This window comes from Globicephala melas, chromosome 2, assembly GCF_963455315.2.
Source record: "Globicephala melas chromosome 2, mGloMel1.2, whole genome shotgun sequence".
NCBI lineage: Eukaryota > Metazoa > Chordata > Mammalia > Artiodactyla > Delphinidae > Globicephala > Globicephala melas.
This window is the reverse complement of record NC_083315.2, coordinates 88,422,227-88,494,315: the sequence shown is the minus strand read 5'-3', so window position 1 is coordinate 88,494,315 and position 72,089 is coordinate 88,422,227.

The window sequence follows — 72,089 nt, the reverse complement described above, 5'->3', positions numbered from 1 at the left end:
CCAAGATCTTTTTTAAAAAAATGAGAAGACCTAAAGAGACATTTTTCCGAGGAAAAAATACAGATAGACAGCCAGAACTCACAAAGATGCTAAACATAGCTAATCGGCAGTAAAATGCAAATCATAACTATGAGATATATCACCTCAGTCTTGTCAGATGGCTGTCATCAAAAAGTTCACAAATAACAAAGGTTAGTGAGGATGTGGAGAAAGGGAAACTCTTGTACACTCTTGATGTGAATGTGAATTAGTGCAGCTACTGTTGAAAGCAGAATGGAGGTTCCACAAAAAACTAAAAATAGAACTACCATAATATCCTGCAATTTCACTCTTGGGTATATCAGAAGAAAACAAAAACACTATTTCAAAAAACTAACTGCACACCAACGTTCATAACAGTGTTATTTGCCATAGCCAAAATATAGAGTCAAACTAAGTGTTCATCAATAGGTTAGGGGATAAAAAAGATTTTTTATGATGACTTCAACAAAAAATGAAATTTTGCCATTTGCAAGAACATGGATGGACTTGGAGGGTATTATGCTTAGTAAAATAAGCCGCAGAGAAAACAAGCATGGTATGTTATCAATTACACGTGACATCTAAAAAATTGAATAAAACAACAACAAAAAAAACCAGATTCACAGATTAAAGAACAGACTACTGGTTACCAGCAGGGAGAGATAGGGTGGAGGAACAAAAGAGTGGTAGGAGATTTTGAGGTATAATCCACTATGTATAAAATCAATAATCTACAATTATGTAGTGTATAGCATGGGGAATATAGCCACTCTTTTATAATAAGTATAAATAGAGAAGAACCTAAACATGTATGAATCACTATGTTGTACCTCTGAAACTGATATAATAATGTAAATTAACTATAGATCAATAAGATATAGAGAAACAATAAAGGGGAGACAGATTATTAGATAGAAGTCAATTACATAAACACAAGTTTTGGAAATCAAGGAAATAAAAAACAACATGTAAGACATAACATTGGCATTTAAAGTGTACAATCTATTCATTTAAAAGAAATCATTTAAGTGGTAAAAAATGTTACCCATTCTCACAATTTTGTATATCTAGGATAAATTATTATGTACAAAAATATGTTACAAATATTCACTCAAAAAGAAAGAGAAAATATGGATTAACCAAGTTTAGTATACAAATTCAATATCAAAGTCTCTATCTAAAACTGATTTGAATAAGTTCTGTTGGACACTTCTAGTTTCTTTGTGATGTAAAATCTTTTAAAGCATAAAAATCAGCCTTTCTACATTATTCCATTAGACATACATAGAAGTTAAAAGAAATGAGAAGACAGAACAATCAACCAGGAAAGTGAATTTACTGAGAAACAGTCATTCGTTCTCCCTCCTCCTTTTCTTCTCCTCCTTTTCCAGGTCTCTTTCGGTTCCAATCAAGAGAAGTCTTGAGAATTCTGAAAATATTTCTTGGAGGGCTTCAAATCACCATACCTACATCCTCTGCCACAACTACTCACACGGGAACAAAAATAAACCTCTGCTATCTACTCATGTAGGAGGGATTCATGCAAAATAAACTCCTACATGGAGACCAATAGGTGAGTTTTCTACCTGTTCTTTATAATGTCCTTCCATTATAGTAAATCCCACACATTATGAGGCAGAAGGGGTTATGTGAGCTCTTCCTTGAGTCAAAAAAATTGCATTCATTTTAAGTACCTGGTGATCATAGGGTACAGCCAGGGAAGGTGCCATCCCCCTTGGGGGAAGGGCGGTGAATGGGCTCCCGCAGCCATGCACCTCCTGATGTACAGATTCTGGAGAAACAAAGGGCGGTCACACCGCAGTCAGCCCGTCAGGCTGTCGGGCCACTGGGCAACCCGACCAGCCTGGAAGTGTTCCGTCAGTTGCTGAAAGCAAAACTCTGTCCCTGCTGTGAAGCCAGGCAATTTGGGCCAGAGAGTCAGAGGAGACTGGTAATCAACTCCTCTCTACTCACCTCCTTGGGGTTACAGCAACCCCATCTCCAAACCCAAATCTGACCCTGGAGTGCCAAACTGGGAGTGGCAGGTGGGCTCTGCCGCTGCTTCAGCGCCCTCTGGAGGTTGTCTGCAATAATGGCAACTCTCAGCCCTTCCTCCTCCTCCTTCCCTAGTCCTGGGGGATGCCTTGGCCTCCTGCAGCTGCTGGCCTGATTTCATTCTTCTTTCTTCTCCAATTACAATTAAGTGTTTTACAGAGGTTTGGAATATTTTGAAGAAGGAAGATCTTTTAGTCAATACACCTTAACCGTGAGAAGTTGGTTTCAAGAATGAACCTGAAATACTGTATTTGTCTCCTGATGATTCCAAGGAGAGACCGCTCAAGTTTTCTAAATCATAAGAAAAACCAAGTTATAAATATGATATTCTGAGCCAGAGATGAAAAAGCAGTTTTTAGTACCCCCTCCTCTTGTCGTATGACTGGGATTTAAATCAATCAGCTGCTACTGGTTTTTAAGTCCCATGACCCAACTTTAAATCAATCAGCTGCTTCCCTGTAACTCACATGACTTGGTTTTGAAGAGTAAGAAATGCAGAGGTATAAAAATGATGTTCTGAACAATAAATGGAAAAACAACATTTTAGGAAGTTTTTTTCTTTTCGAATGGACCATTCATTGCATACAGAATAAAGGATTCTCTTGTGGATTTCTTGAACTGTAAACACATACAATGTCTCCATTGGCTTGACTGACTTAGTTTTTTGGGGTTTTTTTTGTTGTTGTTGTTAACATCTTTATTGGAGTATAATTGCTTTACCACGTTGTGTTAGCTTCTGCTGTATAACAAAGTGAATCAGCTATTCTATACATATATACCCATATCCCCTCCCTCTTGCGTCTCCCTCCCACCCTCCCTATCCCACCCCTCTAGGTGGTCACAAAGCACTGAGCTGATCTCCCTGTGCTATGCGGCTGTTCCCCACGAGCTATCTATTTTACCTTTGCTAGTGTATACATATCCATGCCACTCTCTCACTTAATCCCAGCTTACCCTTCCCCCTCCCCGTGTCCTTAAGTCCATTCTCTACATCTGCATCTTTATTCCTCTGCAGTGACTCCTGCTAGGGATGGATACTACCTTTTATGCTCAGGGGAAATCCCCTAGTTTGAATATGATTTGAGTTTGGTCCTGTGAAACCATCAGAACTTCCCACCAGAGATAAATGAGGAGATTCTGGCCTTTATTAGTATGCACGATGAACCCGGGTGTCCTGGCTGTACTTGCCAACCCTCCTATTTTATCCACCTATTTTTATCCAACTTCCACCCTGTGAGTACTTTTGACCAACCCTGAGCTCAGACTCCTGACCTATTACAGTGACTTTGTCAGTCTTTCTTTTAAAATGGACAGGTAATAAAATGAATTTATCCTAGAAGCAGCAGCTCAGTAAGGGAAATAAAATCACCAGAAGTTATCTAATCACAGCCACAGCCATCCAGGGCTCTGTCTTATCTGCTGGGTCATAAGAATGAGACCTTCCTAAACTTGAAGGTCACCCAATCAAATAAGTAAAGGTGTTGCTCACCTCTGGCTCTTGGAGGGATTGCTAGGCAGTCTACCCAGTGTATACTAATGTCAAAACTCTGTCATGGTTTTGAAGCACTTATGTTCCAGGAAAGCTTTTTGGGGTGCATGGGGGAAGGTTTTTTTTTTTGACATCAAGCAAAAAATAAATCACCAAGCTCTTTGGGCACAGGGGTTCTTAAGAGGGCAGTAGAAGGAAGGAATGGGCAGAAAAGACGATCTCCTCCAAAGTGAAGGTCGTTTTTCCAAAAGAGTAGGATTTAATCTCAGTTTAAGGAGAACACTTTTAAATAGCTGGGACAGCTCCAAACTGCAGTTTAGGGAATGAGTGCTTCAAGAGAACAGTGCTTTAAAGGTCCTGGCAAGGCAGCAAGAGGATGAAGAGTTGGTTTTGCATAGTTTTGAACACAGGAGTAAAGAAGCAGAGGCATCTCTGACTAAACGGCCCTGAGATCCTATGGCATCAATGCGTCAGTTGCAGCGGGCAGGGGATGGGGGTGGGGATATATTCCTCTCAAAGTCTCCCAGGGCCGTCACCCCTCCCTGCCCCACCCCCTACTCCCTTCACCCTTCCTCCCTCCACTGTTGGGTCCCCAGGGACAGCACTTCTTAAGCTGGAGCGCTCAGGCACCATCTCTGCAATCTGGATTCTGGAGCCTGGCAAGTTCTAGGACAGGAAGGCAGGTCTTCAAGGCCTCTGGGGTGCATTCAGACTGGAGGGCTGGAGGGGAACTGGAGCTCCGAAGCCCCCTCATGTCCTTGAAGCCGAGGGAGGAACACATCCTCCTAACAGTACTTCTCAGGAGTCAGCCTGCTCCCCACCCGACGGTGATCCATACTCACTTGAGGCAGCAAGGACTGCTTCTAACTGGCCCCCTCGATGCCGCCTTAAGGGTCCTCACACATGTGTGATAGCGCAGGCCCCGGCTCTCTTTAGTCAGCTGAGGCTAGTGCTGCCGGGGTCCCTCCACTCCCATCGCCCAGCCCCTCCCTCTGGTACTTCATCTAATAGAAGAAAGAGCACAGAAGAATTGGCTGAATCAAGGGACCTGGGAGGCTGTGTATGAGTTTGAAGACCAAGAACCTAAGGCACAATTAAATATTACTGGAAACTATCGTAGGGTGTGTGGTGGGAGGTAAGGAGGCTGAGAGGCTGAGTCAATCTGGTGAGTCCAGACCCAGGACACCACACAGCCCCTGCCCCACCTTCCCTGCCATCAGACAAGGGTTGCTGCAACTCCAGCCAGGACTGTGCATTTCCCCCTCCCTGATTCTCCTCAATAAGAGCAGGTGGCCCCCCTCTGAGGGCAGGGGCAAGACAACGGACCAAGTTCCCGTGGACTAAGGTGCTGCTGGAAGCTCTCCCTGAACAGCAGTGCTGGCTTGGAACGAACCCGTACACCTCCAAAGTTGGTCTCGTCCTGCAACTGAGGGACGCAGGCTTCAATTCAGGTGCCCTGGCTTTAAATCAAACAGCCCCCCCTTTAAGTCAGGTGACCCGACTTTAAGTCACTGTGTGCCCCTCAAGCCTGCAGCTTCAAAAGTTGGGAACTTCACTTTCATCCCAGCACCTCACATAGCTGAATGCACACTGCAGTCACCCCCAAAGCCTGGCTTAGAGGCAGGGTATAAGATAAGGGGATGGGCGTGCACACATGGTGATGAGGATGTACTTCATGTGCCAGAAGGGTCTAGGTACTCTGGGGTACAGCAAGCAGTGCACGATACAGCAGCTCCCTGGCAAAGCTGGGGATACACAGGGAGAGCGGGCACACCCATGCATGCAGATGTTCCAGGGCGGGGGCTGCAGCACAGACAGCCAGGAAGGTGTGAAAGCGGAGGATCTGAGCCTTCTTGAGAAAGGCAGACACAGAGGATGGATGAGAAACAAAGACCAGATGAAATACAGATTTGAAAAACACACCCTGCTCTTGAAATTGGGGTGCACCCCAGATTTGAGTCCTCTTACTCCCCAGTTGCTAGTGCTTTGGCATTTGCCCAATTATTTATAAAATGTGACTGATAATATCTAACCCATAGAATATTGCATTTGTAGTGGTTTTGCATGTCTATGTTTCTATAGCGGAATAATCTTTTCTACAAGAAAAATGTATACTATCTGAAATAAATCAAAACCCCTTTTTAAAAAGTACTATATCGAACTTCCCTGGTGGCACAGTGGTTAACAATCTGCCAGCCAAGGCAGGGGACATGGGTTCGAGCCCTGGTCCGGGAAGATCCCACATGGCGTGGAGCAGCTAAGCCCATGCACCACAACTACTGAGCCTGCCTGCCACCTACTGAAGCCCATGTGCCTAGAGCCGGTGCTCCACAACAAGCGCAGCAAGGGAAGCCACCACAGTGAGAGGCCCGTGCACTGCAACAAAGAGTAGCCCCCGCTCGCCGCAACTAGAGAAAGCCCGCGCGAAGTAACGAAGACCCAACGCAGCCAAAAATAAATAAATAAATAATAATAATTATTATTTTTTAAAGTACTTCTGTACAACTTCTCTGGGAAGAACAGAGAGATGGTGTGGGAGAGTGAGAAAGACCAATATTTAGTGCACATCTCTGATGCAGGTGCTCTGCTGGCTCAGATAGCTTTATCGCCACTTTACAAAGGAGGAAGTTAGCTCAGAGAGGTTTAGTAATTTTCCCAAAGCCAAACAGCTATTGAGTGGCAGAACCAAGATCTGAACCAAGTCTGTTACCTTCAAAGCCTAAGTCCTCATCACAACAAAACTCAATTAAAAATGACATTTATCGAATTACATTGCAACCTGGTGAGTTCTTGGCACAATCCTGAATAAGAGTGAGAAAGAAAGAAATAGCATTGTTCCTACAGTCAACCAAAATTTTTGAAGCAGCTGCTAGATGCCTGGCCCTCTTTGGGGTTCAGCAGTGATCAAGACAGGAAGAGTCCTGCTTTCACGAAGTATGTAGTGGGGAAGAGAGACGGGTACAACTTGGGTGAGGGATTTCACCTTGCTGGGCCTCTGTTTTCTCATCTGGAAAATGGGACAGGTGTTCCTCATTTTCTGGGATTCTCCAGCCCTCACATTCTCTGATTCCATGAGAAGCATTTGTTTTCCTATTTCTTTAAAATTCAATCAGGCCATGAGCTGTGATGAATGTTGTTAGCTGCTCCCCAAATCACTCTATTCCCACCCTTTTCCTGTGATCAGGTCTTTCCCGAAACATGACTCACAATCAGTCAAGTCCCAGAACCTAAGGGGCACCCAGCAGAAAAATTCCAACCCTGGCTTCTCAGGAGCTCTGCGGTCTACCTGGCCAGGTAAACTTAACTCACCTGGCACAAGGTGGCCATCCCTGGTTTCACATCAACATGATCTCAGGCACAAACCTCCTTGTTTTTCAATTTTGTCTTTAAGTTACTTGTTGAAACAACTGCACAAATATGACAAAGATATAAAATCAGGCATCTTCTGCCCCCAGTGCCTACTAATAAATGATTTTCTGCCACTTTAATGATAAAGATAGAACATTTCAACATTCTGCTGCCCTTATTATTTGCCATTTTTGTTGATATTTCTATTGAATACATCTTTCAATATTTTAACAATGGAACATTATTTAGGTTGATCCAGACCCAGCCTTGAGTGGTAAAGGTTTTGTTGTTATATTTCTATTATGTTTCCTTTAAAAATCATTATCCTATTTAAATGGATTAAGTCGATTCTATAGGCATTTATCTTATGATATTGATGAAATTAATACATAGAGGGCAGTGGTACACGTTGATTGGACTTGAGAACCTCTATTAGCACAGTTAAGTATAAATATTATCTATATGTAAGCCAAAGTACATGCTGAGTGAGATTCTCTGACTCTTTTTCACTGTCTGCCCCTCAAGCCTGTGAGAAATGGAATATTTCTTGCCATCTCAGTAAACAAAGGATGTCACAGTCATCAGCACTTGCAGCCCTCCAATGTGAGCCGGTGGGCCCTGAGGAAACTCAGGATATGCAAATACAGAATGCAGGCCCCAGAGAGCTGAGGTGCATATCAAAGGAAGGATTTCAGTGAGCCCAGACTCTTGCATCCTCCCATACAAAGAAAAGCGCTAAATTCCTTAACTTGGCATATCCGGTTTTCCTTAGTTAACAATCATCTTTTGATGTTCCCCATTACCTGCGCCAGTCCCCTGCCCTGTCCCCTCCCCCCTGGTACTTTAATTCTGGGAGGAAGGGGCTCAGAGGGACTTGGTTGAATAAGGGGACTGCGAGCCTAGGGCTGAGTTTTAAGCCGCTTTCCCCGCAGTCAGGAGGAGAGGCGCTGACGCTCCAGCCGGACCCTGCGCCTCCCTTTCCCAGATTTCCCCTCAGGATGCTCAGGCCGACCCCCTCCCCACGCCCACCAGGCCCCGCGAGCCAGGCCAAGGGCAGGGGCGAGAGGAGGGACCAAAGTTCCCCAGGACCAGATGCTGGAGGGAGCTCTTTCTAAACAGCAGCGGCGGGTGGCAGCGAACCCCTGCCCCTCAGAAGTTGGTCTTGCTCTGCCGCCCAGGCACCGAACCAGGCGGAGGGTCCGCGTCCACTTACCTGGCGCGCGGTCCCAAGGACTGTCGCGGCTTCGGCTGGTGGGGCCCCTACAGAGCCGGCAGCCTCAGTGAGGCCGCCCTCCTCTCGGGCTCCGGGGCAGTTCAGTGACGGCGGAGCGGAGAGACCCCAAGCCAGGAGTTCCAACTCTGCGGAAGCGCGGGCTCCAGTCTGGGCGCAGGGGGTGGGACGGCTCTGCCCCGAAGCCTTCCGGGAGGGAGGGGTGCGGGGGGAGGGAGCCGCCAGGAGCGCGCAGGCCCCTTTGGGGGTCCTGGAGGGGCGGCCCGCACTGGGGGCCCCGCCCACTGTGACCGCAGCCCAGGCCTTTTTACTGTAATCCTACACAAAAAGTTAGAAAGATACACAGTCTATAGTAAATATTCAAAAATGATTGTTGCTGTTGTGCTTACTATTCTATTAAACATGTAAAATCCATAAAACACTTTAAGTTCAAAGTTAAATATGAATTTTTACCTTTCCTTATTATCTCTCTGCTATTCACAATTGTGGTTAATGAATTAGAGACTGCAGCATCACTAGTTAAAAATGAGCTTGTTAAAAAAATGGAATTCAGGCCCACCAGACCTACTGAATCAGAATCTGCACGTTTACAATCTCCCTAGTGTGCTTGTGTACCCATGAATAGTTGAAAGGTATATTTCTACCTCGAAATGTCTTTTCTGTCTGAGAAATATACACATTTTATCCAGTTTGACATAAATAAAACACTCAAAAATGCATATGCCTGTGTTGAAACCATAATTTTGTAATTTCTTTTCCAGATAAGTATAGTCTCTATACTGGTTTTGTGGATCACATGTCATACTCTTTACTTGTAGTTAGAAATAAGGTATAGAATGTTACTTTGTAAATTTATATATATATATATATATAAAAGTGGATAATTCAAAACACTCTTCTAAATTAAAACCAGTTCTTTTAACTTGTTTTCTTCTTGGGTTACATTATGAACTCTTCCCGTGGCCACATGGCCTGTGTACTTTTAATTTCAGGGACTGCTGACATTCCAGGATGTGGCCATAGATTTCTCTCAAGAGGACTGGGAATGCCTGGACCAAGATCAGTGGGAATTGTACAGGGATGTGATGTTAGAGAACTATAGGAACCTGCTCTCCTTGGGTGAGGATACCTTCCTTCCAGAATTCCTTATCCAACCACAGGGTTTAGATCTTTCATTTGTAGACTGTCTCCTGGAATTTTCTGCTTCCTACAGTAGGGTTTCAGATTGCAACTTTTCAGGAAAGATTGGGAGTTTGTGGGTATATTTTATTTTATTATTTTAAAATTGCAACCTCCCTTTCAATATACTTTGTAACTGCTTGGGATGTGTCTATATGAACTGTGTACTATATGCTTCTGTTATAGTCCTTACAATATTTTATTGTCTTATTTTCTGTAACAATTTTCAATGGATTCTTTGGGTTTAAGGTATATTAAAAGGGAGACTGCGATTCTGGGACTTCCCTGCTGATGCAGTGGTTAAGAATTCGCCTGCCAATGTAGGGGATATGGGTTCGATCCCTGGTCCGGGAAGATCCCACGTGCCACAGAGCAACTAAGCCAGTGGGCTGCAAATACTGAGCCTATGAGCCAGAACTACTGAATCCGGCGCGCTTTGAGCCCGTGCGCCGTTTATTTTTTGGAGAATAAAACCACCTCTGAATGATTAAAATTTAGACCAGCTAGTCAAAATGCTTTATCACCTGTTGTTCTAAAACACTGATCAACGGAACAAGTTAGACTAGGGATAACAGTGTAATCGTATTCTAGACTTCATATCGACAATACGGTTTATGACCTTCATGCTGGATCAGGACATTTCAATGGTATAACTGCTATTAATGGTCTGTTTGTTCAACAATTTAAGTCCCACGTGATCGGAGTTCAGACTGGGTCATCCTGGTTGGTTTCTATTATAGACTTCTCCCAGTAGGAAAGGACAAGAGAAATACGGCTTACTTTACAAAATGTCTTCAAACTAAATGATGATATAATCTACATTCAATTAATTTATACATACCCTACTGTAGAACAGGGTTTGATATGGTGGCAGAGCCCGGTAATTATGTAAAACTGAAACCTTTATCTGCAGTGGTTCAAGTCCTCTTCCTAAGAATATGTTTATAATCAACACTTTTTCACAAATTACCCAATTTAATTCACCATAGCATTCCTCATATTAACTAAATGGAGAATCCTAGGCTATATACAAATCCAGAAAGGGCCCCAAATCATCAGCCCCTGTGGATTATTACAACCCATTGCTGAGGCATTCAAATTATTTATTAAAGAACCACCATGACCATCAACATCATCAACTTATATATTATTGCCCCAATGCTAGCCTTAACCGTGGCTCTCACAACATTAATTCCTCTTCCCATATCTTATCCATTAATTAATATAAATGTAGGCATACTATTTATATTAGCCATATCAAGCCTAGCCATTTATTCCATCCTCTGATCTAGATGAGCTTCAGATTCAAAATACTCACTCACTGGAGCTCTACGGACAGTAGCACACACAATCTCATATGAAGTCTTGTTAGCAGTTATTCTATTCTCAGTCCTACTGATAAATGGATCACTTACACTTTCAACAGTAATTATTACACAAGAACACCTATGACTAATTTTCTCCTGACTCCTACCCAGAATTTGATTATCTCTGCAGTAGAAGAAATCCAACGAAGCCCCACTTGATGTAACAGAAGTAGAATCAAAACCTGTATTTGGCTTCCATGAAGAAAATGTAGCAGGCCCATTCACCCCATCCTTCCTAGAGAATATGTCAATTTCCTTATAATAAACATTTCCACAACATTCTATGTTTAGGAGCATTCGACAATCCCTACGTGCCAGAATTATATACAGCCCAAGTCATCATTAAAACACATCTAACAATCTCCTTTCTATGAATTCGAGCATCCTACCCACAATTTTGATATGATCAACATATACATCCCTTATAAAAATATTTTTACTACTAACGTTAGCCCTATGTATATGAGAGTTTTCACTACCTGTCATCATACCAGGCAACCCACCACAAACTTAATATGTCTGACAAAAGAGTTACTTTGACAGAGTAAATGATAGAGGTTTAAATGCTCTTATTCCTGGAATTGAATTCTTCCTAAGAATTTTACATTCTCCATGCTACCACTTTACACCACATGCTATATAGTAAGGTTCTCTAAGAAAGCTTCAAGGCCCATACCCCCAAAATATTGTTGTATATCCTTCCTGTACTAATAAACTCTCATTGTTTTTACTATCATTCTACTGACCATTATCTCAGGAAATATAATTGTAGTAACAAGCTCACACTGGTTAATGGTTTCCCCATTCTAATAAAAAACATGAACCCATAAGCTACAGAAGCATCCAATAAATATTTTCTAAAACAATCCACATCAATACTACTTATATGGCTATTATCATTAATCTAATATACTCTGGTCAAAGAACACAATGAATTACAAAAATCTTTAATCTAGCAGCATCCACTATCATAGAAATCGTCCTTGTCACAAAAGTAGGACTTTCCGGGCTTCCCTGGTGGCGCAGTGGTTGAGAGTCCACCTGCCGATGCAGGGGACACGGGTTCGTGCTCCGGTCCGGGAAGATCCCACATGTCACGGAGCGGCTGGGCCCGTGAGCCATGGCCACTAAGCCTGCGCATCCGAAGCCTGTGCTCCGCGGCGGGGGAGGCCACAGCAGTGAGAGGCCCGCGTAGAGCAAAAAAAAAAAAAAAGAGTGGGACTTTGCCCATTTCACTTCTTATTGCCCGAAGTAACTCAAGGCATTCCATGAAGAGCAGGCCTGATGCTATCAACATGACAAAATTGCACCCCTATCAGTTTTATACCACGTCACCATCCATCAACCTAAACATACTGTTAATCATAGTGATATTATAAATCATAGCTGGAGGCTGAGGCAGACGTAGCCATACTCACCTGCAAAAAATTACACCCTCCTCATCAATTGCCCATATAGGATGAATAACAGCTATTATAACGTATATTCCAATTATAACAATCCTAAACATACTAATTTATATCATTACAACACTATCTTCCTATTTACACCCAGATCATGTACTACAAGAGTATCATTATCACACACATGAGATAAAACACCTCCCGTCACAATCCTTATCCTCACCATTATAGTGTCATTAGGAGGTTGCCCACCATTATCAGGGTTTGGACCCAAATGAATAATTATCCAAGAGATAACAAAAATGATAACATCATTCTACCAACACTAATGGCCATCACAGTACTCAGCATAGATTTCTACTTGCAGTTAACATACTCCACATCACTAACTATATTCCCTTCAATAAACAATACAAACATACAAAACAAATAACCTTCCTATCATTACTAATCATAATAGCTGTAAGGTCGGATCTTAACAAACGGCACCGCGAAACAGAGGAAAGCTTCAAGTGAGCTTTATTAGGGAGCGCTCCCGGGCGAGGTTCACTGGTCCGAGAGAAAGGGGCCAGAGAAGTCGCACCCGGGCAAGGGTTGGGCAAGACTTTATAGGGGAAGAAGGGAAAGGGGTGTGGTGAATCTGGGAGGGCGCAGGGTATTCCTTATTTGGTGGTCTTTTCGGGTATCCTGGGGGACCGTTGGTCCCGCCCCTCGAAAGGCGGGAAGGCTAGGCTGGGTTCAAAGTCCCCAGGTCATTTCCTGGAACTGGGTGGTCCGGAAAGTCTCCAGGTCAGTTTCTGGAACTGGGTGGTCCGGAGAGTTTCGGTCTGATGCAACCTGTGAATCTGATTGTGTTCCCCTGCCTCGGGCCAGTTGGCCTTACAATAGCCACACGATTACTACCCATAACACCCATTCTATTGGTGCTGGACTAGGAATTTAGGTTAGTTTAGACCAAGAGCTTTCAAAACCCTAAACAAGTACAATTTGCTTAATTTCTAAAAATAAGGACTGCAGGACTTTATCCTACATCAATTGAATGCAAAGCAAACATTGAATGCATAAGCCAAATCCTTACAAGATTGATGAGTTTTAACTCCAGGAAATTTTAGTTAACAGGCACATCCTCTAGTCAACTGGCTTCAATCCACTTCTCCTGCCTTTGAGAAAGAAAAAAGAAAAAAAAGGCAGGAAAATCACGGGCAGAATTGAAGCTGCTTCTCTGAAGTTACAATTCAATTTGTTGATTCAGCACAGGGTTTGTGAGAAAGAGGGCTCAATCTCTGCCTTTAGATTTACAGTCGAATGCTAGCTCAGTCTTTTTACCTCTGTTCATACACTGCTGATTATTTTCAACAAATCACAAAGATATCGGCATTTTATATTTACTATTTGGTGCTTGAGTTGGAGTAGCAGGCAGCACCTTAAGTATATTAATCCAGGCTGAGCTATGCTAACCTGGAGCGCTACTTGGAGATGCCCAAATCTGTAAGGCAGTCATAACAGTCCCTGCACTTGTAATAATTTTCTTTATAGTTGTACCCATTATGATTGCAGGGTTTGAAAACTGACTTAGGCCACTAATAACTGGGGCACCTGAGGTAGCATTTCCCCAAATAAATCATATAAACTTTTGACTACTTCCCCCATCATTCTTACTCCTACTCATATCACCAATAGTAGAAGCTGGGTCTGGTACAAGTGGAACCGTATATTCAGCTCTAGCCAGCAATCTGGCCCACACAGGAGCCTCTGCTGACCTAACCATTTTCTCCTTACATTTAGCAGGTGTCTCTTCAATTCTTGGTGCTATTACTTTTATTACTATAGTCTTTAATACAAAACCAGCAGTCATATCCCAATACCAAACACCAGTATTTGTTTAATCTTCCCCAACTATAGCCATATTACTATAATTACCAGTGTCAGTCCGAGTAGCCAGAATTGCCATACTGTTAAGAGATAGAAATGTAAACACTACTTTCTTTGACCCTGCAGGAGGAGACCAAATCCTATACCAACACCTATTTTGACTCTTTGGTTACCCTGAAGTCTGTATTCATGGCCTACCAGGTTTGTTATAATCTCACATATCATTACATACTATTTAGGACGAAAAGTGCCTTTCAGCTATTTGGGAATAGTATGAGTCATGTCCACTGGCTTTTTAGGATTTCTCTTGTGGGCCCATCATATGTTTACCATCGGGATAGCTGTCGACTCAGGAGTATACTTTGCATCAGCTACCACAATTACTTCTATCCCTGCAGGAGTAAAAGTATCTAGCTGATTAGCAACTCTTTTTTAATTTTTTTTTTCCTTGGCTGCATTGGGTCTTCATTGCTGCGCGCAGGCTTTCTCTAGTTCCGGTGAGCGGGGGCTACTCTTCGTTGCGGTGCGCAGCCTTCTCATTGCAGTGGCTTCTCTTGTTGCGGAGCACGGGCTCTGGCACGTGGGCTTCAGTAGTTGAGGCTCTCAGGCTCTAGAGAGCAGGTTCAGTAGTTGTGGCGCACGGGCTTTGTTGCTCCGCAGCATGTGGGATCTTCCCAGACGAGGGCTTGAACCCGTGTCCCCTGAATTGGCAGGTGAATTCTTAACCACTGCGTTACCAGGGAAGTCCCTGATTAGCAACTCTTCACGGAGGTAATATTATATGACCTCCCACTATATTATGAGTTTTAGGCTTGATTTTTCTTTTTACAGTAGGTGCTTTGACAGCAATCATCTTAGCCAACTCATCCCCAGACATTGTCCTCCAGGATACACACTATGTCGTAGCACACTTCCATGACGTAATGTCCATGGGAGCAGTCTTCACTATTATAGGAGGCTTCCTACACTGATTCCCACTATTCTCAGGTTATACACTTAACTTAGCATGAGCAAAAATTCACTTCACAAGTATATTTGTAGTAGTAAATATGACGTCCTGCAGCACTTTCTTGGCCTCTCAGGGATGTCACTACGTTAGTCTGAGTACCCTGAGGCACACACAACATGAAGTATTTTGTCTTTAGACTCATTCATCTCAGTAGCAGCAGTAATGCTAATAACCTTCATACTCTGAAAAGCTTTTGTGTCCAAACGAGAAGTATCAGCAGTGGAAACTGCTACTCCTAACCTAGAATGGTTACACGGATGCCCTCCACCATATACTATGTTTGAAGAGCCTACCTATGGAAATGTAAAATAAGGAAGTACTCAAGTCCTTTTCAACCAGTTTCAAGCCAACACCAGAACAATTATGCCTTTCTCAATAAATGAGATAAAAGTAAAAAGTGATGTCACTTTTTCAAAGTTAAATCATAGGCTAAAATCCTGTATATCTCTAAGGCATATCAACTTCATCTAGGCTCTCAAGATGCAACATCACCGATTATGGAAGAACTTTTGCATTTTCATAATCACACATTAATAGTTATTTTTAAAAGAAGTTCTCTAGTCCTCTATATTATTTCACTAATATTAACAACTAAACTAACTCATATACGTACAATAGATGCACAGGTAGAGAAAATGTGAACAATTTACCAGCCATTATTTTCATCTTAATTGCCCTATCATCATTGTGAATCCTTCACATAATACATGAAATCAATAACTCTTCCCAAACCATAAAAACTATGGGTCAGTCATGATACTGCTGCTACAAATACACAGATTATGAAGATTTAAATGTTGAATCCTCTGTAATCCCCACATCAGAGCTAAAACCAGGAGAATAATGACTAATGGAAGTCAACAACCTAGCAGTATAGAGATAGTCATTGAATATTAGTTTCATCTGAAATTGTTGTACACTCCTGAGCTGTTCCTTCTTAGACCTAAAAAGAACTGCTATCCCAGGACGGCTAAATTAAAGAATCTTAATACCGACAGGACCAGGCCTATGTTGTGGACAATGATCAGTAGAGGTCATTTTCCTGAGTCCAAAGACAGGACAGAGGGATATGGCTGAGATATGGGGTGAATCTGGAGCCCATGGGGATGCACTGTCCAAGCTCCAGGATAGGAATGGGGCCTCTGGGGTCCCAGGCCACCCACCACGCCCTCCCAAGCAGGATCTTGGCAACATTCCCTGTCAGTGATGAGGCAGCCCTAGCACTTGTCATGCCCCAATGCTGTGTCCTATGTGGGCCCCATGCTCTTGGGACCACACCCTATACTCTGCAGGTCCATGCTGCAGGGTCCTTTGTGCCTCAGGAGTAGAGACCACACAGCAAGCAGTTCCCTCCCCAACCAGCAGGAGGAGGGAAGGAGAGCAGGGGCACCAGGGGAATCTCACTCAGACAACAACACCCCAGGGGCGCCAGCGGGGCCAGTGATGATGCAGATGAGGCCCAGGCCAAGAGATGGAACCAGAGGGCCCAAAAGGCAGCTGGTCAGGTCCCGGCTCATCTGCACCCCAGACACCTTTGTCCCTCATACACCCCCTTCCTCATACACCCTCTCCTTAAATGCAGATGCTTCAGATGCAAACAGGTAGAACTTCAGACTGAAAGTCAGCTCTTCCAAAGTGACCCGTCAGCAAACACTGCAGGATTCCACTCTAGTGGGTGCCCTGGAGTCGACAACTCAGGGACTGAAGTGGATATCGGTGCCGGGGCAGTGGGAGGGAGTGGGGAGTGAGACTTTCATCGTTGTGGAATTTTGGTTTTTCAAGATGAAAAGTCCTAGGAATGGTGGTGATGGCTCCACGAGAGAGTGAATAGATCTGATGTCTCAGAAACGTGCACTTTAAATGGTGGTGATGGTAAAGGGAATGTGACGTGTGTTTCATTTCACTTAAAATAAATTCTTAAAATAATGTGTTGTTAATTGAGATTCCATTTCAACTCCCCTTCATCACAAATGTTGGAGGCCCAAACACAGTCCCCCACCTTAGGGGTCATCACGGTACCCTCACATGGCACATGGGAGACCATTCTTAGGGGGGGCTAGTCTGTGCTCATCTGACCTCTGTCCAGGGGGACCCAGGCAGTAGTGACCCCCATAGATTAGACATATGATATGCTATGATATTAATATGATACCACCAAGGGTTGTCACTCACCAGAACACAGAGCAGCAATGCAGTCAAACATACCTGACGTCATATGAATGTGACAAGATTAAGAGAAGAAAAGGAACCACAGGATAATCAGGGCAACACTCTTCATTCAGATGTTGGAAATCTCAAAAGGGACAAGAAACTCTGCAGGCAAAGAGCAGACATGGGGTCTCCCCGTACACGTGATCCCGACCCATGCAGATGTGGTGAGACCCACACAGTCCCCACACCCTATGTGTGTGACCTGGGGTCACATCCACACTCACCACGGTGACCCACCTCCCCAGACCCTGCATCTGAAGTCACACGTTCTCACTCACCAGGGTGACCCCACTTCCCCAGAAACTCCCACACCTGGGTCACATGTCCACAGTCCCAGGGTGACCCCACCTCCCCAGACCCCCCCATCTGGGGTCACACATGCACAGTCTCCAGGGTGACCTCACCTCCCCAGACCCCCCCCACCTGGGGTCACAGGTCCACACTCACCAGGTGACCCCACCTCCCCAGACCCTGCACCTGGGGTCACATGTCCCCTTGGTCAGGACACCATGGCTCTGCTGGGTTGTCCCCTAATGTGGAAAAAAGCTGGGTTCCTGGGACCTCCTGGGATGCCAGAATAAGTGTAAGGTTGCTCTCCTCCCCCAACACTTGTCCCAGAGAAGTCCTCCTCTTCTCACTTTGGTTCTGTGTGATTTTAACTGTTTTTAAAGCTTTCATGCTACAGTTGAACACACTACCTTGGTTCTGGCAGGCTCAGTCCTTTCTTTTCTCACTTACATGTTGAGAAAACTCACAGGACAGCAGGGCTGAAAGCCGAGGAGCAGCTCTGGACTCTGCTGAGTAGGGACGATTGACTGGAAAGAGAGCTCAGAAGCAGACTCACCTGTTGCCCATCGGCCTTTTGCCCGATCTGCGTGCCCTGCAATCAGTTCACCAGGTAAACCTGCCTCCCTACTCACAATGCAAATTGGAATAATTGGAATAATTTCCCGGTAGCCCTTCTGAGGAGTCTCCATGAGCCTCAAGGAAGGTGAACCTTGCAGGGATAAAGACTAAGGCCCCGACCATAGCACTGACCCTTGGGAGGACCAGGTAACCACACTCAGAAGAGACACTGTTACCTAGACAAGCCCACCTCAGCTCCAGACCCCAGACATCTAAGCACTGACATTCAGAAGCAGACACTGCAGGAGCTTCCCAGTACTGAGGCCAGGCCGTGTCTCTACCCAGGTCCTCATAGTCCTAACGTACACAGAACATGGTCAGGTCTAAATGTTCTTATTATAGACAGCACATGGTCAGCTCTAAACATAATCAGTAGACAGGACAGGCAGAGGTCTAAATCTACTGTGTAGACAGAACTTGATCATGTTTAAACTAGCTTAGGGCTGATCTCATAGGAGGTACAGGTCACACACATGGGTCTCTCATCTTTGGACACCCACATCAGGAAAGTGAACAAAATCTTTGTCATTAAACACTTCAACAGGCAAAATAAAAATGTTACCAATTTCTCTGGCCACCTGATGGTCAGGATCCATAGGTGTGCCAGGAACTTCTTGTAGCGCAGCCCAGTCTCCTGCAAGGACAGACAAGAAGTGGCCTGATTCCAGCCTCCCAGGCTTCCAGAAGGAGGCAGCCACACTGGAAGCCCAGCCAGCACAGTCCTGCATGGTCCGGGCCGGGGGATCTGGTCTGTCCATTCCGCTGGCCGATTCCAGGCGGGACGCTCAGGGCCACTGACAGCCCTGCACTCAGGTCCTGCTTCCCTGCAGCGTGTGCGGGGGGTGGGGGGGATGGAGGGGGGTGGCTGATGGCTCCTATAGCTCCCGGTCAGGTGACCTCACGCCCTGGGGCTGACACCCAGCACGGGCACCGAGCTGTCTTCGATGGGAGACACGGGGAGAGGTTGGGGCACAGAAGCCTTTGGAGAGGAGAACCCACCGTGGAAATCCTTGCACCCTGGCTCATCCCCACCTGGTGACCCACCTGCCCATCGTGGGCTGTGGGCCACCACCCCACCACCCCTGAGTGCAGAGTGCCTGCTCTTTCAAAAGCACAGGGTCTCACATGAAGGAGACCCAGTGGGGACTGTCACCCCTCCCGCCCTCCTGATGCTGTGTTTGGGGAGAATGAGCCCCCTTGACTCGGCGATGGGACCCTGTGAGGAAAGAGGTGACAGCCGCATCCAAGTCGGGACCTGGCTGAGAGATGGGAACACAGGAGCCACGTTCAGGGCCTGGAGGCCAGGCCAACAGGAGGGGCACACCCAGCCCCGGCCAGGCTCTTCAACTGTGACATTATAGCTTATAGAGGACCCGGGGAAGGTGACTGAATGGAATGGGGGCCTAAGGTGGACCCTAAATGGGGCTTAAAGAAGGTGTGAAGGATGTTACTGAGACAGTGACAGTCATTGGAAGACAGACTCTGTGTCAGGACATCCTGCTAAATCCATTTAAATCCCTGAGATCTGTGACCTTTATGTGGCTACGCAGGATTGTTTGAGCAGGTGTGTGCGGACATATCCGGGGCACAGTTCAGTCTGCAACCAACTTGCAAGTGGTTCCAGCAAACACCCAGGTGTGGGCACAGGCAGACACAGCACACACACAAACACATGCATGTGCACAGCACAAATATATTCACACACTAGCATATGAAAACACATGCATGCATATGCCCATGCACACACTAACGTGTGCAAATGCACATACCTAAGCACATGCACAGCACATGTATGCAAACAGGCACATGCACACGCATAGCACACACACAGGGAATAAAGTGAATACCATAAGGCATTAATTCCTGAACACAATTGAAGCTGACATGTGTTCTTCCCTTTTTCTTAGCTTTGATGTTTTTCACAATAAAAAGTTAATGGCAAATGACTTTTAATTCATAGGACTTTCTGACCTTATTCCACAAATATTATAAGACATGAGAAATGAATGTAGATATTACATGTGTCCATTAACGGATGAATGGAGAAGCAAAACATGGTCCATCCATACAAGGGAATGTTATTCAGCCTAAAAAGGAAGGCAATTCAGACCCAGCCTGCAGCAGGGATGAACCTTGAGGGCATTATGCTCAGCGATGTAAGCCAGACACAAAAAAAACAAATAGTGCTTGATCCACTCATACAAGGCCGCTAGAGCAGTCAGAACCATCGAGACAGAAAGCAGGATGGTGGGTGCAGGGGCTCAGGGAGGGAGTATGGGGAGTGAGTGTTTAATGGGGACTGTTTCAGTTTTGCAAGATGAAAATGTTCTGGAGGAGGATGGCGGTCAGGGTTGTACAACAGTGCGAATTACTTCTTGACCCTGAAATGTGCACTTTAAAATGGTTAAGATAGTAAAGTTTATGTTTTGTGTATTTGACCACAATTTTTAAAACTTTTTTTAAAACAACAGGAAGTAGTCCATGAATACCACAAGATGCACAACTTCACTAACAACCGAGGGATTAAAACCATGAGAAAACTACTGTGCACACACCTACCAGAATGGCAGACATGAAGACACAGTATCAAATATCAGCAGGACGTGGAGCAATGGAAAGCCTGGTGCGCAGTGTGGGGTGCAGCCACTTCTGAAACAATCGGGCCTCAGAGAGCGCAGTCCGTGCACACAGACCAACAGTGCTGCTCCCAGCTGAACACAAACCCCTCAGCCCTGCAGCAGGACACACGGACATGGACTCTGCAGCCACAGGAGCCAAACCTGAAAGAACCTGAAGACCATCACAAGCGGATGCAGAAATGAACCACGCACGCTCCTAGGAAGGAATATTCCGCAGCAATGGAGTACGTTTTGTTTAAAGGTAGTAAAACTATAAAAATTATTTTAAAAATACTATATTCACAAGATGAAAGAATCTCACGGACACAATGCTGAGTCATCAAGAGCAACAAAGCAGCAAGCACGGTCCACCCACTTACGGACTTTGGAACTAGGCAAAGCTGGGCTGCGTTGTTTAGGGATGCGTGCCTGGGCGTAAACTATGAGGACAAGTTGCTGACACAACATCAGGAGAACAGCGACCTCATGGTGGGGAGGAGGCTGTGACGAGGGAAGGGCACTCCTGGGTGTCCACTCATCATGTTCTGTTTCTTGATCTTTATGATTATTCTTTACATATGTATAACCTAATCCTTAATAGGTACTTATAGCTTATCATTTTCATTTATTATAAGGGGGGTCTCCCCAACAAAGTAGAAGGAGACCTGCTTCTCCCAGGGAAGAAGAGGAATAGTTTCTACCAGTGAAATCTTGATACCATGGCTGCTTCAACCATCAAGCCTGACAGCAGCTCCTGTGAGAGGGGCACTGGGGCCACGACACTCAGAAGGAGGCTCTGGGACCTCAGTCCTGGGTCACTGCCTCTGAGGAGCCCACGGCACCTGGTGAAAGTTCAAAGTCATTCTGTGCACGACCCTTTGGCCTTGGTTGCTCTGGCACAGCTCGGCCGGCACCATCGCTGGGAGAGAAAGAAGAAACGTGCAGAAGAGGGAACCAGGCTTCAAGCTGACCCACCTCCTTCTACGGAGACAATGCCACAGTCCCTAAGAGAGGACAGCAAGGCCACAGAATCCAGCCTCTCTGCCTGAGGCCTGGCCACACTAGCGCCCCACGCTTCTGATGCCACAGGGAGAATTTCGCAAGGTGCCCTCAGACCACCTGGTTGGACACAATGGGGCTTTCAGACACGCAGGTCCTGTCCGACCCCGCACCTCTGCTGTCACATTCTGGAGGTGGGCCTGGAAGCCTCCAGTTTTTCACTTTTGGTAACAGCTTTATTGAGATTCAATTTCTATACCACACAGTTAACCCACTTTAAGTCTTAAGCTCAGTGGTGTTCTGCATATTCACAGGGTTGTGCGGCCACCAGCACAATCCATTTGACAACATTTTCATCATCTCCCCAAAGCCCCACTCTTTAGAGGTCACCCCTCATTTCCCACAGCCCCGGCATCACCGATCCACTTTCTGTCTCTGTGGGCTTGCCTGTTCTGGATGTCTCATGGAAGTGGAATCCACTGATTGTCTTTCTGTGTCTGGCTTCTCTCACTGAGCATCACGTTTTCGAGGTTCATCCACATCATAGCCTGTGTCCGTGCTTCTCTCCTTTTCCATGGCTGAGTCACCCTTAGTCTCTCTGCTTTTAACTCTATAATTAATTGTGTCTCCCTGCCTGCACCACACAGGGCTGATGAGGATTTCACCTTCCATCATTCTTGGGCTGTAAGCTGAACTTTGAACCAACACCAAGGGGTCTTGTGCAGAGGCTGAAAGCCCAGCCCCACATGGTGCACAGTCGCCGTGTGTGACCAGAGCCCAGGAGGAAGGGTGAGGTGGGCCTGCCTGTTTACGGGACCAGCGTCCTACGGTCTCATGGGAAACCAACTCGCTCGTCAGCGTCTCGTGAGAGCTGCTCCCCACCGTGCCAAGCGGGCAAGACAGACTGGTCAGGGACCACAGTGCTGCCTTCAGTTCAGGTCCACTCATACTAACTGTCTAGTTGGAAAGTGCTGAGGCTCCAGGCGAGGGTCCTTCCTGCTTCTTCCAGCTTCTTGGGGCTCCAGGCATCCCTGGGCTTCTGGCTGCATCCCTCCCATCTCTGCCTTCATCTTCATGTGGCTTCCCCTCTGTGTCTGTGTCTCCACTCATCATATAAGCACACAGTTACACAGGATCGGGACCACCCTAAGGCCCCTGTCTCACCTAGTTACACGACCAGGCCCTACTTCCAAATGAGGTCATGTCCTGAGCCCCTGGGGTCAGGACATGGACGTCTCTTTCCCTGGTGGGTACACAATCCCCCTTCAGTCTGAGGTAACAGTAATGTCGCCCAGGAAACAAGCAAGCCCCTTACCTAAGCCAGCCCCTCGAAGAGGTCTGAGCCTGCCCGGTCTCTTGGAAACTGACATGGCAGGAGAGTGTGGCTCAGGACCCAAGTGTGCAGGACACCAGGAAGCATCGGTGTGAGGCTCCCCTTTGCAGTTGCAGGACTGGACTAGCTGATGAGGTCCATCAGGGCAGCTCCGACCTCCCTATAGGACTCGACCCACGTGGACTGGGGGCAACAGGCAGCAGTGAGTGGGTGTGTGATGAAGTGTATGTGACGGGCCTGCAGTGAGCAGGTGAGCACATCTGTGTGTGTGACATCAGGCACACGTGATGGGTCAGCAGTGAGCACACGTGTCTGAGAGATCATGTGCTTGTGACGGGCCAGCGGTACACACACACGTGATCAGGTTCACGCGACATCTTAGCGGGCAGGACACCACAGGGCTGCAGTGCTGCCACGGGCTCGAGTCACCGACCCTGCCTGGTGTGGAGCATCCCTCCCCCACCACGTGCCCCAGCAGCTCCCATGTCCGCAACTGCACAGTGGCTGCACCTGTGCAGAGTACTTCCCCTGGGCAAATACTTCTTGAAAAGGGTCACCTCTGTGGTGATGGCGACCTTCCTCTTCTGCTGCTTCAGCAGGGGCGCCCCCGCCAGTGGCTGCTTGTACCAAGGCATCCAGGCCGCAGAGAGCTGGTCCCTGCACCTGAGACCAAAGACAAGGACTTGAGGGGCTGTGCTTTCTCCCACCAGTAGCCCCATATCCAGGGGGGCCAGCGGGGGCATGTCAGACACACAGGGCCGGACATTCTGGTTCATCTTCCCCCAACACGGTGGGTGAAAGGACAGCCACGTGGGACTTCAGACCACATAGGACACAGCGCGTGTCAAGGACCATCTCACCACTGTCAATTGGCCCATTCAGTTTGCACTCCTGTGAAATGCTGTTCATGACCGCTTTTCTCTACGTGACAGCTGAAAAGAACTCCTTGTGTTTAAAAGGTGACACATCTGTGTGAATTTGACGAAGGGGTACGTGCAACCAAGCACACAGCTTGGTAGGAGGCTACTGCTATTCAGGAGGGACAGATACCTTAATGGTTTTAGTGCTTTTCTAAATGTGGGCAGAGGCAAGAATCCAGGTTCATACAAATTTTCTCCTGAAGATATTGAACTCTCTGAGGGTCAGTTCTGCCAGTTTTCCCAGAGTACAAAGTGCCTCATCCTGATCTTCGCCCTGAATTCCTTTCAGTGTGTCCTGTAAGTCAGTGATTGTGGTGGTTGATGACAATTCTTTTTTTTTTTTTTTTTTTTGCGGTACGCGGGCCTCTCACTGTTGTGGCCTCTCCCGTTGCGGAGCACAGGCTCCAGACGCGCAGGCTCAGAGGCCATGGCTCATGGGCCCAGCCGCTCCGCGGCACGAGGGATCCTCCCAGACCGGGGCACGAACCCGTGTCCCCTGCATCGGCAGGCAGACTCCCAACCACTGCGCCACCAAGGAAGCCCTGATGACAATTCTTGTACAACTGAATGGTGGGCAATCCTCTTTATGTTACAATCCCCCCTCTTTTGGTCGAAATTTTGACCAAGATTTAGGAGACCTTTCATGACCGATTTATCCCACGGCACCTGGAATACTCATTCCCAGTTCAGGCGAGGATTTCCTTGATAGGCCACTCAATGTGCTGTTACTGGACTAGGCCCTGTTAACAGTAGCCCAAAGCCTCTGGGTCGCCTGTCCTACTAGTCTGTCATGGTCCAGGAAATGGTTCCCTCTTGTAGCGTCTTCCCATATCTAGAGTTATACTATTAAAATCACTGATCTTATAGAACTATGTATTTGACAACTGTTTTACACGCTGTCCTGTGCCTGCCCGCCCTTCCTGGGAAGGACCTGCTCGTGATTTTCTGAGCTGCGCATCTGACTCTGTTCTACTTTACACACAAGTTATTTCTATATGGCTTTAAGCTAGGCTGAATTTTGCAGGAATAGAACAACGATGTGATTCTAGGAAAGCTTGTTCTCACAGTTATTCAGAACTTTACCAAGAATTCTCTCACATTTTGGAAAGTCAAATCTCCTGGTAAAGTGGCTCAGAGTTTCTGAATCGCCAGTTAATGCACCAGGATTGCTGTCACCACAGTAATTCAAATTATATACAACAATGCCTATTTGTCCTCATTTAAAAACATTAAATATACAGTTTGAAGCGAGTTGAATGTTACCTGCCTTTTCTTAAATGTAAATTGAAGAAAAATTTAAGCAAATATCTGATTACTTAGTGTAGTTGAAGCCAAGCATTCACCTATTAAATTATGTATTATTTCATTAAAATGTATTTATCTTTAATTCTCCTCTCTATTGTAACTATAGCTGCATACACACATATATGTAATTATACTTAAATTATATGTGTAGAGAGATTATCTTATCTCTGTCTCTGATTTCAGAAAGTAAGGGGAGCGTTACAGAGTACTTGGTATAAAAGGGGTGAGGGTCTGATGGGCTGACAGAACACCCATGACATAGCATTTCATTCCCACTAAGATACTAGAATCCAAAAGACAGACAATAAAAAGGGGAGAAATTGGAACCTTCAAACAGCGCTAGTGGGAATGTGAAATGGTGCCACTATTTTGGAAGACAGTCTGGCAGTTCCTCAAAATGTCTAACATGGAGTCACTGCAAGACTCAGCAATTCCACTCCTACGTATAAACCCAAGAGAAAGGAAAACACACGTCCACAGAAACACTTGTACATGCATGTTCATAACAGCATGAATCACAACAGCCAAAATGGGGAAACCACCCAAATGACCATCAACAGGTAAACAGAGAACAGATACACACAATGTGCTCCATCCACACAATAGAATATTACTCAGCCATGAAAAGGAGTGAAGCACTGACACTTGCTACAATGCTGACAAAACTTGAGAACACAATGCTCAGTGAGAGAAGCCAGACACAGAAGGACACTGTCTTAGTCAGCTTGGGCTGCCATAGCAAACTACCAGGCTGGGGGCTTCAACAACAGAAATGTATTTCCTACAGTTCTGGAGGACAGAAGTCAGAGATCAGGGTGCCACTACCCTGGTGAGGCTTTCTTCTTGGTTGTATGTGGCATCTTCTCCCTGTGTCCTCACATGGAGAAGATGTGAGGGAGCTGTCTGAGGTCTCTTTTATGAGGACACTAATCCCATAATAGGGGCTCCACCCTCATGACCTAATCACTTCCCAAAGGCACCACCTCCTAATACCATCATCTTGGGGGTAAGGATTTCAACATGTGAATTTTGGAGGGACACAAACCTTCAGCCAAGAACAACCATAAACTGATTCCATTTGTATTAAATGTCCAGAACAGGCAAATCACAGAGACAGGAAGTGGGTTAGTGGTGCCAAGAGCTAGGGGAGGGGGAGGGGGTTCTCCTTTTGGGGGATGAGAAGGTTTCAGAACCAGAGGGAGGTGGTGCTGGCACAACATTGTGAATGTGATAAATACCAGAGTTGTTCGATTGAATGGTAAATGGTGAATTTTATGTTACATATATTTTAATCACAACTAAAAAATAATTATTTGTCACATCAACAACTTGACACTTCAGGGAATTTCCATTTCTGCCAAGAGACACTGTTTTCTTGCCCAGGTGATTCCTGGGACCCCGGATGACCTCGTGGGGGCCGTGGAGTGTAAATGAGGGCATGAACAACCCCTCACAGGGACTATCCAGAGGCAGACCCAGGGCTCGTCCCCAACAGCACAGGACAGAATCCATTTGGATTTATCATCGCACTGTGAACAGCCCCATGGGGCCAGTGGCCGTGTACTGCCTGACTGCAGCCCTGGACACCGGGGCCGTGGCCCGATCCCTCTCGTCCCAAGGCTGGGACCTTCCAGGTGAAGCAAACGGTGTTGCAGTCAGTCCTCGGGAGCTGCTGGAGCACGGGCACAGCCACAGTAAGGCCAGAGCACTTCCAGCTACCTGAAAACCCGCATATAAGAAACACGATTTTTCCGTAACGCACGGGGGACCAGAAAGTGTGTTTTCTCAGGTAAACTGATAACACCGCCCCTTCCGTGTGTGGACGCCGTCCTTACGGCAGCAGAGTTGAACCCTTACCCCTCCCCCACCAGAATTGACCTCCAAGGCCTCCTGGGGGTCCTCCCCAAACCCTGAGGATGTGTCCTGCCTGAGGCTCCTGACACAATATATTCCCACTCAGGCCGGCCTGCAGAGGTCGGGCCCCAAAGCAGCAGGATGTGACCCTGGACACAGGCATGTCCACCCTGCACAGGTTGGGTCTCTACGAACAAGTGTCAGGTTACTTCTTAGGGCCATGCCTCTGTCCCGCTCCAGGTGCAGGACCCACCCCACTGCCCGACCCGAGTCCCTTTCTCTGGGGCACCTGCGGGACTCAAGCCCGCACCTTCCCCAGCCCTGCCTCCCCACCATGTAAGGCTGTCAGTATAAATGATGCCATCCTGGACTCGTCCTTCCACTGACCCTACCCAGGACTGTACTGTGTGGCCAATCACTTCTCTGTTCTTAAGACACTTCTAGTTAATAGAGGCTGTTTAATAATTATCAGGACCAGGTGGCCTCTATGCTTTGTTAGTCCTCAAACAAGGAAGACCTTCGCTGATGTGTTCCCGGCACTCATGAGGCCAGTTACCCATTCATGAACCTTGACTTAGGAATGTACGTCCTGTTTCCAAGCACCCCCAGCCCCATGTTAACCACAAGTTGTCCCGGTGACCTTGGCAACGCAGAGCGCGGCGGCACATGCTTCCAATTGCTGTCCACCACATCCCGATCCCACCCTGTGAGTAAACTACCCAATAATAAACTGATCCTTTAATTACCTGGAGCTGCCCGTCTCGTTTTTCGGTCTCACGATGCCCTGTCAGTTCGGTGGGCACTTCTCGTTCCCTCCATCCGCTAACACCTCACCTAGTACTGTGGGTTCAATAGTGTCCCCTCCCCCAAATTTATATCCATTCTGACCCCAGAATCAGGCCTTATTTCTGAAACAAGGCATCTGCAGATGTGGTTAAGATGAGGTCATGCTGGATTAGGGAGAGCCCTAATTCCAACAGCAGGTGTCCGTATAAGAAGAGGGAAATCTGGATACAGACACAGAGGAGAAGCCACGTGACGATAGAGGCAGAGGTGAGGGTGATGCAGCCCCAAGTCCAGGGGCGCCAAGGATTTCTGGAAACCAGAGAAGCCGGGAGAGGCCAGGGCAGATTCCCTGAAGTTCCAGCAGGAATCAACCACACCTTCATTTTGTATTTCCAGCGTCCAGAGCTGCGAGAGAGAAATCTCTGCTGTTGTGACCCCCCCGGCTTGTGGCATGTTGTCACGGTCGCCCCAGGACCTCCACACCTGCCAGATGATGAGACACGAGGCATCGGAGGAAAGAGCCCCTTGGCATCTGGACGAGCATCTCTACACACACGTCTGGGTGCTGAAGATGGAGGACACGCAGCCGCCTCCCCACCCGAGCTGGGCGTCAGGCTGCCTTGCTGTCCCGCTCGCTCCTGTCGTATGTCCGGTGGATGACCCGCCTCCGTTGATGCGGGCGCCCCACCGCTGTCCTGCGACCTCCCACCCACAGGTCGTGCTCCAGCCCTGGCCGCTCAGCAGCCTCAGCTTGGCTGCAGTGACGGGTCAGGGGACCCGCTGGCCCCGCCCAGCCCAGGGGCGGTGCCCGAAGCAGGGGGCCCTGAGCAGCTGCCCTCCGTCCCGGACCAGGTGAGGCCTGGAGCAGGCACCTCGAGTTCCTCAGGGCCCTGGATGCAGCCCCAAGTGCCACCAACCCCACACACTCCCCGGCAGGCTGGAGGCTCTGTGTCCCCAGGCAAAAGGCACTTCTCGAAGGCGGCCCTGGGATGTGTCTTCAAACCCCTCCACGTTTGGCCCAACCTGGCTGGGGGCCCACGGCCGGCTGCCTTCATAGGAGCAGACAGAGGGCATCCCTGAGGCCCCCGTGCATCTGCCCCTAAGCGACCCCACCCGGCGCAGACCAGGCCGCCCGCCTCGACTGCCGCGTTCCCCCCCCCGCCCCGCCCCCCGCCAGCTCCGACCCGGCCCTCTAGAGACTCCTCACTCCCTGGAGGGCAGGGCTGACGGCCCCTCGGTCTCCCTCTCACCTCTGCCTGTCCGTCCGTCCTCCCTGAGTTAGGACACCACTTCCTCCGTGAGGCTCCTGGATTCCGGCCTGGGGGACCCACACGCCCCCACGAGCTGTGTCGATCACCAGGATTGTCACCTCAAGAGGCCCTGGAAGACGGACTCCCCGGGACATCAGAATGGGACTCTGTGTGCAGATGGGCCACTGCAGAGCTGCCCGGGGTGAGACGAGGTCACTGACCTGTGTGTGGGGAGGTCCTCATGGGGGGAATTTGGACACAGACACACGGGGGAGAAGGCTATGTGACGGCAGAGACAGAGCTGGGGCTGGGAGGGGCCTGGGACAGACTGACCCCAGAACCCGCGGAGGAGCGGGCCCCCAGCACCTTGACCTCGGGCTCCAGGCCTAAGAGGAAGCGTCCCCTGTTCCAATCCCCCCCCCCTTGGTGTTCTGTGACGGGGCCGCAGGAATCCCACACCCGGCCTGCGGGAGGCGGCGCTGTGCTTGCTGACACCCAGGACTGTCACTGGCCAAACCCCCTCTGGGCATGACCCCCTCTCCTCCTCGGCGAGGGACCCAGGGCCCCGGAACCCTGTCCCACACATCCTTGTCACAGCGACCTCCCCCCCTCACCCAGCCACCCCTGGGGCATCTCAGACCCCAGAAAAGGAGCCAGACCCCAGAAAAAGACCCAGAAAGGAGCCGCAGCGGCGTGGTGAGCATGGTGAGTGGCCGCAGGCCACCGCACCCAGCCCGAGACCTGAGTGTGGCCATCTGAGAAGGGACCCACCAGCCCCCCGACCCAGGTGCCCCGTTTCACAGGGCAGGTCCTCTTGCCGAGTCTCTGGAGGGGGCTGTCGAGCAGGGGTGACTGAGGCCTGTGAACATGTGGGCCGGAGAGGTCCTCCCCAGGAGCCCAGGCACAGTGAGCCCAGGACGTGTCCATCCCTCCCCTGCTGTACCCCACGGAGTGAGGATAAAGCCCCAGTGACCCCCAAGAAGAGACATGACACCTGGAGGACTACACCATCCACAGACCGGGGACTGAGTGTCCACGTCATTCCCTCAGAGTGAACAATGTCTTCACCGAGGCTGCCAGACTGGCCCATGTGCCCACAGACACCCAGCTTCAGTAAACCAGCCAGACAGAAAACCCCCTTCCGGGGTGCCCTGTGTTAACAGACCCAGCCTTCTGGGGAGGCGGGGCCAGCCTGAGGGAGGATGCACGTGCTCCAGCGCTGGACACTCACCACTGCCCATCCCCCTGCCCATCCCCTGTCCCTCTCCTGCGCCCTGTGGTCTCACCCCCTCAGGAAACCCTCCTCTCCAGGCTCCCAGCACCCACATTTCCCACCTCCACTCCATCACTCTCCACTTCAATTAGCCTGTTTCCCCGCCAGGTGAAGAGGAGGGCAAACGTCCCGCACTGGTGTTTTCAGTAGTGTAGACAGGGCTTCCTTTCTCTTCCTGGCGGGGGTCTGGCTGGACACCAGGTGGCTTCCAGCGGTGCAGGGCTAGGAGCTGCCCTGCAGGGAGCAGCCCTGATCCCCGCGGCTACAGCGCTGCCTGCTGGACACCGGGTGGTTTCCAGCCCTTTGGGGCTTGGGCGGCACCCTGCAGGGATCAATCCTGATACCCCGCCTACAGCGCCACCTGCTGGTCTCTCCGTCCTCCCGTCAGGCACAGTCTTCACCTTTCCCGCTGCCTCGGACGATCCCTCTCCGCACTGTCCGGTGATCAGACCCTCCTTGCCACCGCCATCACCCCCAGCTCCACGCCTCTCGTCCAGCCTCAGGGATGACCCAGGAACCTTCCTGGGCTCCCCTGCCTGCCCAGCCTTGGTCGGTGTCCTCAAGCCGCCTGTGCAGACAGGTGAGGATCCCAAAGGCTCCAGATGCTCCCAAAGGCTTCACCCCAACATCCTCCCCGTTGTCGGCTCCATGACCTGTCAGGATGTTCCACCCTCACCAAGCCCCCAAGTACATGCCAAGTGCAGGCGTCAAGCCTGCTGCGTGCACTGCTGTGCGTACTGCTGTATACACAGACATGACCCTGTCCCAGGATGCAGGAAAGGCAGCTCTACCTCTTGATGTGGGTGCACGTCAGCTCACAGCTTGCCAGGCAAGGGCAGCAGAGTTCTTGCTCCGTGGACCATTTCTCACCCAGCCTGACTATGACCCGGCTTTGTTCCCACCCCCGTTGTCCCTCCATTGGCCTCGCTCTTGTGAGCAGAGAAGGACAGCGTGGTCAGTGGTCACAGGCTGAAACTCACAGACACTGGCTGACCCGCGTGCACCCGTGCTGACCACACGGAGTGGGCACTGCACCAGGGCCTGTGTGGTGTGGGTTCACCTGCCCACAGATAGGCCGGGCCTCTGCTCCTGGCCCCAGAGGTCACCTTGAGTCTGATGGGAATGTCCGTGTTCCGTGGACCTCACTCCAGGCTGCTGTGTGCTGACGGCGTTATGCACGGTGGGGCTTCCTGAGTCCCCCCAGGGACTGGAGGCCAAGGTCAGGCACATGGTGGTCCCCACGTTGATGTGACAGACCCCAATAAACCTTGCACTTCAGGACTCAGGTGGGCTTCCCTGGGCTGCCACAGTCGAGGATGCTGGACCCTGCTCGTCCCCTGTCTTCGCTGATTTTAACTTGCATCCTTCACCGTAATATACCCTGAGTATAACAGCTTCAGGGAATTCTGGGAGCCTCCAAGGAAAAAGAAGCCGGGGAGGGGGTCTCTGGGTCCCCGACTCTGCAGTTGGGGTCAGAAGTCGGTGGGGAGGATCTTAGGGCCCTGGTATCTGAAAGGCCCCCCCTACCAGGGGAGGGGTAGGAGACCCTGGGTGGTTGTTAAGCTGAGTCCAAGGTCCTCCTGGGTGGGAGGCATCCTGGTCCCCATGGATCCCAAAGAAGCCGGCTCCCTCCTTCCCTCAGCCCCCAGGCCTGGTCCCTGCTCTTGAGAAATTCCCTAGGGTGGGGTCCTGGTGCTGGAGATGCCCCGATGCTGTGGCCTCCTGAGCCTCCAGTGGGGATAACGGGAGTGGGGGAAAACTTGTTCACATTAAGGGAGCTTCTGCCAAAACGAAGCTTCGGCCTGCTGCCCCCAACCCCAGGTGCACTGGGGCAGGAACGTGAGAGCGAGGCTCCTTCCCCCTCCAAGACACACAGGACACATGGGCACTGGTCACTGGACTCCCACACAATATTAAAATCTCCCACGCAGGACTGTTGGGTGAGAGACACAATTTAAAGACTATTAATGGGGCCAGGGGGGCCCAGGGGGTGAAGCTGGGGATGGGGAGAGTTGGAAAATCACCCAAGGATGTGCTCTCCCTGCAGCGAACTCCCAGGTGAGCCCAGGTGGAGGTGGACCCCTCAAGTCAGAGCCCACATTCTGGATCTTTGGGGGTCAAATAGCCAAGCACCCCTAGTACTTGCTTTCACCTGCTGCAGTTAGGGCCTGCCCTGTCTTCTTCATGACCAAGTTCTCACCCCTCCCAGAAGGCCTCTTGGGGGTTGAGATGGGGATGTCCATGGCAGAACTTGAGGGTCTGTGGTGGGCTGGAGGCCATGTGGCAGGCAGGAGGGCTCCCACCAATCTTACCGGTCCACACCTCCTGGTCATAGGCCCGCACAGAGTCCACCAGACTGTGGATGTGGTAGAAGGTGCCAGGGACTGGTCCAGCCCATGCAGGTGTCTGACCACCGAGCAGTCAGTGTACGGTATTCACAGGGGGCCCTGGCCGTGCTCCCACACTCCCAGGAAGCACACTTCAGCATGGTCCCTGGAATGACCAGGAGGTCGGCCAGCAATGCCCTAGACCCAACCTCACTGTTACCACAAGAAACAAAAGACAACTCCGTGCAGATAGACAGAACATCACCAGCCTGATGCTGTCCTGAGGAAGGTCAGCTGGGAACTGGGTGCTATAGTGGGTTGAATGGGGGGGTCCCCCAAAAAGTTATGTCCACGTCTTGTCCCCAGAATCTGAGAATGGAACCTTTTTTGGCAGTAGGGTCTTTGCAGGCATAATTAGTTACCGATCTGGAGATGAGGTCATCCGGGATCAGTCTGGCCCTAAATCAGTGACAGTGTCCTTCTAAGAGACCAGAGGAGAGACACAGACACACAGGAGACACCATGTGAAGATGGAGGCAGAGACAGGAGAGATGTGGTCACAAGTCCAGGGACGCCTGGAGGCCCCAGAAGCTGGAAGAGGCAGGCAGGACCCTCCCCTGGAGCCTCCAGAGGGAGCGCAGCCCTGCGACACCTTGACCTCAGACGTCTAGTCTCCAGGACTGAGAGAGGACAGGTTTCTGTTGTTCTGAGCCTCCGTTTGTGGTCGTTTGTCACAGCTGCTCTGGGAAGCTAATGCAGCTGGTGAGCAGCTCCCTGCCCTGATCTAAACCCTCCCGCCTCCCCTTAGGGCCAGCCCCCTGCGCCTGTGCTGTTGCACAAACCATGTGGTTCATGCTGAACCCCAGCTCCCCTTCTGGGCACTGGCATTTTGGAGGGTGAGGGCAGAGAACATCAAATGACCAGCCCTCAGCCAGGTGCCAAGTCTCTAGTGAGCTTCCCTGGGGGGACGGGGGTGGGGGTAACTGTCATGGTTCTGCCCTTCGTCGCTGGGGGAAGAGACACCCTAGAGACCCTCGAGGGAAGGAGGGGGCATGGAGGGTCATGAGCTGACTGGAACAGGGACCCTCCCTCCCGTGCATCCCTACTGCGTGCTGTGACCCATCTCAGCTGTGAGCACACAAGCCACAAGCATGTGCTGCGTCCTGTGAGCCTCCCAGCCAGTACCTGAAGGTGAGGGCGGCCCTGCAGACCCCACCCCTTTCCTCCACGTCTAATAGGTGGAAGACCCCCTTCTCCTTGCCATTCCAGAAGCGGTTCTGGAGCTGTTCGGGGAGGGGTTCTGGGGTTTTGTGGGCTGAGCCCCTGTTGCTGTGCCCCCACATCCCCACAAGAACATCCAGAGCAAGCAGTTTGCCCTGTTGCCTGAATGCCCCCCCACAGTTTTCTCAGGCAAGAATCGGGTTTCTGTAGCAGCGTCTGCAGGCAGCTGTGCATCTGGACCCACGTTCACATCTTCTGTGTAAACACCGAGAGCCTTCCCTGACACATGCCCCCTACTGACCACCTCCGCATGCCGACCACAGGCCCCAGTGCGGGCGTCAGACTGACCGCCCATCTCAGCCTCCTTCTCTTGTTGTCAGAGCTGCTCCAGGCCCTTGCTCAAAACCCGTGGACCCACCTTGAACAGGGCTGTCCTCCACCCCACCCTCAGCAGGAGTTCACCTATGTATTAAAGGGTCCAGAGACAAGAAAGGAAGCTACAAACAAAAAAACAGATGGAACCAGCTGGGACCAAGATGGCAACGAATCTGACCTCCAACAGACCCTGCGTCTCATCACAGGTTGAATTTACTATATCAGCATATTAAGTGACACACCTACCTGTGGCCATGACTGGACATGAAGGACCAAAAACGGGTAAAAGGAGGTGGTACCCCACTCCCTTGGAAAAAGCCCTGCCCCTTCCCCGGAAGGCCTCTTCATCCCCATCATTAGCCTCACTCCTCCTCTCTTTAAAATTAAACCACTCTCTCCAGGAGGGCGAGAAGTTGATCTGTGATCTTAGTTACCACTTCTCCATTCTTTGGCCACTGAATGGAGCCTGTGCTGTGGTGGTCTCAGCTTTGGTTTTGTTATTTGCCTACTTGAACGCAAATGGACAAAGGAAACCTTCCCCGCTGAGGCAGAGTGCCTCGCCAGGCTAGGGCCCGAGCAGGGTCCATAGGACTTAGCTTGGTAACAGTCTGTAAGGGGACGGGGCTCTCTGCCCATGGGGTGGGGGGAGGGAACACGTACAGCCACAGCACCGGCTCCGTGGACGGCACGGCCCCTCGTGGGCCTGGACCGCGTGCTCTCGTTCCCCCACGGCAGACACACCCTGACAGTCACGACGCAGTGACACTGGCTGCTGGGCGTCCAGTCAGGAGGGACCAGAGGCAGCACCTGATGCCAGATCAGACGTGCCTTTTCACGGGCAGGGGACACAGGAGATATTAGGACTTTGTGTGTAGAAAACAAACCAAGTGGCTGGAAGGTGATCTGAGCTGTGGACTTGAAACCCACATGCCAAGTGAGAGCTCCCACTGGACACTGGCTCAGAAGCTTCTGTACAGGTGATGACCATACCAGTGCTTCCCGCCCAGCCCCTCCAGGCCTCCCTGGTGGGCACAGCTGGACCTGCGCCCCTCAGGCTCCCCGACCCAGAGCCTGAAGGTCTGATGCTGCCAGGCCCTAGGGATGAGAGTGGTCCCTCCACAAACGCTGCTCAGCTGCTCCTCCCCAGTGACCAGGACAGGGAAGCCCAGGGGCGTCTGAGGCCCGGCACAGGCAAAGCTTGTCGCCGCCCCTCCTCAGGACCCCCGGCCCCGCCCTGCTTACTCAGGCCCACCATCTGCCCCTCCCAGTGCCTGCGTCCCACCGACCCACATTCCTGGTGCGGACATCCACGTGCACAAGCGGCTGCATGTCCTCTTCCCACATGGGACACCTCCATCCCTGCATCTTCCTAATAACGGCCTGGAGCTCCACCTGTTCTGGGCAGGAAGAGGGCCCAGGAGGACGCTGGCCTGTCCCGTCTGCCTCTTGGGGGCCCAGACACAGGGCTTGGGGCCTGCTGGGCCTTGAGGTGTGGACGGTTCCAGGTGGGATGAACCTGCCACGGCCGACTGGAGCCTGCTCCTTCTGAGATTCCGGAAACAGGGGGACCCATCAAACCGAACCCATCCCCAGGCTCTGCTGCAAGTGAGATTGGATTTGCTCTCCCGACCCTGAAGACAGGGAAACAGGGCCTGCGATTCCCATACTGACGGTGTTCCGCGGAATTTCCACTAGACCCCTTTCTAAGCTGTTCTGAGGAAATTACTAGCCAATCCGTGCTACCATCACCCCACAAACAGACCAGGAATCTGAGGCTCTGAGAAGCCAAGTAATCCAGCCAGAAGCACAGATGTGCGGCCACGGAGTGGGGTCTGCACCCACCACCCACCCAGGGGGACTGTCCACTCCCAGCAGGTTCCACACCTCTTCCCTTCACCCCCCTCCTAGGGCCAGCTCACAGAGCCTCCTCTTGGGAGGATTCACTTACCTTCTTCTAACAGGATCCGTCTCACTATCCTGTTCTGGGATCATCTGGAAGCTTGTCACTCTGAAGCAGGTTCAGCCTCACGTCACCAGGACAGCTTTCCTGGATCACAGTCACCACCTGTTCATCCACTCCCAGCTCAGACCCAGAAAGGCCCCCTTGGCTCGAGCCCCATGGCCCTGCCTGGGCTTCCACGCCCTCCTGCCTGGTCCGTCCCTCTCATGTCCCCTGCAGGGTCACCAGGAGCTCCCACCTGTCCCAGGCAGGCTGTCTGCTCTGTCCGGGGGAGGCCTCCGTGGTGTCAGGTGGAAAAAACAAGAGGTACCCGTGGGGCCTCCCTCACGCAGCACAGTGGCCAGCACCCATCTACTGACCTCATCACTCTGGATGGACAGGGGTTCATGGGGCCCGCGGCATCTCCTGATTCTCATCTCATCCCAGCGCTGCCCACAGAGAAGTCGCTAAGCAACTCTGTGCAGCCTGCACAGAGAGGACGCCAATACACACACCCCGCTCCCAGCCCACAGGGCTCTCGTAGTCAGGCCCCTCCCAGGATACAGAGCTCACCTGTGTAGGCAACCCAGCAGCCCACGGGGCTCTCGTGGTCAGGCCCCGCCCAGGATACAGAGCTCCCCTGGGCAGGCACCCGGCAGGGCTGGGCACACAGGAACCATGCACGTAGCCCTCGTTACAGAGCACCCCAACTCACCTGTTGGTCAGAGCTGACACTGAGCACCTCAGAGCAGGACCTGAACTAACAAACAGCAGCTCCTGGACAGGTCTGTGACCCTGGGTTTCACTCTGTGCGGCCTCCCTCCACCGGGTCTTCCAGAGGCTTGCACTGCAGCCGGGGCACCAGGCCTCTGTCTCCACCCACCACCCCTCCCCTCCCTGACTCCTGGGTTCCTCTCATTAGGACAGAGTCTTCTTGAAGTTGTCTCTCACTCACGGGCCAGATAAAATGATTAGAAAACAAGCCAGAGCTGCAGCCCCTTGTCTATCCTGACCCTCAGGACGCCACACCTGTTCCTTGGACCTGGCCAGTGCAGCAGGGCTCATTTTCTGCAACTCTGCACCCCCGATGGGCAAGGATTGGCTGACCTGCGCAGCCTGACTCGGCCGGCCAGCCCTCCCCAGGTGTACCCCTTCAGGCAGCAAGAGTGCCTGCAGCTGTGCCTGATGCCATATTCTCTGCCCTGTCAGCAGTCTCGGCACTGGGCTGGTGGGAGGGAGCAGGGCCCACGGCTTTGTGGGTGGCCCGGTGTGAGTGGGGCTCTGCTGGACTTTCTGCAGGAGTTCCCAGGCTGCTCCCTGCTAAGGAAGACGATGTGTCACCAATACCTGCTGTTGGAATTTCTCCCCGGGCAGAGGTGAGTACGCTGGAAAAAAAGCAGTGGAGACCAGGACAGGACGGGTAACACAGGTACGGAATCCGAAAACTTCCAGAAGAGCGCCTGGGTGAGGACGCAGGAAAAAAAGCAGTGGAGACCAGGACAGGAGGGGTAACACAGGTACGGAATCCGAAAACTTCCAGAAGAGCGCCTGGGGCCACGACCATCCTGGCTGGCCTGCAGGCACCAACTTGGGCCTGCGTGCTGTTGCTGGTGTGGCTCCAAGCCCCTTCCTCTAGGCTTTCAAGTCCTTGCACATATTCAGGTGTTTTACCTGAGGAGGGTGGAAAAAGTTCAGCAGCAGTTGGCCTGGGGTTCAGCTCACGTTTACTCAGAGACGCCTCGGCACCATCCACCAGCTTTGCAATGAGGACGCTCCTTGCGGGGAGGGGGTGCTGCTGGCTGCATGGGAGAGGTTCCCCACCTCTGACCAATTTCAAAATTGTTTACCACTGGAGCAATTGTCCTGATAGCGTTTTCATCTGTATAACTGGTGGGTTCTGGTTTTTCTTTTCTTTTTTTTTTGGTTCAAGGTAGATTTTATTCCTCTTTTTTGTATTTATAGATATAAGCATGGAAATCATTCATTCATATAAATAAGTGTATGGAAAGGGAAGAGTTTGTCTATTCTGTTTTATTTTTTAAAATTTTATTTATTTTTGAATTTTACTTTATGTTTTTATACAACAGGTTCTTATTAGTTATCTATTTTATACATATTAGTGTATATATGTCAATCCCAGTCTCCCAATTCATCCCAACTCCCCCACCACTTCCCCCCCTTGGTGTCCATACATTTGTTCTCTACATCTGTGTCTCTATTTCTGCCCTGCAAACTGGTTCATCTGTACTATTTTTCTAGGTTCCACATATATACGTTAATATATGATATTTGTTTTTCTCCTTCTGACTTACTTCACTCTGTATGACAGTCTCTAGATCCATCCACGTCTCTAAAAATGACCCAATTTCATTCTTTTTTATGGCTGAGTAATAGTGCATTATATATATGTACCACATCTCCTCTATCCATTCAACTGTCAATGGGCATTAGGTTGCTTCCATGACCTGGCTATTGTAAATAATGCTGCAGTGAACATTGGGGTGCATCTGTCATTTTGAATTATGGTTTTCTCTGGGTATATGCCCAGTAGTGGGTTCGCTGGGTGGTATGGTAGTTCTATTTTTAGTTTTTTAAGGAACCTCCATACTGTTCTCCATAGTGGCTGTATCAATTTACATTCCCACCAACCGTTCAAGAGGGTTCCCTTTTCTCCAATTAATGCCTCTCCAGCAATTATTCTTTGTAGATTTTTTGGTGATGGCCATTCTGACTGATGTGAGGTGATACCTCACTGTAGTCTTGATTTGCATTTCTCTAATGATTAGTGATGTTCAGCATCCTTTCATATGTTTGTTGGCAATCTGTATGTCTTCTTTGGAGAAAAGTCTATGTTGGTCTTCTGCCCATTTTTGGATTGGGTTGTTCGTTTTTTTGATATTGAGCTACATGAGCTGCTTGTAAATCTTGGGGATCGATCCTTTGTCAGTTTCTTCATTTGAAAATGTTTTCTCCCATTCTGAGTGTTGTCTTTTCGTCTTCTTTATGTTTTCCTTTGCTGTTCAAAAGCTTTTAAGTTTCATTAGGTCTCATTTGTTTATTTTTGTTTTTATTTCCATTTCTCTAGGAGGTGGGTCAAAAAGATCTTGCTGTGATTTATGTCATTGAGTGTTCTGCCTATGTTTTCCTCTTAGAGTTTTATAGTGTCTGGCCTTACATTTAGGTCTTTAATCCATTTTGAGTTTATTTTTGTGTATGGTGTTAGGGAGTGTTCTAATTTCATCCTTTTACATGTAGCTGTCCAGTTTTCCCAGCACCACTTATTGAAGAGACTGTCTTTTCTCCGTTGTATATCCTTGCCTCCTTTGTCATAAATTAGTTGACCATAGATAGGTGGGTTTATCTCTGGGCTTTCTATCCTCTTCCATTGATCAATATTTCTGTTTTTGTGCCAGTACCATATTGTCTTGATTACTGTAGATTTGTAGTATAGTCTCAAGCCTGGGAGTCTGATTCCTCCAACTCCGTTTTTTTCCCTCAAGACTGCTTTGGTGATTCAGGGTCTTTTGTGTCTCCATACAAATTTTAAGATTTTTTGTTCTAGTTCTGTAAAAAATGCCACTGGTAATTAGATAGGGATTGTATTGAATCTGTAGATTGCTTTGGGTAGTATGGTCATTTTCACCATATTGATTCTTCTAATCCAAGAACATAGTATATCTCTCCATCTGTTTATATCATCTTTGATTTCTTTCATCAGTGTCTTATAGTTTTCTGAGTATGGGTCTTTTACCTCCTTAGGTAGGTTTATTCCTAGGTATTTTATCCTTTTTGTTGCAATTATGAATGGGACTGTTTCCTTCATTTCTCTTTTTTTTTTTTTTTTTTTTTTGCGGTACGTGGGCCTCTCACTGTTGTGGCCTCTCCCGTTGCAGAGCACAGGCTCCGGACGTGCAGGCTCAGCGGCCATGGCTCACGGGTCTAGCCGCTCCGTGGCATGTGGGATCTTCCCGGACCGGGGCATGAACCCGTGTCCCCTGCATCGGCAGGCGGACTCTCAACCACTGTGCCACCAGGGATGCCCCATTTCTCTTTCTGATCTTTCATTGTTAGTGTATAGGAATGAAAGAGATTTCTGTGCATTAATTTTGTATCCTGCAACATTACCAAATTCATTGATTAGCTCTAGTAGTTTTCTGCTGGCATCTTTAGGATTCTCTATGTATGATATCATGTCATCTGCAAACAGTGACAGTTTTACTTCTTCTTTTCCAATTTGTATTCCTTTTATTTCTATTTCTTCTCTGGTTTCTGTGGCTAGGACTTCCAAAACTCTGTTGAATAATAGTGGCAAGAGTGGACATCCTTGTCTTATTTCTGATCTTAGATAAAATTCTTTCAGTTTTTCACCATTGAGAATGATGCTTGCTGGGGGTTTGTCATATATGGCCTGTATTATGTTGAGGTAGGTTCCCTCTGTGCCCACTTTCTGGAGAGTTTTTACTATAAATGGGTGTTGAATTTTGTCAAAAGCTTTTCCTGCATCTATTGAGGTGATCATATGGTTTCTATTTACAGCTTGTTAATATGGTGTTTCACATTGATTGATTCGTGTATTTTGAAGAATACTTGCATGTCTGGGATAAACCCCACTTGATAATGGTGTATGATCCTTTTAATGTGTTGTTGGATTCTCTTTGCTAGTATTTTGTTGAGGATTTTTACATCTATATTCACCAGTGATATTGGTCTGTAATTTTCTATTTTTGTAATATCTTTGTCTGGTTTTGGTATCAGGGTGATGGGGGCCTCATAGAATAAGTTTGGGCGTGTTCCTTACCCTGCAATTTTTTGGAAGAGTTTGAGAAGGATAGGTGTTAGCTCTTCTCTAATTGTTTGATAGAATTCACCTGTGAAGCCATCTGGTCCTGGACTTTTGTTTGTAGTAAGATTTTTAATCACTGTTTCAATTTCATTACTTGTGATTGGTCTGTTCATATTTTCTATTTCTTCCTGGTTCAGTCTTGGAAGGTTGTACCTTTCTAAGAATTTGTCCATTTCTTACAGTTTGTCCATTTTAATGGCATAGAGCTGCTTGTAGTAGTCTCTTAGGATGTTTTGTATTTCTGTGGTGTCCCTTGTAACTTCTATTTCATTTCTAATTTTATTGATTTGAGTCCTCTCCCTCTTTTTCTTGATGAGTCTGGCTAAAGGTTTATCATTTTTGTTTATCTTCCCAAAGAGCCAGCTTTTAGTTTTATTGATCTTTCCTATTGTTTTCTTTGTTTCTATTTCATTTATTTCTGCTCTGATCTTTATGATTTATTTCCTTCTACTAACTTTGGGTTTTGTTTGTTCTTCTTTCTCTAGTTCCTTTAGGTGTGAGGTCAGATTGTTTATTTGAGATTTTTTTCTTGTTTCTTCGGGTAGGCTTGTATTGTTATAAACTTCCCTCTTAGAACTCCTTTTGCTGCATCCCATAGGTTTGGGATCATCGTGTCTTTGCTGTCATTTGTCTCTAGGTATTTTTGATTTCCTCTTAGATTTCTTCAGTGATCTCTTGGTTATTTAGTAACATATTGTTTAGCCTCCATGTGTTTGTGTTTTTTACGTTTTTTTCCCTGTAATTGATATCTATTCTCATAGCGTTGTGGTTGGAAAATATGTTTGATATGATTTCAGTTTTCTTAAGTTTACTGAGGCTTGATTTGTGACCCAAGATGTGATCTATCCTGGAGAATGTTCCATGTGCACTTGAGAAGAAAGTATAATGTGCTGTTTTTGGATGGAATGTCCTATAGATATCAATGAAATCTATCTGGTCTATTTTGTCATTTAAAGCTTGTTTTTCCTTATTAATTTTCTGTCTGGATGATCTCCATTGGTGTAAGTGAGTTGTTAAAGTCCCACACTATTATTGTGTTACTGTCAATTTCTTCTTTTATAGCTGTTAGCAGTTGTCTTATGTATTGAGGTGCTCCTGTGTTGGGTGCACATATATTTATAATTGTTATATCTTCTTGGATTGATCCCTTGATCATTATGTAGTGTCCTTCCTTGTGTCTTGTAACACTTTTTATTTTAAAGTCTATTTTATCTTATATGAGTATTGATACTCCAGCTTTCTTTTAATTTTCATTTGCATGGAATATTTTTTTCCATTCCCTCACTTTTAGTCTGTATGTGTTCTTTGGTCTGATTTGGGTCTCTTGTAGACAGCATATATATGGCTCTTCTTTTTGTATCCATACAGTGAACCTGTGTCTTTTGGTTGGAGCATTTAATCCATTCACATTTAAGGTAATTACCGATATGTATGTTCCTATTACCATTTTCTTAATTGTTATGAGTTTGTTTCTGTAGGTCCTTTTCTTCTCTTGTGTTTCCCACTTAGAGTAGTTCCTTTAGCATTTGTTGTAGAGCTGGTTTGGTGGTGCTGAATTCTCTTAGCTTTTGCTTGTCTGCAAAGCTTTTGATTTCTCTGTTGAATCTGAATGAGATCTTTGCTGGTAGAGTACTCTTGGTTGTAGGTTCTTCCCTTTCATCACTTGAAATATATTGTGCCACTCTCTTCTGGCTTGTAGAGTTTTTGCTGAGAAAGCAGCTGTTCCCTTGTATGTTATTTGTCATTTTTCCCTTGTTGCTTTCAATAATTTTTCTTTGTCCTTAATTTTTGTCAGTTTGATTACTATGTGTCTCGGCATGTTTCTCCTTGGGTTTATCCTGCCTGGGACTCTCTTCACTTCCTGGACTTGGGTGGCTATTTCCTTTCCCATGTTAGTGAGGTGTTCGACTATAATCCCTTCAAGTATTTTCTTGGGTCCTTTCTCTCTCTCTTCTTCTTCTGGGACCCCTATAATGTGAATGTTGTTGTGTTTAATATTGTCCCAGAGGTCTCTTAGGCTATCTTCATTTCTTTTCATTTTTTTTTTCTTTATTCTGTTCTGTAGCAGTGAATTCCACCTTTCTGTCTTCCGGGTCACTTATCTGTTCTTCTGCTTTGGTTATTCTGCTATTGATTCCTTCTAGTGTATTTTTCATTTCAGTTATTGTATTGTTCATCTCTGTTTATTCTTTAATTCTTCTAGATGTTTGTTCTTTAATTCTTCTAGGTCTTTGCTAAACATTTCTTGCATCTTCTCCATCTTTGCCCTCATTCTTTTTCCAAGGTCCTGGATCATCTTCACTATCATTATTCTGAATTCTCTTTCTGGAAGGTTGCCTGTCTCCATCTCATTTTGTTGTTTTTCTGGGGTTTTATCTTGTTCCTTCATCTGGTACAAAGTCCTCTGCCTCTTCATGTTGTCTGTCTTTCTGTGAATGTGGTTTCCCTTCCACAGGCTCCATAACTGTAGTTCTTCTTGCTTCTGCTGTCTGCCCTGTGGTGGATGAGGCTATCTAAGAGGATTGTGCAAGCTTCCTGATGGGCAGGACTGGTGGTGGGTAGAGCTGGGTGTTGCTCCAGTGGGCAGAGTTCAGTAAAACTTTAATCTGCTTGTCTGATGATGTGTGGGGATGGTTTACCTCCATGTTGGTTGCTTGGCCTGAGGCAACCCAGCACTGGAGCCTACCTGGCTCTTTGGTGGGGCTAATGGCCAATTCTGGGAAGGCTCACGCCAAGGACTATTTCCAGAACTTCTGCTGCCAGTGTCCTTGTTCCCATGGTTCGCCTCAGCCACCCCTGCCTCTGCAGGAGACCCTCTAACACTAGCAGGTTGGTCTCGTTCAGTCTCTTATGGGGTCACTGCCCCTTCTCCTGCATCCTGATTGCACACTACTTTGTGTGTGCCCTCCAAGAGTGGAGTCTTTTTTCCCCCAGTCCTGTCAAAGTCCTGCAATCAAATCACACTAGGCTTCAAAGTCTGATTCTCTACGAATTCTTCCTCCCCAGGTTGGGAAGCCTGACATGGAGCTCAGAAGCCTGACATGGACCCCCAGGTTGGGAAGCCTGACATGGAGCTCAGAACCTTCACTCCAGTGGGTGGACTTCTGTGGTATAAATGTTCTCCAGTTTGTGAGTCACCCACCCAGCAGTTATGGGATTTGATTTGGTTGTGATTGCGCCCCTCCTACCATCTCATTGTGGCTTCTCCTTTGTCTTTGGACGTGGAGCATCTTTTTTGGTGAGTTCCAGTGTCTTCTTGTCGATGATTGTTCAGCAGTTAGTTGTTATTCCAGTGTGCTTGCAAGAGGGAGTGAGCGCACATCCTTCTACTCCACCATTTTGAACCAGTCTCCACTGGTGGGTTCTTAATTAGCAATGTGAATGGTAATGTTAAAAGTCCTGAATCAGGATTGAAATTCTTACCCCCCACACGTACAGGTGTAAGAACCTGGGGAGGCTGTGTGCACACAGCACCCTTAGGGCTTCCAACTTGACCTGTCAACATTCTGGTGTCCAGCCACTGTTTTAGGATTTCTGGGCACCCAATGCTGACTCTAAGGGTTCCATAATCCAGCCTCTGTCTGCCTTTAGTGAGACCCACATTTCCAGGATCCTACAGAGCAGGGTCTGTGTGACTGTTTTGTGGCTTCTCTAACAAATGACCACAAGCTGGGTGGTTTAAAACAATAGGAATTCATCCTCCCCCAGTCCTGGAGTTTAGACATATGAGATCAAGGTGTTGTAGGACTGAAGTCCCTCCAGAGGCTCCAGGATAGGGTTCTCCCTGCCTTTTCCAGCTTCTGGGGGCTCCAGGCATCCCCAGGCTTGTGGCGGTATCCCTCCCATCTCTGCCTCTGTCTTCATGTGGCATCTCCTGTGTCTGGGTCTCTCCTCTTTTGTCTTTTACAAAGACACTGTCATTGGATTGGGGGCCACTCTAACCCAAGATGACCTCCCGTGAGACCCTTAACTACATGTAAGGAGACCCTTTTCCCAGATATGGTCCTGCTCACGTGTTCTGGGGAGACACATCTTTTGGGGCCACCATTCAACTCACTATCTCTGTATAAAATAACCCTCATTTTAGGAGTTTACCAAGGTCTCATATAGGTTGGTACAGACAACAGCCATGTGGGTGGGGGTCTGGTGATGATGAGGACCCTAGAGTCACCTGGAAAGGATCAAAGCCTGGCTTCATCAGAAAGTGAGCTCTTCCACCATGGGGCCCGTGGAAACAGCCACTCCACTCTGTCCGTGGAAAGCGACCCAGTGCCAAGTCCTGAAGTGGTTACCTTGCAAAGCTGGCCCTTCTGGGATTTCACAATCAATAGCATGATGTAACCAATAACTATAGGCTTGGAGGAATCACTTTCTGGTACGTGATGACAGCACTGTCAGTTTAGGCGTAGCAAGCCTAGAATAGGAATGTTTGAAGGAGAAGAGTTTGAGAGATTGTGAAGCTTGGTTTTCAGGGAAACGGAACTGGTTTTTCAAGTTTGTCAAAGAAACTTCTCTCTTAAACTGAAGGCAGGGCTGGGAGAGCTGAACTTCAGGGATCTTTTAAATGGGATGCTCTGAAGCACCATCACCTGAGTGGTGGTCTCAATGTGAGCTGGAGTTTACGAAAAGTGTGATGAGATTAAGCCTGACTTTCTGTGACAGCTGGGGAGGGGTTTGTAAAGCACCTTGGCTTTTAGAGCCAAGGTTTGTTGCTGGAACAAAGTGGCTCCCAAAAATGGGCCAAAGCTGAAGATGACTCTGTCCCCTTCTTGTTAGAGTCCAGAGCAGGTGGGTATCAGAGCCCAGGCCCTGTCCCCCTTGTTTCTCCTCCCTGCTTCCAGGTGAGGGCTCTAACCAGCAGCGTGGGGTGATGACGAGGACATCATGCCCTCCATCCTAGGATGCAGGCTGGCCAAGCCCCTCACCACCTCCACCCCTTCCCCTTGGTAACACGAGACACTGGGTCCCACCTGCAAGGAGTGGGAAGGCTGGGGGTTGCAGGGTAGCCGTGAACAGGAAAGAGGGAAGTGGGTCCTGATGGGCAGCTGAGCGGCACTCCTGTGAGGGTCGCCCAGATGCTAGCGTACAGACTCTGGGTCCTGTGAAGCTTCGATGTTTTGTGGTTCTGAAAATCCTATAGGAGACGGTCCACAGCAGGTGAAGCTAATGCTGTCAGTGGAGGTGGTGAAGCAAAAGATCGGCAGTTCAGACTAAAGGTGCTGATGTACATTCAGGACAAAACCATCTCGTGTGAATGTAGTTCAGGCACGTTTAACATGAATGCAATCATGTTAATGCCTAACATCTTCTATCTTGTGCCTCCCCTCAGGGACCCCCTCCTCAGTTTCTGAGGCTCCTGTAACTCATGTACAGGGGAATGGAGAGTGGGCTCTTTCCAGTCTGAGCCCTGAGTTACCCTGTGTGTGAGTCTGCTCGGGACTGCTGTAATAAATACCGCAGACAGGGCAGCTTAAACGACAGACATCTCCCATTCCTGGATGCTGTCTGAGATCAAGGTGTTTCTTCTGAGGCTTCTCTCCTTGGCATGTCGACAGCCATCTTCTCCCCCTGTCCTCACATGGTCTCCCTCTGTGCCTATCTGTGTCCCAATCTCCTCGTGTAGGACATCAGTTCTATTGGATTAGGATCCACCCTAGTGACCACATTTTTACCTTGATCACCTCTTTGAAAACCCCGTGTCCAAATACAGCCACATCCTGGGGTCCTGGGGGTTAGAGATTCAACATGTGAATTTGTGGGGGACATGGCTGAGCCCACACCATCCTGCTTAGGAACCAATATGTGCCTCGGTCCCTCCTTCTCTCAAGTCCCACGGGGATCATGCGATGGCTCAGGGAGGGTATGTGCAGTGTTTGTGTCCCAGCTGGGGAACCCTTCTCTGCTCTCTTTGATCAGGCAGTGACAGTGTGTTGCTAGTCCCATCCCGAGGTGAGCAGTTCTGGGTTTTTTTGCCATGTTGTCTGGCCTGCTGAGATGTTCATTGTCAGGGAACCCAGGATCCAGCAGCCTAGTGGGGATGCCGGGGAATCTCAGGACCATGATGGACGCCTCTCCCACCAAGCACCCCAGCAAAAGTGGGGAAAACTTTGTGGGGGTGTGCAGGTGGGAGAGAGTCAAAGTCTCGTTTATGCTTCAGAAAGACCACTCTTTGGGGTGGGATGTGAGATGCACTTGGGGACAGGGAGTGTTGTCAGGACCTAATGGAGGGATCGGGCTTGGGCCAGGGCTGTGGGTGTAGAGGTGAAATAGTGTGGGGACTGGCCACAGACTCTGGAGGAGGAGCTGACAGTCACTGGGGCACAAGGAGAGTGAGAGCCTGGGAGGCCCCAGTGTTACCGAACTAAACTTGGGTCCACTTGCCTGCGTGCAGTAAAGCCAATCTACTGACACCGGTTTGGTGAAGGAAAGTAGAGCTTTAAGTGTAAAAGTGCCAGTACAAGGAGGACAGGTGGCTTGTGCTCTAAAAGCCCGAACTCCCTGAGGGATTTCAGCAAACCATTTTAAAGGCCAGTTTAGGGAGGGGGTGGTCACAGGGTATGTGATCAGCTGGTGCACAATTCTCTGGTTGATGGTGAGGTAACAGGCAGTGAACATTGTAAATTCTTAGGCACCAGAAGCTCTGGGGCTACCTGTTCATGATCATCAAGTAGTTAATTTCTTCCACTTGGTGGTGGTTTTAGCATCTGTAAAAGAACTCAGGAAGTGTGCATTAGATACTATTATCCAGGTACTTCAGACAGGAGCTACAGTAGAGGATATGGGGGAGGGGTCTGTCCTGGGAAGGCCCCATAGGGTCCTGCTTGGTTACACCTGGTGCCTGGGCTCAGCAACCTGGGAAGGTAGGGCTGCTCCTGGGTGTGGAGAGCTGCAGGATCACAGTCCTCTGAGGGGCCAGTTAGCCCCCAAGGTGAGACGGGAATGCAGTGGATGGACAGAGGCATCTGGCCTGGGAGAGAGGTCCAGGCTGGAAATGTCACTGGAATCATTGCAGGGAGGGAGAGGAAAGGCCAATGGGGGCAGGTAAGTCACAGCAGACTACGTGCAGGTGACTGCGGTCCTGTTGGAAGCAACTCAGAGCCAGAAAGGAGTGGCTATCAGGGTCTCAGCTTCATTCTCTCGTTCCTTTGTAAAACCACTGTGTCAGAGTTTGAGACACCGCCAGGAGACTTCTTGGGCCAGTGCTGCCATGGCTTCACCAAAGGGCCCGGGGGAACACAGAACCACAGCACGCCCCGCCCATGTCCGCACTGGGAATGAATCCCATCGGGTCACCGTGGCTCACAGACTTCAGGGAACCTTTGCCCTCAGGACTGGTCCTCCTCTTTCCTCTCACTTGCTGGTCAGAGGCCCAGAGATCCCCAACCTGGCTCCATCCCCAGGGCCTGGATTCTGGGACAGCTTAGGGGTAAGCAAAACCCTTATGCTCCTTTATCTGCCTAGGGGTGATAATGTCTTAAAATCTGCAATTGACTGATTATGAAGGACTGAGTGTTTCCAGCAGGTATGGGTGGAAAGATGGGGTGTGAAGTTCCCCTGGCCAGTCAGCATCCTCCCAGGAAGCCCAGATCCAGGATTACGAGGACAGAGGCTCTCCCCTTGATTACTTGTAACTTCCCACTCTCACAGCAAGTAGCCTGGCTCCCAGCATCTGCCATTTATCTATGCATTGCTCCTTTCTAGGTTACATGTACAGAAGTTTCAGAATTGTTAGCTACTACACCCTGGAAAGAACTTCATAGAGTAAAGCCCACTGTTTATATACGGTCCATTTTGCCTTTAGTCTACAGATTCCATTCATTTCCAAACGTAACTTAGGTCAGCACCTTTTACCCCATCCCCTACAGTGAGTTTTTTTCCCATATATTTCTAATACAGTTAGATTCTTTTACATTATGTATTCCATCCTGCAACACTCCTACATTCTAAATAACTAAATTTGCATAGATTATATGATTGACCCCTTGGGCTATACACATCTATGGGCTTAGACAAATGCATAGTGACGGGTATCCATCCTAGAGTATCCCATGGAATACTTCAAACGCCCCACCCCATGATCTGCTTATCATCTATGTACCTTTGCCTTTCGTAGAATGTCATCAGTGGGATCATACTGTGTGCAGCCTCCTTAGACTGGATTCTTTCACTTAGCAGTATATACTGAAGATTTATCCATGTCTTTCCATAGGTTGATGGTGCATTCCTTTCTACTGCTGAGTAGTATTCCATTGCACGTGTATGGGAGGAAAAACAATTTTCCCACTACTTTTCTAGGTTCTTGGTTGAGACCCTCCTGCCCCCAATAATAAAAGACAGGTTACCAGGAGAAAAACAGAAGTTTAATAACATGTATACCCCCTGTATACAAGGGAGATACCAAGGAAAACTGAGTCACTCCCTGAAATGACCAAAGCCATCACCTTAAATACCATCTTCAGCTAAAAACAGAAGAACGATGTTGGGAAGGGGGAAGCCAGTTATGGATCATGCATAGCACAGTAAACAAGGGTATGATTGTTAGCACATTTAAGTCAGGACTTCTTCACTGATAACAGTTACTTGAGATTTCATTATCCTTCTATTTCTGGTGCAAAGAGGGACATAGTCTTATAAATGGAGACTTCTCTATTGTAAATGTCCTTCAGAAAAGGGCAATCTCTACTTAGTTTTCTGAGTTTCCTTTTTCTTTTCTTTCTTTTCTTTTTTTTTTTAAAGCAGACTGAAATAATCCTTATGCCAGAGAGGCATATTTTGGGGTGGCATATTCTACTCACCTTGACATGGATGTACCCCAGTTTGCTTATGCATTCATCTATTGAAAGACATTCTGATTTCCTCAAGTTTTTAGCCATTATGAGTAGAGCTGCTGTGCATAATTGCATCTTTGTTTGCATTTGGACATAGATTTTCAAAGCAGTTGCCTAAATACTGGAAGCACGATTGTTGGATCCCAAGGTGAGACTTGTTTAGCTTTGGAAAGAAGTGACAAACTGTCTTATGAAGTGGCTGTACATGCATCCCACTAGTAAGCAGGGAGAGTTCCTGTTGTTCCTCACCGTCTAGCAATTGGTCTTGTCATTATTTTCAGTTTGGCTGTCCTGATTTTGGAGAGGCAGCAGTGATTGGTGGTGTGAAGTGAGATCTTAATTCCCTGCCCAGGAATTGACCTGGGTAGCCTGGATGAAAACTAGGAATGCTAGCCACCACACCCCCTGGCTGTTGCCCCCAGTGAAAAATGCTTTTCATACAGAGACAAAACTGTAAAAACAGGTACAATGTTTATTATTAGAGACATAGCACAACAACAGGTGGGAGAGCACACAGAGAAACAGTTTGTTTAGTTAAGACAAAAGCAAGGCAGAGGGGCTTCCCTGGTGGCGCAGTGGTTGAGAGTCTGCCTGCCGATGCAGGGGACATGGGTTCGTGCCCCATGCCGGGAAGATCCCACATGCCACGGAGTGGCTGGGCCCGTGAGCCATGGCCGCTGAGCCTGCGCGTCTGGAGCCTGTGCTCCGCAACGGGAGAGGCCACAACAGTGAGAGGCCCTCATACCGCAAAGAAAAAAAAAAAAAAAAAGCAAGGCAGAGACGCACACCCGGAGAGAAAGGGTGTGCGCATCCCCCCAATGAGGAGGAGCACAGTAAAGAGGTGGTTAAGTCACTTATAGAGGGCAGTTCTCCCGGGTCTCTGTTTACCTCTGGCCAAATTATCTGGTTTCTTTTTCCACACCTGCCCTGCCCTAGGACCCTGCCCAACATGCGTGTGCAACTTTTTTCCAAGATGGATTACAGCCCAGAGACCTATGGGACAGCCTTATCATCACCTATTATGGGGTGGTGCTACTTCCTTTTTGACCTCCAAGGTGCCTTTCTGCACATGTGCAATGTCTCCCTGACCCCAAGGATGGGAAATGTATGACCTCTTGATCTTTTAACAGGGTTTAGTGCCACTCTGTCCTTAGCATAAAAATGTCCAATGTCCAGTTATTTACCCTGTTTCTGTTGCTGGTTTTTATATCGAGGTACAGATCTCGAAATATAGACAGAAGTCCAGTTATAAACATGTAGTCCTGGAGCCCGCTTGTCTCTTGCTTCGGGAAGTGTAAACAGGGGGCTGGTAATGAATGTCCAGCCTGGAGCCCATCTTCTTCTCACCCCAGGAACTGTGAACAGGAGGCCAGTTTTAAATGTCTAACCTGGAGCCCATCTATCTCCTGCCTTAGTCCTAATAGGTGTGCTGTGATATCTCATGATTTTAATTTTTAATTCCCTAACGGTGTATGATGTTGACCATGTTTTTGTATGACTTTTACTATCTGTATATCTTTTTTGGCTGGCTGTCTGTTCAGATCCTAACCCATTTTTTATGGGGTTGTTTTAGACGTCTTTGTCTATTTTGAGTCCAAATCCTTTATCAGATACAAGTTGTGCAAATATTTTTCTCCCAGTTTGTGGCTTGTCTTTTGATTTTCTGAATAAGTTCTTTGAGACTAGAAATTTTTAATTTCATAAAGTCCATAAGATTACTTTTTTCTTATGTGGATTGACTTTTTGTGTTGTGTGTTAAAACTCAAAGCTCATGATCTCCAGACCAAACCCAAGGTCATGTAGATTTTCTAGGTTTATCTCTGTAATTTTTACAGTTTCCCATTTTAAATGTCTGTTAATAAACTGGAGTGAGTTTGGCATAAGTTTTAAAGTTTGTGTCTACAGTCATTTCATTTCATACAGTTCCCAGTTAATTATTCCTTAACTATTTTGGAGAAGTCATGGGATACTTGACTATTTCAGTTTGAACTTCCACAGTTTAGTGGATGCAGCGGAAGTGTCCTCAGGGGGAGGGGCATCCACTGAACTGGGAGGTGGCTTGGTCTGCACGTTCCCATTGGCTGGCAGGGAACGTGAGCCCGCCTCCCTGACCCTCTGCGGAACGCGCAGTCAGCCTGCGGACTTGGCTCTGTGCGGAGCTGACGGGAGCCCCGTCTAATCAGGACTCGCTGGGGCTTTGGCTTCTGGAACACACGTGGCTGAGTCCATGCTGACGGCCGGGCTCCGGGACAAGCTGGGGTCGAGTCCACAGTAACGGAAGCTGGGTCTCCTCAGGACCTGCTGGCCCTTCAGCTTTGGGACATCGTGGGGTCCATTTCTCTCTGACAGGAGCCTGGTCTCCTCAGGACCTGCCGGGAGGGGATGGCACTGAGGGAAAAGGTGAGGAAAAGTGGGGAGAAGGTTCCTGTGTGTGGCTGACCGCTGAGGGTGTCTGTCTTCAGAGGACCCAGGAAGGGAAGGGCTTGATGTGGAAAACTGGGTTTTTGGCCACTTTTGTGTGTGGTGTAGACAGAGTGCAGTGTTGTTCTTTGGCGTGTGGCGTCTGGTTTTCCCAGCACCATTTATTGAGGGAACTGTCCTTTCCCTGGTGTATGTTCTTGGCTCCCTTCTTGTGAATTAACTGACCACATGCCTATAGGTTTATTCCTGGGCTCTCTGCTCTGTTCCTATGGTCTGTGTGCCTGTTTTTGTGCCAATTCCACACTTTTTTGGGACTGTAGCTTCGTAATGAAGTATGAAGTCGGAGCGAGATGCCTCCAGCCCGTTCTCCTTCCTCAGGGTCACTTTGGCTCTTCTGGGTCCTTTGTGGCTCCACACAAATGTTAAGATTGTTTGTTTTGTTTCTATGAAATGTCATGGAAATTTTGGTAGTGGTTGCATGTATGTGTACATTGCTCTGGGTAGCATGGACATTTGCACAATATTTTCACCCATGCGCACGGGATATCTTTCTATTGATTTGTGTCTGTTCAGTTTCTTTCATCAATGTCTTAGTTTTCAGTGTGCAGGTCTTTCAAGTTCTTGGTTAAATTTTTTCCTAGTTTTTGTGGGGATGAAATTATAAATGGAATTGTTTTCTTAATTCCTCTTTCTGATAGTTCATCATTAGTGTATAGAATCACAAATGATCCTGCAGTTTTACTGAGTTCATTTTTTTAGTTCTGACCATTTCTTTGGTGGTTTTATGTGGAAACCTAGAATTCACAAATCCCACTGTTTTCCACTACATCCAGGACATCCACAGCTCCCAGGACCTAGTGGCTCCTAATATTATCTTCCCACGGTGCCTCTTAATACCATGTGGGCAAAGTGATTAGCATCACTGCTTTAGTTGAATTTGGTCTGGGTAAGTCTTGGCCTCTCTAGCAATGTTTGATGTCATCTCTGATTTTCTGGCATGTTACTGACATACTTGTATTGAAAAGTATTTTCTAGTAAATTTCAAATGTTTAAACTTTAAATAGCAGTACAAAGTTTTCTACATTCACACCAAATACTGCAGTGTGTTTTAGCCAAAACAGGGCCAGTCTCCCAGGGAACCAGGACATAACTTCAAAATGAGGGATAATTGTGGTTTCCACATTATATTTCTATTCACAGGACCACTTCAGCTTTCACCAGCTGCCCCAACTTTGTGGAAAGGTCTTTTTCCATTCTAATCCAGTTTTCATTTTCTGGAACCATCCCTGGGGCTTTCCCTCATTTTAAAAACCTGCATGGGTTTTAAGTGTACAAGATGAGTATGATCTGGGTGGCTTTTCCTGTATGGCTTCTTTCGCTTAGGATGTTTTCAGTGTTTATCCATGTTGTAACGTATCATTTTTTTCATTGTGATTGAAAACACATAACATTTATCATTGAAGTCATTTTAAGTATACACGTCTATAGCATTAAATACATTTGCATTGTTGTAAAAACATCCTCACCATCCATCTCCTGAACTTTTTCATTCTCCCCAAGTGAAACTGTAACCAGTAAATACTTATTCCCCTCAACCCCTGGCAAACTTATTCTACTTTTTGTCTTTGAATTTGACTTATCTGGATACCTCATACTAGTGGAATCATAGAATGTTTGTCCTTTTGTGTCTGGCTTGTTTCACTTAGCATAATGACTTCAAGGTTCATCCACGTTGCAACCTGTGTGAGAATTACCTTAGTTTTAAAGGTTGAATCATGTTCCATTCTGTATATACTACACTGTACTTATGCATTCATCTGTTGAAGGACACTTGTGTTGCTTCCACATTTTGGCTATTGTGAATAATGTTGCCATGAATATGGGGGTACAGATATCTGTTCCAGTCCTTGTTTTCTAATATTTGGGGTGTATACCATGGAGTGGAATTGAGGGATCATACGTTAATTCCATGTTTAAGTTTTTGAGGAGCCGCCATACTGTTTTCCACAGCGGCTGCACAATTTTACTTTATTTCTTTATATGACAGAATAATGCAGCTTATGGACCTACCTTATTTTGCTTATCCATTCACCCACTGGTGGACATTTTAATTGTTTCTACCTTGGGCTGTCGTGAACAGTGCTGCTATGAATATTGGTGTACAAGTTTTTATTTGAACACCTGTTATCAGTTCTTTGGATATATATCTAGGAGTGGAGTTGTTGAAACATATGATAATTACATTTTTATATTTTTGAGAAAATGCCAAAATTTTGTACACATACATTGCACCATTTTACATTTCCGTAAGTAAAGTTTAAGGGTCCCCATTTCCCTACGTTGTTGCCAACATTTGTTACTTTTATTTATTTTTAATATAACCATTCTAGTGTGTGTGAAGGGGTATCACATTGTGGTTTCAATTTGCATTTCCATCATGACCACTGATGTTTGACATCTTTTCGTGTGCTTTTTGCCCATTTGTATGCCTTGTCTGGAGAACAGTCCATGCAAGTCCTTTGTGCATTTCAAATATTGGGTTGCTCTTTTACTGAGTGGTAAAAGTTCTTGATATACTCTGGATAAAGACTCTTATCAGATATATAATGTGCCTAAATTTTTTTCCATTCTGTGGGCTGTCTTTTTACTTTCTGGATAGCCTCTTTTGATGTACAAAGGTTTGTAATTTTGAGGAACTCCTTATTGTTTTTTTCTTTCATTGCTTGTGCTTTAGTGTCAGATCTAAAAAACTATTGCTAAATGCAAGGTCTGAATCCCTTGGTTTATTCCAGAGTACCGTCATCCCTCGGTATCCACTGGGTGAGGGTTTAGGTCTGGCGTTTGAGTCAGGTCAGGGTTTAAGGGTCAGGGGTCAGGGTTTGAGAGTCAGAGTAGAGGGAAGAGGGGTCTGGGGTTAGGGTGTTAGGGTTAGAGGTTAGGGTTCCTTAGGGTTAGGGTTAGGTTTAAGCATAACTGGCCCCCATTGCCCTTCCTTTCTCCTCTCTGAGGTCTCCAGGGTGGATAGGATTTGCCCAGGGTCACACATGAGTCAGGGAGTTGAGCTGGACCACTGCTTTTCTACCCCCCACCCCAGTCCTGGGCTCTGAGAGAAGAATGAAATGTCTGTACTGTCTCTGAGTGTTTCAAATTGAACTCGTTGTCAGTCAAGAGTTGTGGAGGGTGTAAGCAGTCATGCATGGTTTCCTCCTGCCCTCCCATATGGGAAAGGTGGTGCTGGCCCTATTCTGCCTGGGCAGCCTCCATTCCAGCATAGTGCCCAGACAGGAGGGCACTCAGTGGACATGTGTGGATAAATGCAGGACTGGGTATAGCAACCTGCCAGCCCCCTGCCTACTTGAGGGCTGGTGGGGCCCTCCTGGGACTGCAGGCATCCTTTGTCCCATCTGAGTGGGTGTCAATAGACCATCAAGTCTCAGGCAGGACAGTCCTTGACCTCTGACCATTCAGACAGGCATCTGTGGTCCTCTAGCTCAGTTCAGCCTGGGCCCTGTCAAGACCACATGGACAATTAGTGAGCTGACCATGCTGCTGAGCAATGGAACAGCTACCTGGGCACGGTAGACATTCCTTTGAGATGTTTCAACTACCATCATCCATGTGGTTGAGAAAAGGGCCTCCCCTTCACAGGCCTCACAGCCTCATAGCCTGCCCAGAGAGGTAATAACTCTCTAAATATTTGAGTGTGTCCCTTACACAACAACCATACAGCAGACCATGGCCCTGCAATCCTTTGTCCTTTTAGTTGTTAGAAATTTTGCCATTCATATTCATTAAGAATCAAAGTTATGGGAGTAACTGGGCCTCCCAATGGGAGGTTCACACTGAGATTGCATTGTCTTGGAGAGCCATATGCATCCATGTGGCCCCTGGAAAGCCTGCCAATTATGGGTTCCATGGCATGAAATAATGCTTGAGCCTCCCATTACTTCATTGCACAAGAGTTTCCTTACCACCCTAGCATTTGGTTTCTTCCCTTAGTAAAGGAGACAGAGAACCTGGAAAAGGAGCAGTATTGTTTTTCAGGGATGGGTAATTAATATGGCCAGGGAGATGCCATAACTCAAGCTCTCCCACCTCTCAGGGGCAGGAATGAGGGCTGTGTGTCTTCTCAGGGCACATGGGCTGTTCTGGGCCAGCCTCTGAGAGGTGAGGACCTGATGCCCAAGGCAGGAGACTTGAGTTTACCAACAACAATGATCCTGCCTTTTCAGCAAGTGAAAGAACTCTTTGCAGTCTTGGGAAGACAGTAAGGGCACTGGATGAGTAGCTGCAGCCCCTGACCCTAAGTGAACCCCTTTCTGCCTTTTGTGTCAGATTCTGTTCTGTGCAGTAAGCTGTCATTGACATAGAATCTGCTGCTTTCTCCCAGCCAGCATCTGTTCTCATGCCCAAGTCTAGTGCCTCAGTTTTCCTATGGGAATTACATCTCACCTGCTTCCAGTCCAAATAGTTCCAGAAGGATGAGCCCATGTTCCACCCAGCTCAAAGATGGGTTTACAACCCACATCTAGCCAGTCCCATTTTCCATCTTCTGGTGATGGGTCAAGGATGAGAATGAAACCCAAGCCAGGCCAAAGGTATTCAAAACCATGACTTTTCTTCCAACCCAAGAAGAGGAGAAACTTTTTCTCAGAAAAGGATGGTGACTGGTTGTCAACCTAGAATTGCTGTTGGCCCAAGGGCAGTGAGAGAGACTGTGCCTGTGAATGGGGTCCCCCACAGACACTGAGCAGGACAAAGGTTTGGAGAGAAACAAGGTCACACTGAGAGAGTGTGAGATACTGGACCTGCCAGGTCCAAACCCATTCTTAAACTTGCCACTTGCAAGTATTACTTTATTTCTACCCTTACAATAAATACTAATTTATTTTACTTCAGTAAGTGTGTCCAGTTGCTGGGAATAAAAAAAGTCCTAGTTGATACATCCGAATCAATAATCCCTGATGCATCCTCAGGTGTCCTCACTGGGTAGGCATGGCTGGCGGAGATGACACTGGCTGGGGTCATATACTAGGGGAGCTGCCAAACAGCTCTTTCCCTGTTCCTTCCCTGTCCTGAGAGACGGAAACCCTGGAACAGTGATAGGATAACCAGTAGGGGAAGAGGTTCCTCAGTGGTTAATTAGTCTTTTTGTATTTTCCTTAATTTAGGGTCCATTTTGGTAATGTGTTTTTACAAAGAAATCACCCATTTCCTCTAGATTTCCAGTTTGTTACAATAGGTTTCTCTTATTTGACTTTTAATTTTTCCAGTCTAATTTTCTACAGAATCATCACAACTAATGAACAAATATTGATACTTTCTTATTAACTGAAGTCCCTACTCATGTTCCCTTTGTTATACCTTTCCTTGTTCCAGAGTCTCAAAGGACATGGGGTCATCATGTCTGTTTAGTCTCTTCTGGGCATGGACAGTTGCTCAGACTCTCCTTGTTTCCATGACCTTGACAGTGTAGAGGAGGATTGGTCAGGTATTGTGTAAACTGCCCTGCACTGGAATTTGCTTGGTGTTTTTGTTGTAATTAGACTTGGCTTTGAAAAAGCAGATCACAGAGGTAAAGTGCTTCCTCTTCACTATATATCGAGAGAATAGGCTCTTAAGAGAACTTCTCACTTACATTCTTAACTTTGGCCACCAGGCTGAGGTAGTGTTTGTGAAGTTTTCACACAGTGAAGTTAATTTTTTCCCATGTTCATCCTGTGTGTCTTATTTAGGAGGAAGTCATAATGCAGAAGCCACACTTGAGGACAGAGTAGTTAGCTTCACATCCTTGATGGACAGCTGAGTATATGAATCGTTTAGAGGCTTTCTGCATAGGAGATTTCTATTTAACATCATTCATCAAAAACTATGTAACTTATTTTTACCAGTTTGGACACATGAATAATTATTGTAAACTTTTGGGTATAATCCAGCACTACATTATTAGACTGCTTAGTTCATTCTTGCTTTGGCTGTTGAGTGCTTTCTCCACTTGCTCCTGTTTTCATTTTACATAATTTTTCTTTTGTGGGTTTTTAAAATTTTTGGTACTTCTTTACTTTCTGATATTTTAAGATTATCCTGCTTCATATATTTACTCTCTCCGTCCTAGCATCAGCCCTTTCTTCAAAGAGCCCTTGTTCCTTTTATTAGAGGATGGTGTTAAAAACTTACATGTGGGAGCTAAATATGCTCCGCTGACAGTGCATGGAAATATATGCATGTATCCCAGCCTATGCATATACACACAATTATAAAGATTTCCGTGTGGAACTATGTGTATCTCTATTAGGCTAAAGATAGTTTATACTGATGTCTCCTACCTGGTCTGTTATGACAGATATTGTAACCTTCTCCCTTTGTTTGTCTGTGACTTCCCACTCCAGTGGTAAGAAACCTGGCTTCCACCATTTGTCATTAAATTCAGTGCTTGTTCCATTCGATTACTGATATAGTAGTTTCAGTACTATTAGTTACCACTCTCCACGGGAAAGAACTTACAGAGTCCACTGTGTATGTACGGCATATTTTGCCTTTGGCCTACAGAGTCTGCTCATTTCCAAAGTTGACTTAGGTCAGCCCATTTTGTCCCACCACCAACAGTGAGTTTTTTCATACCTTTCTAAATCAGTTAGATTGTTTGTTACATTCTGTATGCCAGTCTTTGACACTCCCATATCCTAAGTAACTAAACTTGAATAGATTATAATTTACTTGTTGGGTTGTAAAAAATCTGTGGGTGTAGACAAATGCATAGTGACAGGTATTCACCACTAAAGTATCATATGGACCTTTTCAACCACATATTCCATAAACTGTTTACCATGTCTGTTTTGCCTTTTCTAGAATGTCACATAAATGAGGTCATACAGTGTGTAGCTCTTCAGACTGGGTTCTTTCACTTAGCAATGTAAGTGTTAGATTCATCTTTTTTTTTTTTTTTTGCTCGGGTTGATGATTCATTCCTTTGTATCTCTGAATACTATTGCATTGCATGTATATGAGAGGAAAAATAATTTTCCCTCTACCCTTCTATGTTCTTCATTGAGATTCCTGTTGTAATGAAAGGGAGATGAACTGGAGAAAAACAATCAGAAGTTTCATATATACCATGCATACCTCCTGTATACTTGCAAGATACCCAGGAAAACTTAGTCTGGCCCAAGCCATTACCTTAAAGGCTACCTTCAGCTAAGAATAGAAGAATGATGTTAGGGAATGGAAGAAGCCATTTAAGGGAGGTTATTAGGCAAAGCACAGTAAACAAGGGTATGGTTGTTACGCAGATTTACATCCAGACCTATTTCACTGACAAGCTTTTTTTTTTAATATTTTTTATTTGGCTGTGCCGGGTGTTAGTTGCAGCATGTGGGATCTATTTCCCACATTGAAACCAGGGATTGAAACCAGGCCCCTGCATTGGGAGTGTGGAGTCTTAACCACTGGACCACCAGGGAAGTCCCAACAAGTTTTTCTTGATATTTAGTCATCATTCAATTCCTGGTCCAGAGAGGGACATACCCTTACTAATGGAGATATCCTTAATAAATGTAAATTTACCTCATAAAAGGGCATTTTCTACTTGGTTTTCACAGATTCTCCTGGGTCTGCTGTTTTTTAAATTAATCAGTCCAAAATAATCCTTTTGTCAAATGGGCATATTTTGGGGTGGTGTATTCTGCTCCCCTTGACATGTATTTGCCCTAATTTGCTTATGAATTCATCTACAGAAGGACATCCTGATAGCTTTAAGCTTTTAGCCATTATGTATAGAGCTGCTGTGCATTACTTGATGCTAGTTTTTGTTTGAACACAGGTTTTCAAAGCGGTTGTCTAAATACAAGAGGTACGCTTCTTGGATCCTAAGGTGAGACTATTTAGATTTGGAAAAAACTGCCAAACCGTCTTCCAAAGTTCATTGTACATGAATTCTACCAGCATCTTGAGCATATTCTTGTATGCTTATTTAGTTTCTGTTTATCTTCTTTGGACAGGTGTGTGTTTCATTCTTTATCAAATTTTACTGGCATTGTTTGGTATAATTTGAGTACACACCCTTTATCAGATATGTGTTTTGGAAATACTTTCTTCCAGTTTGTGGTTTGTCTTTTGGTTTTCTGAATAAGTTCTTTCATAGAGTCGAAATTTTTAATTTTATAAGGTCCACATTATCAATTATTTATCTTTTGTTGAGAGACGTTTGGTGTTGTGTGTTTAAAATGCATCACCAGACCCAAGGTCATGTAGATTTTCTTCTTTTTTTAAAAAAAATTATTTATTTATTTTATTGTTGGTTGCATTGGGTCTTCGTTGCTGCACGCGGGTTTTCACTAGTTGTGGCGAGCGGGGGCTACTTGTCGTTGCCATGCGCAGGCTTCTCATTGCGGTTTCTTCTCTAGTTGTGGAGCATGGGCTCTAGCTGCGCGGGCTTCAGTAGTTGTGGCATGTGGGCTCAGTAGTTGTGCGTGGGCTCTAGAGCGCAGGCTCTGTAGTTGTGGTGCACAGGCTTAGTTGCTCTGCGGCATGTGGGATCTTCCCGAACCAGGGCTCGAACCTATGTCACCTGCATTGGCAGGCAGATTCTTAACCAGTGCACCACCAGGGAAGAGTCCTAGATTTTCTTTTTTCTTCTAGAATTTTTATAGTTTGGTAATTTAAACTTGTCTATGGGCACTTTTGAGTGAATTTCGGTTTACATTGTAAAGTTTGTGCCTACATTCACTTCATTACATATGGTTTCTAATTAATTGTTCCTTAACCATGTTTTGAGAAGATACAGTGAGATACATGGCTCCATTTCAGTTTGGATTTCCAGACTTAGTATATACAGCAGAACAGCATTCCGGGTGAGGCCTCTGATTTTGTGTGTGGTGCTCCCGGCACTTCTCTGACGTCCCACAGGGGGCGCCTAACACACCTGTCTGACCCTGGGGACACAGGTGCATCCGGCCCACAGACTTCGCTCTGTGACAAGCAGACAGGAGTTTGTCTCCTGTCAGGGCTTAGGTTTCTGGATCATGGGGCAGTGTCTACACTGACTGGAGCTGGCTTTTCTCAGGACCCACTGGTGAGGAGATGCCATGAGAGGAAGAAATGAGAAAGTGTGGAGAATCTTCCTGTACAGCTGACTGCTGGGTGGGTAGCGTGCATCTTCAGAGACTTAGGAGAGAAAGGGTTTAATGTGGAATACTGTGCGCTTTTAGTTTTATGTGCAGTGTAGATAGTGACCAGTGTCGTTCCTTGGAGCCTGGTGTCTAGTTTTCCTGGCACTGTTTGTTGATGGTTTTGGGTAGAATAAACATTTTAATAATAGTCATTTTTCTGAGGCATGAGCATGGAATGTTGTTTTCTATTGTGTCTTCAATTTCTTTATCAATGCTTTATAGTTTTCTGAGTATAGGTCTTTCATGTCCTTGGTTAAATTTATTCCTAAATGGTTTGTTCTTTTTGATGGAGTTGTAACTGGGATTGTTTTCTTAATTTTTCTTTCTGATGATTCGTTTTAAGTGTATAGAAACAAAACTGAATTGTGCTTATTCCATATTTTGCAACTTTACTGAATTTATTTTTTTAATATTTTTTTGAAGTAATGTGAAAAATTGTAATGCTAAAATCTCATTGTTTCTACTGCATCCCAGGTAATCCGCAGGACCCAAGACATGGTAGTTACTAATATACTCCTCTCACAGTGACTTGTTTAAAAAACTTTTTTTTTCTTTTCTTTTTGCGGTACACGGGACTTTCACGTCGTGGCCTCTCCCGTTGCGGAGCACAGGTTCCGGAAGCACAGGCTCAGCGGCCATGGCTCATGGGCCCAGCCGCTCCGCGGCATGAGATTCTCCCGGACCGGGGCACGACCTCGTGTCCCCTGAATCGGCAGGCGGACTCTCAACCACTATGCCACCAGGGAAGCCCTAAAAAACTTTTTTATTTGACTTATTTTTGGCTGTGTTGGGTCTTAGTTGCTGCACACAGGCTTTCTCTAGTTGTGGGGAGTGGGGGCTACTCTTCATTGCAGTACGTGGGCTTCTTATTGCAGTGGCTTCTCTTGTTGTGGAGCACAGGCTCTAGGCGCACGGGCTCAGTAGTTGTGGTGCATGGGTTCTAGAGCACAGGCTCAGTAGTTGTGGCCCATGGGCTTAGTGCTCTGCCGCATGTGGGATCTTCCCGGACCACGAGTTGAACCCGTGTTCCTGCATTAGCAGACGGATTCTTAACCACTGTGCCACCAGGGAAGTCCTTCTCACTGTGCCTCTTAATACCATGTGGACTCCTACAAAGGAAATAACAATCACAACTTTGGTTGAACTTTGTCTGGGTAAGTCTTGGCCTCTATAACAAAGTTTGATGGCTGTCTTATCTGATTTTCTGGCATGGTACTGACATGGTTGTTTTGAAAAATAATTTACTTTCCAGTAATTTAAAATGTACAGAAAAGTTTCAATGATGGCAAAAGTACTCACATTTGCCACTTCACACAAAATGCTCAGTGTGTTTTATGCAAAACAGGGATACTGTCCTGAGGAATCAACACATAACCCCTAAATGAGGAAATCATGATGTCTACATTGTAATTTAATACACAGGCCCACTTCAACTTTCACCTGTTGTCCCAGCTGTACGAAAATGTCTTTTTCCATCCGGATCCAGTTTTCTTTTTCTGGAACCATTACTGAGTTTTCCCCTCATTTGGACAACCTTGATGGATTTAAAGCAGACAAGATGAGTATGGGATCTGGGTGGCATTTTCTGCATGGTTTGTTTCACTAAGGATTTTATTTTATTTTTTTAAAGATGTTGGGGGTAGGAGTTTATTAATTAATTAATTAATTAATTTTTGCTGTGTTGGGTCTTCGTTTCTGTGTGAGGGCTTTCTCTAGTTGTGGCAAGCGGGGGCCACTCTTCATCGCGGTGCGCGGGCCTCTCAATATCACGGCCTCTCTTGTTGCGGAACACAGGCTCCAGGCGCGCAGGCTCAGTAGTTGTGGCTCATGGGCCTAGTTGCTCCGCGGCATGTGGGATCCTCCCAGACCAGGGCTCAAACCCGTGTCCCCTGCATTAGCAGGCAGATTCTCAACGACTGCACCACCAGGGAAGCCCACTAAGGATGTTTTTAATGTACATTTATGTTTTAAGAAATATCAGCACTACACTTTTTTTTTATTGTCATTAAAAATACAAAACATGACATTTACCATTTAATTCATTTTACATATACACTTTTGTGGTATTGACTACCTTCCTATAGTTGCACAAACAAGTTAACTAACATGTACCTCCTGTGTGCATGGGAGATACCCAGGAAATTGAGTAACACCCTGAAATGGCCCAAGACATCACCTTAAATACCATCTTCATCTCAAAGGAAAGAAAAGGACGGGATGGTTGTTTCTGTCTACATTCATTTGATTGCATATGGTTTCCAATTGATTGTCCTATAACTAGTTTTGGAGAAGTCATGGGATAGTTGGCTTCCTTTCAGTTTGAATTTCCAAATTTAGTGGATTCTGCAGGCGTGGTACAAGGTTTACAAACTTGATATTGGATCAGGACATCCCATGGTGTATATGGTATTATTGGTTTGTTCAACAATGAAAGTTCTGTGTGATATGAGTTCAGACTGGAGTAATCCTGGTTAGTTTCTACCTGCTATACATTTGTCCCAGGATGAAAGGACAAGAAACACAAGGCCTACTTTATAAAAGTGCCTTCAAACTAATTGATGGTATAATCTCCACCTAATTTTTTAAAAATTTATTTCATTGAAGTATAGTTGACTTACAATGTTGTGTTAATTTCTGCCATACAACAAAGTGATTCGGATATACACACACACACACACACACACACACACATACTGTTTATTACATATGTATATATGGTTTACTACAGGGTATTGAATATAGTTTCCTGTGCTGTACAGTAAGACCTTGTTGTTTATCCATCCTATATATAATAGTTTGCATCTGCTAATCCCAAACTCCCAATCCATCCCTCCCCCGTCTTCCCCTTGGCAACCACAAGTCTGTTTTCTATATCTGTGAGTCAGTTTCTGTTTTATAGATTCATTTGTGTCTCATTTTATATTTCACATATAAGTGATATCATATGGTATTTGTCGTTCTCTGTCTGACTTCACTTAGTATGATAATTGCTAGGTCCATCCATGTAGATGCAAATGGCATTATTTCACTATGTTTTTTGTTTTTTTGTTTTTTTTCGGTACGCGGGCCTCTCACTGTTGTGGCCTCTCCCGTTGCGGAGTACAAGCTCCGGACGCGCAGGCTCAGCAGCCATGGCTCACGGGCTCCGCGGCATGTGGGATCTTCCTGGACCGGGGCACGAACCCGTGTCCCCTGCATCAGCAGGCGGACTCTCAACCACTGCGCCACCAGGAAAGCCCCTTCACTCTGTTTTATGGCTGAGTAATATCCCATTGTATATACTTATCACATCTTCTTTATCCATTCATCTGTTGATGGACATTCAGGTTGCTTTCATGTCTTGGCTATTGTGAATAGTGGTGCTATGAACATAGTGGTGCATGTATCTTTTCGAATTATAGTTTTGTATGGATATGTGCCCAGGAGTGGGATTGCTGGTTAATATGGAAATTCTATTTTTATTTTATTTATATTTTTATAAATTTATTTATTTTATTATTTATTTTTATTTTTGGCTGTGTTGGGTCTTTGTTGCTGTGTGCGGGCTTTCTCTGGTTACGGCGAGCAGGGGCTACTCTTCATTGCGGTGTGTGGGCTTCCCACTGTGGTGGCTTCTCTTGATGGGAGCACGGGCTCTAGGCGCGCGGGCTTCAGTAGTTGTGGCATGCAGGCTCAGTAGTTGTGGCTTGCGGGCTCTATAGTGCAGGCTCAGTAGTTGTTGCGCACGGGCTTAGTTACTCCAAGGCACGTGGGATCTTCCCGGGCCAGGGCTCGAACCCATGTCCCTTGCATTGGCAGGTGGATTCTTAACCACTGCACCACCAGGGAAGCCCCGGCAACTCTATGTTTAGTTTTTTGAGGAACCTCCATACTGTTTTTCATAGTGGCTGCACCAATTTACATTCTGACCAACAGAGTAGGAGGGTTTCCTTTTCTCCACACTTTCTTAGGGACATAAATTCAGGGACATAAATTCAGCATTTATTTGTCGACTTTTTATTGATGGCCATTCTGACCACTATGAAATGATAGCTCACTGTAGTTTTGAGTTGCATTGTTCTAATAATTAGCGACATGGAGCATCTTTTCATGTGCGTATTGGCCATCTGTATGTCTTCTTTGGTGAAATGTCTATTTAGACCTTCTGCCTACTTTTTGATTTTTTTTTGAGTTTTATGAGCTGTTTGTATATTTTAGAAATTAGGCCCTTGTTGGTCACATCATCTGCAAATATTTTCTCCCAAACAATTAGCACAGGTGCTGGGACAGCTGGATACCCATACACAGAAGAATAAAGTTGGACCCTTACCTCCCCGCCATCCCATATACAAAATCAACACAAAATGGATCAAAGGCCTAGATGTAAGAATCAAAATTGTAGAACTCATAAAAGAAAACATGAGAGTAAATCTTCATGACCTTGGATTTGGCTATGATTCCTTAGATCTGCTACCAAAAGCACAAGCAGCAAAAGATAAAATAGATGAATTGAACTTCCTCAAAATGAGAAACCATTGTGTATAAAAGGAGCAAGGAATAAGATAATCCACCATCCAAAATGGCACAAGATGTTTGCAAACCATGTGTCTGATAAAGGACTGTAGCCCACCAGCCACGCCTCCAGTGGTCCAGTGGAGTGTCTCTGTGGCCCCTCCCATCCTAGGTGATCAGGAGATTTCAGACCCCACAGCACCCAAGGGCCGGACACTGGTCATCCTCAGCAGCCTCAAGGAGTGAGTGCTGGATTGTTTTGAGCCCATATTCCCTCCCATTACTGCCCTCAGAGGCTGAAGGCTTCAGCATGCCTCCAGAAGGACACAGAGTATTTGCAAGTCTTTGAGAACCAAGAGAAGAGTCTTCACTTTTCTGAAAAGGTAATCTTATTATTTCACAGCATGAACATTTTCAGTCTGGCTCCCTGGGGTGCCCTCTCACCTTCTTTATTTCTCTGAAAGTGGACATGGTGGTTTGGCTGTCCCCAATCCCCACACCAGGTGACAAGGCCAGTGGGGCCAGCTCCTGGTTGTCCTTAGCTTCGATGGAGATTAACCCAGACTCTCAGCCTGAGATTGAATGTGGACGCCCTTGCTTCTCCCCATCACCAATTCTCATCTCCTGCCCTGTCTCTTTTCCTCTTGCTTTTCAGAATCAGATTTACCTGAGGGTCACCACTCACAGTTCCCTCAGAATCCAGAGATTTCTCCTCGAAAGAAAGGTTCTGGAAAAATCAGAGGGATAAATAAAGAATGCAGCTGATTCCAGCCTTGTGCTGATGCCCAAGAGGGTGATGAGAGCGAGTGTTTTCATTAGAATTTTAAATCCTCCAAGTAATAGATCATTGGAGGGGCATGCTGTGTCTTCCTGCTCATTATAATAATGTCATTCCTGAATTTTAATGTGGCAGATAATTTATATTATAAATATGCCAAGAGGGAGATCCATTTAAAAAATGTTAGAGGTAACTCCAAGGGTTTTACAGCAAACAAAGACACAGAACCCTGTGTCCAGACACTGGCTGAGCGATTCCTACCATGAGCCGCAGTCCCCTGGAGGGCGGAGTGGCCACGACCCTCCTCCTGCAGGTCAGCCTACTTAGGCACATCCCACGTGGGACCACTGCATCGTAGAATCTTCGAGTGGCCAATGACAGGTAGCTGGCTAGAGATGCGGACAAGAGAAAACTGCCCAGCGGCCTGGGACAACCCCGGGGTGAGGCCTTAGTAAGGGCCAGTGTCATGTCATTAGTTAGGGCCAGCATCAGGGCCGAAGTTAAGACCATTGTCAAGGCATTAGTGAGGGGTATAATTAGGGTGTTAGGTAAAGAGTCAGGTCATTAGTTACAGACAGTGGCAGGGCGTCAGGTAGAGACTTCGTCAACGTCTTAGTTAAGAAGAGTATCAGAGCTTCACCGATGTAAGGGACAGCGTCAGGATGTTAGTTAGGGCCAGCCACCAGGCCTTAGTTAGGGGTAGTGTCAGGACCTCAGGGAAAACTTGAGGGGCTTAGTATAAGCCAGTTCAGGCCGTTAGTTAGAGACACATCAGAGACTTTCTTGGGGACATATTCAGGGCCTTAGTAATGGTCAGGATCGGGGCGTTATTTAGTGACAGTAAATGCTATGAGGGACAGCTTCAGGGCCGTAGTTAGAGACAGTGTCAGGGCCTCAGTTAGAGATAACTTAGGGCCTTAGTAAGAGAGAGTTCAGGCTGTTAGTTAGGGACATCGTGAGAGACTTTCTTAGGGACATATTCAGGGCCTTAGTTATGGACAGGATCAGGGTGATAGTGTCGGATATCTCAGTCTATTAGGGTCACCATCAGGGACTTAGTTAGAAATAGTTCAGGCTGTTCCTTAGGTATATTCTCATGGACTTCAATAACTCCAGAATCAGAGCTGTAGGTAGGGCCAGTGTCAGGATATTATTGTGGGATATCTGCAGCCATAAGGGACATTGTCAGGGTATTAGTTAGGGAAAGAGGCAGGCCATTATTGTACAGTGTCAGGGCCTCAAGTAGAGACAGTGTCAAGGCCTTAGTTAGGAAGAGCATTAGGGCCTTAGTTAGGGACAGTGTCAGGACCTCAGAGAAAACTTGAGGGCCTTAGTAAGAGACAGTTCAGGCTGTTAGTTAGAGACACCTCACAGACTTTTTTAGGGACATATTTAGGACCTTAGTAATGGACAGGATCAGGACATTATTTAGTGACCACTTAGGCTCTGAGGGATAGCATTAGGGCCTAAGTTAGGGAGAGCATCAGGGTCTTAGGGACAGGGTTAGGGACTATGTAAGTTATAGTTCAGACCATTAGCTTGAGACAGCATCAGGGTCTTTGTTAGGGAGAATGTCAAGGCTTCAGTTAGAGATAATCTGCGGGCCTTAATTAGACACAGTTCAGGCTGTTACTTAGGGACATCTTCAGAGCCTCAGTTAGGGAAAGCATCAGGGTGTTAGTTAGGGAAGGAGCCGAGCCAGTATTATAGACAGTGTCAGTGCCTCAGATAGAGAGTGCATCAGGGCCTTAGGGACAGGGTCAGAGACTTACTTAGGGGCATATTCAGGGCCTTAGTTATAGACAGCATCAGGGCATTATTGAGAGATATATGAGGCTATTAGGGACAGCATCACGGTGTTAGGGAAAGAGTTGGGGCATTATTACAGACAGTGTTAGTGCCTTAGGTAGAGACATCATCAGTGAGGGCATCTAAGGCTATTAGGGACATCATCAAGGCCTTAGACCGGGTCAGCATCAGGGCTGTTCTTTCGACCAGTGTCAGGGCATTAATGAGGGACAAAATTAGGGTGTTAGTTAGGGAATGAATCAGGTCATTAGTTACAGGCAGTTTTAGGGCCTCAGGTAGAATCAGCATCAAGGCCTTAGTTAGGAAGAGCATCAGGGCCTCAATTAGGTTCAGCATCAGGACGTTAGTTAGGGCCAGCAACAGGGCCTTAGTTAGGGACAGTGTTGTCAGAACCTCAGAAATAACTTGAGGGCCTTAGTAAGAGACAGTTCAGGCCGTTAGTTAGGGACACTTCAGAGACTTTCTTAGGGACATATTCAGGGCTTTACTAATGGACAGGATCAGGGTGTTATTTAGTGACAGACTAACCTATGAGGGAAAGCGTCAGGGCCCAAGTTAGGGAGAGTGTCAAGGTCTTAGGGACAGGGTTTGGGTCTTCGTAAGTTATAGCTCAGGCCATTAGCTTAGGATGGCATCAGGGGCTTGGCTAGGGAGGATGTCAAGGCTTCAGTTAGAGATAACTTGAGGGACTTAATTAGACACAGTTCAGGCTGTTACTTAGGGACATTTTCAGGGCCTTAGGACTAGTGTCAGGGCGTTAGTTGGGGACAAAGTTAGGTTGTTAGTTAGGGAAAGAGTCAGGTAATTAGTTACAGATAATGTTAGTGCCTTAGGTAGACATTGCATCAAGTCCTTACTTAGGAAGAGCGTCAGGGCCTCAGTTAGGGACACTGTCTGGACACTAACAGGACCAGCCTCAGAGTGTTAGGTAGGGCAATTGTCAGGACATTAGTTAGGGGCAGCTTCAGGGCCTTAGTTAGGGACAGCATCAGGGCCTCTGTTAGAGAAAACTTGAGACCCCTAGTAAGAGACAATACAGTTGTTAGTTAGGGACATTGTCAGGACTTAGTGATAGCATCAGGGCCTTAGTTATTGACAGTTTCAGGGCCTTAGTTATTGACAGTTTCAGGGCCTCAGCCATTATGAGAATAAAATATTCTGTTCTTTATAAACTACCAAGTCTCTGGTATTTCATTTTAGCAGCCATAGAGCTGGCTGAGGATAAATAACCCTGAGCTTGAATACCTATCAAGAGAAACCTTCAAGTCTCAAAACAAAAGAGAAAATGGGCTGGAAAGAAACCAACAGAACCTAATAATCAATAATTGTGGAACAACTAAAAATGCTATGACATATACATAATGGGTATGGCAAGAGAAGAATAAAGATAGAAAACAAAATATTTTTTAAATGACTGAAAATTTCCTCAAATGAATGTCTGACACCAAAAACACAACGTGGGAACTGAGACAAAAATATGAATAGTAAAGAAAACTACTGACCAATATCTCTCCAGAACATAGATGCAGATATCCTCAAAAAATATTAATGAATTGAATCCAACAATATTTTGACAGACTTGTATACCATGAATGAGAAGGATTTATCCCAGTTATGCAAGGCCTGTTCCACATTCTAAAATCAAATAATTACAGCCATCATATTAACAACCTAAAGAAGAAAACTATATTATCATATCAATAGATGCAGAAGACTTTTTAGAAAAATCCAACACTCATTCTTCATGAAAACTCTCAGTAAAATAGAAATAAATAGGAGTTTTCTCAAGTTGATAACAAAAATCTACAAAAACTTTCACCTCACATTGTGCTTAGTGGTAAGAAACATGAAACTTTCCCACTAAATTCAGTTAAAAATCAAGGATGTCCCTTGCTCATGCAATAAGGCAAGAAAAGAAATACAGATTGTGTAGAAAAATAATAAGAAAAGCATCTCAGTTAAAAAGTGGACCAACACAATTTACAGCCACCTCACCAGAGAACACAGACACTTTCCATGTAAGTATATGGAAGAATAATCCAGATTACATGCTGTCATTAAAATGCAAATTAAAAATACAATGATATACCACTATGTAACTCTTAGACTGGCCAAAATGTGGAACAATGACAGCAACAAATGCTGTAGAGGATGTGGAGCAATAGGAACTATCGTTCGTTGCTGGTGGAAATGAAAAATAATAGAGCTACTTTGGAATACAGATTGATACTTTCTACAACATTGAACATACTCTACAATCCAGAAAGTGTTCTCATGGATGTATACTGAAAGGAGTTAAAAACATTTGTCCATACAAAATCTGCATATGGATATTTTTAGCACCTTTATTCAATATTGCCAAAATGTGAATGAAACCAAGGTGTCCTTCAGTGGATGAATGGAAAAATATACTCTAGTGTATTCTGGGAATGGAATAATATTCAGCACTAAAAAAGAAAGCTATCAAGCCATAAAAATATATGGGAAATTCTTTTTTTCTCTTTTTAAGTATAAATGATTTAAGATAATGTTAGTTTCTGTTGTACAGCATACTGATTTTTTTTTGCAGATTCCATTCCATTACAGGTTATTACAAGATATTGAATAAAATTCCCTGTGCTATACAGTAAATGCTTGTTGCTTATCTATGTTATGTATAATAGTTTGTATATGTTAATTCCATACTCTAATTTGTTCCTCTTCCCCTCGCTTTCCCTTTTGTAACCATAAGTTTTTTTCTATGTCTGTGAGTGTGTTTCTCTTTTGTATATAAATTTATGTATCTTTTTAGATTCCACCTATAAGTGATCATATAGCATTTGTCTTTCTCTGTCTTATTTCATTAAGTGTAATGTTCTCTAGGTCCATCCATGTTGCTTTAAGTAGCATTGTTTTATTCTTTTTTATGGCTGAGTAATATTCCATTATACAGGTACATAAACCACATCTTTTTTAAAAAAATAATTAATTTCTGGCTGCGTTGTGTCTTCGTGGCTGCGTGCGGAATTTCCCTAGTTGCGGCAAGTGGGGGCCACTCTTTGTCGTGGTGTGCGGTCTTCTCCTTGCGGTGGCTTCTCTTGTTGCGGAGCAGGGGCTCTAGGTACGTGGGCCTTAGCAGTCGTGGCACGCAGGCCCAGTGATTGTGGCTCATGGTCCCAGTTGCTCTGCGGCATGTGGGATCTTCTCAGACCAGGGCTCGAACCCGTGTCCCCTGCATTGGCAGGTGGATTCTCAACCACTGTGCCAGCAAGGAAGTCCCTACCACATCTTCTTAAGTCAATAGTCTGTTGATGGTAACCTGGATTTTTTCAGTGTCTTGGCTACTGTAAATAGTGTTGCTATCAACATAGGGGTGTAAGTATCCTTTCAAATTAGTGTTTCTGTTTTTTTCAGATTTATATCAAGTAGTGGAATTGCTGGATCATATGGTAGCTTTTAGTTTTTTAAGGAATCTCCAAACT